This window comes from Abrus precatorius, unplaced genomic scaffold (genome assembly GCF_003935025.1).
Source record: "Abrus precatorius isolate BTA unplaced genomic scaffold, Abrus_2018 Scaffold2, whole genome shotgun sequence".
In the NCBI taxonomy this organism is placed as follows: domain Eukaryota; kingdom Viridiplantae; phylum Streptophyta; class Magnoliopsida; order Fabales; family Fabaceae; genus Abrus; species Abrus precatorius.
The window spans coordinates 4,219,089-4,291,177 of NW_020874362.1; the positions used below are offsets into that span (position 1 = coordinate 4,219,089).

The 72,089-nt window shown below is 31.3% G+C and overlaps 3 protein-coding genes across 5 annotated transcripts in view; 2 read left to right on the forward strand and 1 right to left on the reverse strand.

Moving 5' to 3' along the window:
* The first annotated feature begins 6,703 nt into the window (after window positions 1-6,703).
* On the forward strand, window positions 6,704-28,330 carry LOC113857568 (histone-lysine N-methyltransferase SUVR5-like). Of its 2 annotated transcripts, none has more exons than XR_003503266.1 (12): window positions 6,704-6,843; window positions 10,217-10,753; window positions 11,085-11,387; window positions 11,485-11,595; window positions 12,563-12,673; window positions 22,825-25,623; window positions 25,912-26,073; window positions 26,336-26,452; window positions 26,532-26,597; window positions 26,841-26,855; window positions 27,088-27,175; window positions 27,633-27,645. XR_003503266.1 is itself a non-coding variant. In XM_027489602.1 (12 exons), the coding sequence occupies exons 2-12, from the start codon at window positions 10,289-10,291 to the stop codon at window positions 27,738-27,740; spliced, it is 4,506 nt and encodes a 1,501-aa protein (XP_027345403.1). In that variant the 5' UTR covers window positions 6,704-6,843; window positions 10,217-10,288; the 3' UTR covers window positions 27,741-28,330. The 2 variants fall into 2 exon arrangements, 1 of the variants encoding a protein (XP_027345403.1); XM_027489602.1 differs by having other exon boundaries at window positions 26,532-26,635; window positions 26,718-26,855; window positions 27,633-28,330.
* An 11,513-nt stretch (window positions 28,331-39,843) lies between these two features.
* Window positions 39,844-40,437, reverse strand: LOC113859332. The gene is made up of 2 exons (XM_027492137.1): window positions 40,347-40,437; window positions 39,844-40,223 (listed from the first exon to the last, which is right to left on the reverse strand). The coding sequence occupies exons 1-2, from the start codon at window positions 40,435-40,437 to the stop codon at window positions 39,844-39,846; spliced, it is 471 nt and encodes a 156-aa protein (XP_027347938.1).
* Window positions 40,438-67,783: 27,346 nt separating this feature from the next.
* Window positions 67,784-72,089, forward strand: part of LOC113857966 (BTB/POZ domain-containing protein At3g50780-like) — a 6,095-nt gene continuing 1,789 nt past the window's right edge. The window contains exons 1-3 of one of the 2 annotated variants that reach the window (XM_027490328.1): window positions 67,784-68,236; window positions 68,383-68,444; window positions 68,863-69,781. In XM_027490328.1, coding sequence (XP_027346129.1) covers window positions 69,134-69,781 — 648 coding nt within the window. In that variant the 5' untranslated portion in view covers window positions 67,784-68,236; window positions 68,383-68,444; window positions 68,863-69,133. Of the gene's footprint in view, window positions 68,445-68,862; window positions 69,782-72,089 lie in introns of both variants that reach the window. The other variant, XM_027490326.1, reaches the window with a different exon arrangement.

Genomic DNA, 72,089 nt, shown 5'->3' on the forward strand with positions numbered 1-72,089 from the left:
AGATAAATTCAAAACTCTCAAATTAAAACTAATTAATTATAATAATTAAAATAAATTAAATATTATTACAATAAAAATGAATATAATTTGATATTTAAATCTTTAGGTAACCGTTTGTTTTGTATATTTAATAATTTTATATTGTAATGAATGAATATATAAAGAAAATGTAACATTTTAACTCTAAGTTCAAATTTTAGATTTAATTTTTATATATATCATTTGTTTAAAAAGTTAACAAACATTTTTCTTTACGTACTTTTAAAATTTTATGAGTATAAAGTTTAAATTTTCACAACTACTGAAAGACTTACAATTTAAGAATGATAGAAGTTAATATTTAAAATATCATAAAAATATTCTTTATATGAACATATCAAATTATATTTATTTATTAAAATTCTATATTCTCACTATATGATTATTCAAAATTTTTAGATTGGAATACAAGTTCTAATGTTTTTAAAAAAATTTCTAAAAATATTCAATTACAAACGTAGAGAACCATGCTTTCTAATGGAAAAATTCAGTTATTTTGTGGACTTAAAGTTAGTTCTTAAGATATAAATTAAATTGCAGGTATTATACGTAAAAATATTAATTCAATACAAATCTTTTTTTATTAATATAATTATTTATTATGTTATATTCTTAAATTATATATTTTTTAATTTTAAAAAAATAAATCAAGTTCACTAAATATTAATTTCTTTTTTTTATAAAACTATGTGATATATCAAATATTAGATTATAGAGATAGATACATGAACATCACACAAAAATTATATTTGAAAGTAATTATCAAATCTCAAATACACTAGATCTACGTAAAAATTGTTAAAACACATCTGTACTAGATAAGGAACTGCTCGGTCCTACATATAGAAAAAGAAAACTGAGTACCTATTTGGTCCAGTTTGGCTGAATACCTTTTATCAGGATTAAAAGGTAATTAACTCAATTAAGGGTAATAATTAGGGCATTATGTACTTTAAAGTAAAAGGCTAAAACTCAAGGCTGACTTAACAGGTCCATTAGCCGATAACAATGCCGAAGGTAGGAAGTACAGGTAAAGGGTTGAATTTTCATTATTAAATAGCATTTATTGCTCAAAACCGAATCCTAACTTTAGCATCGGAGTGCCTTTTGCAGGTACCCTCCCCACGTTAGCGACAGTCAGAAAGATGTCACCGTTTCAGAGCAGAGACTTGAAGACTAGTGTTTCCCTAACAGGAACATTTTGGCGCTCACCGTGGGACTCGATTGCCTTGCTTTTTCAATCAATATGGTACTAACAAGAAGCCAACAAGATGGATAGGTTCAGCAGAGGGGAACTTCTCGGCAACAACAAGAAGATATCACACCTACCCAACTGACACCTGAGGTTCTGGTGGAAGGAGGAACCGACAAGGGCCTTTTGGCGGTGTTAATGCAGCTCAAAATAGAAATGATGGAGATGAAAAAGGAAAGGAAAAAAGATGCTCTGGAGCTGTTGGTCTTGAGAAGGGAAAATGCCCACTTAAGAGAAGAAATAAGAACACACATCCCTTTCCAAACTACACCTCTTGCCCAGGATCAGGAGGAGTCCTCGACGTTACAAGAGAAATTGAGGCTAATTCAGCAATCTGAAACCAAGAATGACCGAGATGATGTAGTGAGCCGAAGCCCGTTTACTCACCATATCTTAGATGCTAAACTACTTGACAACTGGAGAGGCCTAACAATAGAAAAATATGATGGCACAACTGATCCCGGGGAACATTTGGATGTTTTCACAACTCAGGTCGGCCTGTATACAAAGAATGACTCCTTATAGTGCAGGATTTTACCTACTTGACTAAAAGAACCAGCTCTCACTTGGTTCACCCGACTCCCCCCTCATCTATTGACTCCTTCACAACCCTCACAAGACAGTTTAATTTGCAGTTCGCCATAAGTCGACCTCATCCCTTGACATCTCTGGCACTTGTCAACATTCGTTAAGAAAAAGGAAAATCCCTTCGAGCGTTCATGGAACGATTCGACAAAGCGACCCTTTCCATCCATAATCTAGAGCCTGCCATGGCCATGCACCACCTTACAACGGCTCTTATGCCCGGACCTTTCGTTAATAGCATTTTCAAAAAACCACCAGCTGACTTGGATGAATTGAGGAGTTGGGCTGCAAAATATATGCAGATGGAGGAGCTTCGAGAATACCACGAACCACTAGTCAGTTTTTTTGGGGAGCGGGTGGAAACCTGTGGATGTATTGATCTTTACACTTCATTCGAGTCAAAACACGAGGGAGAGCGTATCAAAGTCACTTACCTGGTGGTACACATGAATACCTCATACAAAATACTACTTGGTAGACCATCCCTTAACAAGTTGAAGGCCATAGTTTCTACTCCGCACTTGGCCATGAAGTTTCTGTCTGAAAGGGGTCGAATCGTTACAGTACATGCTGACCAGAAGACGGCCAGGAAATGCTACTTTGCAAGCTTACGTCTCAAGCCTTTCCATGGATGTAGCTGAGATGTCAACATTGTATCACCTAGGTTCGGAGAAGAATTGGATGTTGAACCCGATCCTAGAGTGGATGAGGGATGTCGGGTTGAGCCCAATGAAAACAAGCAACTTTTTCAGCTTGGACCAAAGGCTGAACAAGTCACTTATCTGGGAGTCGGTCTATCTGTACAAGAGAGGTAAGATCTTCAAAAAATTCTATAGTATAACGCTGATTTGTTTGCTTGGTCGGCTTTTGACATGCCAAGTATCGACCCGACATTTCTCTGTCATCACCTATCGATTTATAAGGGGGCCAAACCAATAGCACAAAAGGCAGTAGAAGAGGAGACTGGTAAGTTGCTACAAGCCGGTTTTATCTGAGAGGTCAGATATTCAACTTGGTTAGCCAATGTGGTCATGGTTAAAAAAACAAATGGTAAATGGTGAATGTGCACAGACATCACGGACCTTAACAAGGCATGCCTAAAGGACGCATACCTTCTACTAAATATTGATATCTTGGTAGACGGCGCAGCCGGCCACAGGATACTCAGTTTTTTGGATGCTTATTTTGGGTACAATCAAATCTGGATGTGTCCCCCAGATGAAGAGAAGACGACATTCATCACGAACTCAGCAAATTTTTATTATCGAGTAATGCCATTCGGCCTGAAAAATGCAGGGACGACGTATAAGAGATTGATGAATAAAATTTTTGAAAAACAAGTAGGGAAGTATATAGAGGTGTATGTAGACGACATGGTGGTTAAATCTATTACTTTTGAACATCCTCTTGCTCATTTAAAGGAGGTGTTCGGGGAACCCAAGCGACATGGGATGCGGTTTAACCTAGAGAAGTGTACATTCGACGTAGCTGGTGGCAAGTTCTTAGGGTTTATGTTATCCGAGAGAGGGATTCAGGCGAACCCTGACAATTGCCAAGCCATTATCGACATGACTAGTCCTCAAAATGTCAAGGAGGTTCAGAGACTTTCTAGGCGTATTGCTTCCCTTGCCAGATTTTTGCCCATTATGGCAGAGAGGTCTCGGCCTTTTATCGATTTGCTTAAAAAATCCCAAAAGTTTGCTTGGACTGACAAATGTGAAACGGCCTTTAGCCAGTATAAAAATATGTTGGCGGCACCGCCTGTGTTAACAAAACGGAAGCCCAAGAAAGATATAATTATTTACTTGGCTGTGTCAGAAAATGCCATCAGCTCGGTCTTACTACAAGAAACACCTGAACTCGTCCCTATCTACTTCGTCAGCCGGACACTCCAAGGTCCAGAATCCCATTATCAACTAATGGAAAAAGTGGTGTTAGCCCTAATTCATACAGCTCGGTGGTTAAGACATTATTTCTAAAGTCATCGGGTGGTGGTGCGAACCGATTGCCCAATGGCTAAAATTCTAAGGAAACCAGAGCTAGCTGGTCGGTTAGTAGCTTGGACAATCGAGTTGTCCCAATTTGATATTCATTTTGAAAACTGACGCCCCCTTAAAGCTCAAGTGCTAGCAGATTTTGTCAATGAGGGGTCGCATCCCTTCCAAACCGACATATCTCTTCTAAATCAAACGGTTGAGATCGAACACCCTTTCGTTTCGCACACACACATCGAGGAAACCTTAAAAAATCTCGAAACCTTAAAAAATTTGAAGTTCTAGAATGATCTTTTTTTTATTATTTATTTTATTTTTTATGCTTTTTTTAATTTTACCTCCTCGGTCTACACCACTTTTTTGATAAAACCGAATACCCCTTCGGTGCACACACCCCCTCATTTTTTATACTTGAACCGAATACCCTACTCGGCTTACTTATGTTTCTTAAACCGAACACTCCCTTCAGTATTCCTATCCATCCTACCAAACTGACTACCCCCTCGTCTACATGTTCTTGGCACCTGTATATTATTAAGCTTTTGCCTCGTACTTCTTCGGGCTTGGGGATTAGTGTACTGAATAGGGAACTGCTCGACCCTACATATAAAAAAAAAGAAACCGAGTATCTATTTAGTCCAGTTTGGCCGAATACCTTTTGTTAGAATTAGAAGGTAATTAACTCAATTAAGTATAATAATTGGGGCATTATGTACTTTAAAGTAAAGGGCCAAAACTCAAGGTTGACTCAGCAGGCTCGTTAGCCCATAACAATGCCTATAAAAGGAAGGTAAAAAGTACATGTAAATTGTTAACTTTTCATTATTAAATAGCATTTATTGCTCAGAACCAAATCTTGACTTCAGCATTGGAGTGCCTTTTGCAGGTACCTTTCCCACGTCAGCGACAGTCAGAAAGACGTCACTGTTTTAGAGTAGAGACTTGAAGACTAGTGTTTCCCTAACAGGAACAACATCTATTTTTTTAATGACGGTATAATATTTTAATGTGTTTATGTTAAAGTTATACTTATATTTTTTAAAATAATTACAGATCTAATAAATATTTTAATGACAGTATAATATATATATTTAAATTAAAATTTTATTTATTTATTTATTGGTCTTTTTTAAGATGCAACATATTATTAAATCTATTATTATCTTAATAAATATTATCTTAATTTTATTAATTCTATTATTATTACATTAACAAATAATTATTTCATATTTTAAAATTAATTTACTTCTTTAATTTAATTAGAGAATAATTATAAAAATTTATTCATGCATGTATTAGTATTAATATTATAAATTGTGATGATATTTGCTTATTTATTAATTAATATAATTCAACTATACACTTATAGAGTTTATCATAACTACTTTTATAATTAATATTTTATCATACAAATCATAAATTAACATTATGCTTACTTATTTATTAATAAATTTTTAAAAAATTGTAGGTGATAAATCAAATTAAATCATTAAACAAAAGTTTATGTATCCCGTAGAGTTCTTGAATACTTTAAATTTTAATGAATTTCCTTCCCATTGCTTGCAACTTAAAAAAGGAATGTCAATTATGCTACCTAAGAACATCAATCCCACATCAAGAATGTGCAATGGAACAAGACTCCTTATCAAGAACAATCATTAAATAATATTTGATTATATTTGTCAAAACTTATATTTAATCATGGTCAATTATATGTTGCAGTGTCTAAAATAATGTCAACAAAAGAAATAAAAATACTTATTGTTAAAGAAAATAACAAATATATAGAATATACAAAAAATATTATATATGAAAAAGTATTTCATAATTTTTCTCAGTGTAGTTATATTTAATATAATATTTTTTTTACTATATTTATATATTTTTATATTTAAATTATATATTTTATATTTTAAAATAAATTAATTTAATAAAAATAAAATAAACTCGTGCAACGCACGAACATATTTACTAATTATAAAATAATATGTAATGTAATATATTTAAATGCGTGTCATTTATTTATAATTAATGATAGAATTTTTTTTAAAAAATTTATAAAATTATAATTAATATCTTTTCAAAGAATTAGAGTTAAATTTAACTATATTTGTAAGAATTTCTAACTATGCTCATGCTACTTTGATACTTATTTCCATTCTTTCACTTTATACCTTCACTTCAAATTTATCTTTTACTAAAACAAGCTGTTATTATTAAATTGTTTTAAAATGTGTATTAAAAAAACCAATAAAAATTTATATATAATTTTTTTAATTAAAAATTACAAGATCTAATGTATTGATAATATTAAATACCATAATTTTTAATAAAAAAATATTACTTCTTAATTTTTTTTTACCTTTAAATACATATAAATTTTTTTTAAAAAAAAAGCAATATATCATAGTATTCCTAGAATTATAGGTAAAAATTAGTTTAATTTTTAAAATTATAAAAATATTATTTTAGTCTCTAAAATTATTAAATTAATATAATTTTAATTTTAATTATTATATTTTTAAAGGCTACAATGACTACCAATTTATATTTTCAAAGATTAAAATAAATGTTATTAATAATTTATGTATGAAAATGATATTTTTTAAAAATAAAACTAAATTAATTAATACTCGTTATTTTATGAACTAACATAATAATATATGATTAAAAGTAATATTAAATAAAAGAACCTTTATTTTGTACTTGGATTTGGGCACGGGACCCGACTCCCTTTCCTCTTGTTCCTTCAAATGCCCAAAACACACAACGCATTTGTGGTATCATTCATCACAGGCCATTAGCAACAGTAAGAGGTAGCGTTTCAAATTGAAAACTATATTAGAGAAGGGAGACACAACTTTTTTCACATAAAATTAAAAAAAGAACATGAATTCCACCCACCCACTATCACAACTCTATACACTCTGATTGATCTCTCTCTGCATAAACTTCTCCCTTCATTTTTTTAAGGTACTTTATATATTTATCACTGCCTCCTTTTCCTACTTTCGTATATTCTTTGAAATTTAGCCTAGCCAATGTCTATTTTATTGTGTCACATTTATTTTGCAGCCAATTTTGGTTCAAATTCTATGGTGTCTGACCTATCTCACCCTAGGATATATTGTGTGTACTTTATGGATATTATTATAATTTTATTTTTTTACCAGTAACCCAAAAAAAAATAAAATTATGTGCTAATAATGGCAGGAGGAAGACCTTCTATTAGGAATTGTTTTAAGAGTTGAGGATATAATTGATGCCCAATTTTATTCTAGTATGGTTCTGCAGTTTTTATTTTTTTGGTCAATAAATTTTGGGACATGCAAAACATGTTCCTGAATCTTGATCCTTATTCAGTCTTACTTGTATTGTGGATATGGTTAGGGTTTATCATCTTGTTAAGCACAATAATGCGGGGATTTAATTGGATTTTTAATTGGGTCTTTTGTAATTGAGGATTTAGGTTTCAATCTGGTTGGCTCTCTGTCGCTTTGGAAAAGCTTAAAGGTTGAAGCTTTTTCATGCTGCTTTAGACGGATTTATTGCCGTTGCGTATTTACCTCTGCTGGGAACTGAGATCCTTTGATTCTTAAAGGAGTGGTTAGGGTTTTGGGGGGATGAACTTACCCACCGCATAACACTTGTCAGATTGGATTTTAATGCAGTTGTCCATTGTTGATTAACATAAAATCCCCACGTTTACTCATTGGTGGGTTTGTTTTGGACTAACGAATTTCACACTAAAAAAGTGATGTTTCATGATATACATCGAAGGTTAAAATTGGAATCAAATCAATCGCCCCCTTTCTTACCCCCCAAATTAAAAAATAACACCCCAACAACAAAAATAAGAAATTAGCAACAAAAAAGTGAATATTTATATTTAAATGGAAATTACCATTTTTTAATGTGTCATATTTTAATTAGAGGACTAACAAGGGGATAGGTGATTTCCATCTGTTAAAATTTTCCAAAGCCTTGCCCAAGAGTCACAGTTCAAGTGCCACTAAGTCTCTGTGGGAACTATTTGATCCTGAGATCGAGTCTCACCCAGGAGGCTTTGCTTGAATTTTACCCTAACCTTTTCTCCCTAGACCAGGTATTAGACCTCCATTTTAACTATTTTAAAGAAATAAAAATTCTATAGTCGTGTTGTATATTTGGGAATGCATCTATTAATTCAACATTTCATAGTAATAACATTCCATTATGAAGTTAAGTGCGGTTATTGTCTTTTTAGAAACTAAAATAAAATAATAATTTTTTTTCAAATGATGCCTCCATTATTATTGACATTCATCAGTAAATGGTTTACTCTCCTTGGGGCAGTAAACATGACAATTAGATTGTTTTTGCTGGATCACATTCAGTTTTTGGTTTAGATATGCCAATCTGAACTGAACAAGTTGTTGAATCCACTGTACCCTGCGTGTGCAGGTCTCCACTTATTTGAGACCAAAAACTGTTGGGACGGCGGTATTCTTTTTAAACAGATTACTTAATTATACTCTTAGTTGTTATATAAATTTACGTTTTTCTGTATAGAGGTATACCTGATTTTTTTGTGTTGTCTTACTTATGGTTCTGTTTATGTATTTATTTTTCATTACTGGTTTGAACTTGTTCATTCTCATTTTATGAACTAATTGATTTGACTGTTTTTTTTATGCAGTTATAAAACCCCTATGAAGAGCTTTTTTAGTTTATGAAGAAATAATTTCTTTGTACTTACTAGTTATGAAGGTTGAACATGAAATTGAAATGATCTGACATGTCATGGAATTGCATTAATTGTTTGATATAAAAAGACGCAATTGTTAACATTTAAGAAGCAAGAAATGAGCACAGAGATGCACCTAAATTTATAGTGTCCCATTAAAATTTGAAGTGTTCTGACTTGGACACTGTTAAGATTCCTCATAGGAAGATGGTCAAGTATTTGTTACAAGACTTGGACAATCCTCTCATGTTGAGTTAACTTTTGGAGCTGAGTTAGGCTGAGGCCCAGTTTGGGTAAACTTCTAGTCCTAGATACTCATAGGAGAAGAAAATTAATGTAAAAAATGAATAAAACTTCTTTCATATGAGAGGTGTTTGATTTATTTTACTACTTAATTTTTAATTTCTATAAGTATTTATTGAAAAGTTTAACCAAACTGGACCTTAGTCTGTTTCTATTATGGTATTAGAGCTTATCCAATCCTTATGCTGACCTATTCATAGATGCCCAGTCTTGCAAAACATTGTGCTCTAGATATTCAGTTTTGGGTTGAAGGGAGTGTGTTAAGATCTCACGTTGGCTAGAAATATAGCCAAAGTACTCCTTGTAAGACTTCTCTCCCCTTGAGCTAGCTTTGGAGATTAAGCTAAGCTCAATCCATTACTTACTCAATTTATTTTTCTAAAAGTGACTCTGCTTCATAGATTAAATTAAAATCAATGTACTTTTGAAAGTATTTATTGTAAAAATTATAAAATCTTTTGAATTTGATGTTTCTTTTTTTGGGTTTGACTATTGCCATTGACGTGCTTATGCATAGCAGAATAAATATCTTGCCGTGGTTCACTATATCCCCTTTTGCTGCAGTCCTCTGCCTGAGAAGAATTAAGAATCCTATTAGATTCGTAACCCTTTCCTTCTGAAAGATATGTCGAGAGGTTAATTTCTGTTATTGATGATTGTTCAGGAACACTTAAAAACTGAAACCATATGTTTCTATCCAAATCAATTAACCTTGCTACTTCATATTAGAATCAGGTACCATAATGATCTTGATGAAATTACTTAGTCTTGAAGGTGAATTTTGATACTAATAATACAGAATTAGAGAACTGGATATTCAGTTCTATTTTAATTTATGTACTGGCATTTTGGCAGCTCTCAAACCTTTATACGAAATGGATATATTGTCTTTGCTCTAATGGTGCCAATTCATAAAGCCAGTAATTTAAGAAGGCAACTTGGATATGGTAACTCTTATTTCCAGTTTGATCAGGTTCGTGTTCCACTATATATTTGGGAAATCACTGAAATCCTAGAATGGATTTGTGTTAGTTCCAAGTGGTGCCTACCACTTTCTTTCTTGCTTGTAGTTTTGACCAACGCAAATGAGTTTCAGTTTTATTTTCTCCTAGTAAAGGAACATATATTTTGGTTTTCCTAGTTCTACGATATATTGCCTCGGAATATCAAATATTTGTTCTTTTATTTTTTTTTCTAAAATAATGTACTCTTTCCATTTCGTTTCAATATATTTTATTTCTTTTTCTCATTTTCTTTTACTAATCACTGTGTCTAACTCTACAATATTGTACTTTTTCATGGAATGAACTTTGACAGAACAGTGGTTGGATGAGAGTCATCAGTCATATCAAACATATCATACCATACTTCCTATTTTAAAGTTGTATTATGGAAGTACTTCCTTGTTCTGGTGTTCAGTATGCTGGGGAATCTGATTGCCCTCAGCCAAGTTCAGGAACAGCTCTTGTATACCAGGGAGAACCTAATTGCCCTGAAAATTGTGATCAGGTTAAATTGGAAGATGATCAAATGAGTGACTCATTGCTTATGGACGGGCCTCAAATAGAAAGAAAAAGTCAAGGACAACAGACTGCTTGTGAACTCTTGAATACAGATTGCCAATGCCGTGAAGCTTCATATTGTGACTGTCAAGTGGAAGGCCAGAAGGATTCCTATAGTTTCCACAATGTTGAAGATGATGAAATAAAGGAACCTTGCTTAACCTTTGAGAACTCTCTCTCTATTCCAGATACAATTGAAAGTGAATCACCAGACAATAGCGAGGAGCGAGAATTGTCATTTTCTGAGCCCACTTGGTTAACAGGGGACGAGCCTTTGGCATTGTGGGTCAAGGTATATGTGTTGTCAAATTTTGGTTTTTCTAATTTCTGTTGAGAGCTTTGCCGAATGGTTGTTTGCTATTCTCCCTACAATTAGAATATCTATTACTCACGATTCTGTCTGATGTAGCTTGTTTAACATTGTTGTATTTATTAATTTTAAAAACTATTATTGACTTCACTAATATTGCTTTATCACAAGATTATCTGTGCTTTGTTAGAAATTCTTCTCTTTATTGCAGATACCTCCTCTTACATATTTCATCCAACAACTTAAGAGGAAAGAAAATCAAAATTCAATGTTTCCTAATTTTCTGTGCTTCTAATTTCACTGTCATTTTTAGTGGAAAGGGAAGTGGCAGGCTGCTATCAAATGTGCAAGGGCTGACTGGCCATTATCAACTTTGAAAGCAAAACCAACTCACCACCAGAAGAAATATTTTGTCATATTTTTTCCCCACACAATGAATTATTCTTGGGCTGATATGCTACTTGTACGATCAATTAATGAGTTTCCCCAGGCCATTGCATATGAAACTCATCAGGCAGGATTGAAAATGGTAAAAGATTTGACTATTGCACGACGGTTTGTAATGCAAAAGCTAGCTATTGGAGTACTGACCATTGTTGATCAACTTCATCCTAGTGTATGTGATGGTGGTTCTATTTCTTCTTCACTCCTTGTTCCTGTAATCTATACTTTGTATTTTTTATATTTTACTGTTGGTGTTTTGATACATACAGGCCTTGATAGAAACTGCTCGTGATGTGATGGTTTGGAAGGAATTTGCTATGGAGATTTCTCATTGTAACAGTTATTCAGATTTTGGAAGAATGCTTCTAAAGCTACAAAATGTAAATTACAATTCCTGATGATAGTTTATGGAGTAGAGAGCTTATATTTTTTCAGTCTTTTAACATTGTTGGATTTTAAAATGTTTGAAATTAATGAAGCCATGCTTCTCTATTGGGTTCATATAGACTAGAAATCTCCATAAATATATTCACTGTGAAGCTTCTGCTAGCCTAACAAATGAGAGTGATTGATTTACATTGAGTTTCGCATTTATTATATATTTCCAAGTCAAATAAAATTGAAAGGCCACTTGATAACAAAGTAGTATTGGAACATTTGATTGAAAAAATTTCTGCAAACTTAAAAGGATAGGTTTCTGATGCTTTGGATGCTGCTTCACTGGTTAGATTTTGATAAACATTGAAATATGAAAAGTTGCAAACTAGACCTTGATGGTCATTTTTTTGCTCTTCTCTTACATGTGACTTTTTGCTCTTCTCTCATGGGTCCAAGAGCATACTTAGTATCACGTCTTAAAACTATTGGTGAATTATTATTTACTTTCAATGGTACATCATGTATTTCAAGATAGCACTATGAAATAAGCACCATTTTAGTTTTCATCTATAGATATTCTTAATCTTATTTTAATATGGTTTGCCTGATTTCTTATCAAGGGAAGACGGAAGGGACTGGCTTAGTATCTCTTTAATAAAGCATATTACCAATTCTATTGATTTCACATCTTCCACTTGGCTGAGCCCCTATTGCTGGTACATGGCAATTCATCAAGTTAAGCATATCATATTTGATTGAATTGAATTTCCAGCACTTCTAAGAAGTTGAATGCTGACACCTAATGTACACGATTAGGATAATAAGTGCTATTTATGTGGCTATATTGTAGTTTTAAAATTCACAGATCCTAGTATTTTCAGTTTTCATTAGATAAATACAATTAACATTGTTTCAATTAATATTTCTTAGTTTCAAGACTTAAGTAGTATAGCACATTTTTCTTTACAGAGCATAGTGAAGCACTACACAAATGCTGACTGGATACAAAATGCATCTTACTTTTGGGCTGAACAATGCCAGAATGCAAACAGTGCTGAATCAGTAGAGCTACTTAAGGAGGTACTTCATAATTTGATGACTTATTCAAGTATCTAGATAAAAGGACTATGAATTCATGTTTGAATGATCATCGATGCAACTGCCAATTTTCTTTTACTCGTAATGGGTGATAAACTTTGTTGAGATCCCACATTTGAATATGGATATGGTTAAAATAGAGTTTATAGAAGTTAAAGACAATCTTTACCTTACGAGCTAGCTTTGGTGTTTTAGTAGGCCATGCCCTGATTTAATATGGTATTAGAGCTCATCATAGATTTGATATTGGACCACTAATGATTGCAATAGAAAATCCTTGGCCCCATGGATTTTTTTTTTCAGTGTAATTAGCCTGGCCTCACGACTTTCCCAGTAAAAAAATTAGTCCTACAATTTTCATGCCTCAAATGTTCAAAGTGTCAAGGGGTGTATTGAGATCCAACATTGACTACCAATATGACCAAAAAGTATAGCTTGTTAAAGTTATGACAATTCTTATCTTACAAGTTAGCTTTTGGGTTTAAGTTATGGAAAACCCAAATTCCAAGAACTTAAAAGTAGAACAATAAAATTCTTAAGGCTTTATTTAGAAGTTTGGAGGGAGAGGAAAAGAAAGAGTTTGAAGTGTAAGGGAGAAAAGGAGAAGCAAGGAGGAGGGAAGGTTAATAAAAAATCTTCCAAATTGAAGGAATTTAAAAACATGGGCTTAGGAGGGTTTATTAAACCTCCTCTCTTATCTAAAACTCTCAAATAAGGGTTATCATCACATAAATCTTTCCTTTCCTTCCCTGTGCCCCCTAAAAAACTAACTCCCAGACAAAGTCTAAACTTCATGGGCATAGCTAAAGACTTAAGGTTTTAAGTGAAGCCTTGAGATTGATGTTTTTGTCTTTAACACAAGTCCTTAACTTTATATAAGATGTTAAGAAATTTGGGCCTAACTCACTCTCAAAAGTTAGCTCATAGGAGAATGATTACCTTAACCCTTATAAAGAGTATTCTAATTTTATCCCTAACCAATGTGGAACAACTTAACATAAGAGGATGGGAAACAACTAAGATTTAACTTCGGATGACTTATTCACGATGGTTCTAATACTATGTCCAAGACCAATTCTCCCAACTTCCAGCTTAAGCTATCTGGTGAGGACCAATATTGATTTTATATACAAAATAACATAAACAAAGTGGTATGAAAGAAATCTTTGTAGTCTTCAATGGAAATATACCTAGGAAATGGTTCATTTAACAAACAAATAGTGAGTGTTTACTTTCTAACTTAGTTTCAAAATGAATGGAGCAATTGAATAGCTTTTTTTTTTCTTGTGAGTTTTAATTGACTTGCAGTAAATTTACTTAATTATTAAAGCATTGAGTTTTTTTCACTTCCTACGATTAATTATTGGATCTAGTGCTGAATAGGGCCACCTTATACTAGACATTAGTATTCTTCCAAACTGTTAGTGTATCCAATTTCAGTTCACTCTCTCTCTCTCTCTATGCTCTTCCTCTCTCTATCTCTCTCTCTCCACATCGCTCTGCATGGTATCAAGAGCTACTTAGGGTTCTATTATCCCCATGCAGCAATTGTAGCTGCTGGTAGAATAAATAAATAAAATTATATTAAAAATCCCTAGTTGCTTCAGAAAAGGTCGACCAAGGCTATTGTGGGGGTGAAAATTTTGTTTTGTGGCCAAATATGCTGTAATTTGATTTTTCAAGCTGTAACACATTGTTTCTGCGGGGGTTTGCTGTTGTTTTGGAGTGGAATGTTTTTTGAGATTGGTGGAGTGCCCAGGTGGTTCCATGTAATGGCTTTTGAAACAATGCTACTTGAGATTTGGTTTCTCTTCCTAAAGGAAAACAGACTATTGGTTTTAAGTAGGTTTTTGTGGCTCACCTAAAGGCAGGTCTTATAGCAAAAAGGTATGCCCAAACATATGGAGTTAATTAGTTGATACTTCTCCTGTTCTTAGCTATTGTCTATTAGTATCTTTATCTTTTTGGCTGCCAAGCATAATTGGCCATTGAACCAACTTTATGTTAAAAATGCATTCTTACATAGTGATTTATAAGATGAAGTATATATTGAGAAACTTCCTAGGTTTGTTGCTTAGAGAGAGTATGGAAGTTGTGCGAATTAAAGAAGTCTTTGTATAACTTGAAACAATTACCTAGAATGTGGTTAGGGAGATTCAATGGCGTGATTATGGAATTTGAATTAGTGAGTAAGTGATCATTTAGTGTTTTATAAATAGAATAACCTTGGTTGCACTTTACTTGTTGCTAATGTTGGTGACATTGTTATTACATGTACTGATAGTGAAGGAATTAACTTGGGCATCCCAAAATGTATTTTGGGCATTAAAGTTATTATTCAAAGAAAGAGATCTTTCTTTTGTAGAGGAAGTATGTCTTGGACCTGTTAACCGGAACTGGCTTGAAGGTGACTAAAGTGTTTGAAACACCTGTGGAGCTAGGAGTGAAACTGACAGCAAATGGAGTTTCATTTTCTGATCCGTAGAAATACAAAAGATTGGTTGAGAAGTTGAATTATTTAATCCTCACTAGGCTGGCTATTTCTTTTTCAGTAAGTGTTGTAAGTCAATTTACATCCTCTTTGACTAACACACATGGGAAGCAATTATCCGCATTGTTTTGTACTTGAAGAAGGCTCCAAGAAAGTGCATTGTATACAAGGATCATGGGCATTTACATGTGGATGCATTTTTTGATGCTAACTCGACAGGATTTCCTATGGATCACAAGTCTACTATTGGATAGTGTGTTCTTAGGAGGTAATTTAATTTCCTAAAAAAGCAAGAAACAAAATGTGGTAGCCAAAACAAGTGCATAAGCAGAGTACAAGACTATGGTGCTGACAACTTGTGAGCTACTATGGGTTAAGCAAATCTTGGAGGAGATGAGATTTGGTAAGCTTTTGTTTACATCACATTGAATCTAGTTTTTCATGAAAGGACTAGGACAAAGCATATTGAAGTGGATTGTCACTTTGAGAAAGGTTCATAAGAATCTTCTATCTATCTCTTATGTTAGGACAAGTGATCATCTAGCAGATGTGTTTACAAAGGCATTAAATGAGACATGTAGTTATTTTATTTGTAACAAACTAGACATGATTAACATCTATGCTCCAACTTGAGGAAGGGTGTCATGAGTAATAGTATTAGGATTACGATATATATGTCAATGGAATTGATGAGCAAATTTTCTGGTCATTAAAACCAGCAAATTCACAGCTGGACATTTAATATGCAATTGTATTGTACAACTGTAACTGTTATTCTTTTCTTAATTAGGATTGTAACTGTTATTTTCTCCTTAATTAAATTGTAGGATAAATGTAAATATAGCCATTTAGCTAATTATTGGGCTGAAAATCAGCTTGTATTAAATAGTATATATATGAGAATTCTCCAGCAGGAGAAGACAGTTTTTCTGCCTACACTTCTCTAAGTTTGACATGGTATCAGTCTGGCTTACGATCCTAGCCTAGCCCTGTCCCTGTTTTTCCGATCATTGTCCTAGTCCAAGCTTTTACGATCCTTGTTTTTTTTCTCAATTCTATCCTAGTCCAGATTTGGTCCTTAGTTACCATTTCATTTTCTTTAGCATCATGTCTATTGAAAAGTATGACGTATTATTGGTCTGCCTAAATGGCAAGAACTACTCAGCATGGGCATTCCAATTCCAAATATTTGTCAAAGGAAGAGATCTTTGGGGTCATGTTGATGGTAGCACTCCTGCTCTTAACAAAGACCAACAGAAGGATGAACATCGCAAATGGGAAGTCAAGGATGCTCAAGTCATGGCGTGGCTCATAGGTTCTGTGGATCCAAACATTATCCAGAATTTACGACCTTTCAAGACTGCAGCAGAAATGTGGGCCTATTTGAAGAAAATCTATAGTCAGAATAAAACTGCAAGCAGATTTCAGCTTGAACATGACATCGCCATCTCTCAACAGGATAGTCTCTCCATTTCTGAATTTTACTCTCATTTCATGAATCTTTGGACAGATTACACTGACATAGTTTATGAAAATTTGACTTCTGATGGTCTTACTTCAGTGCAATCAATTCATGACACTACTAAACGAAATCAATTTCTTATGAAATTGAGATCCGATTTTGAAGGTGTCTGATCTAATCTCATGAATAGAGACCCTGTACCCTCACTAGATACATGCCTCAATGAATTGCTTCGTGAAGAACAGCGTCTTCTCACACAATCGACCATTGACCAACAAAGCTTCTCTACTGTCCCAGTGGCTTACGCAGCACAAGGAAAACCAAAAGGCCGTGATATGAGTGCTGTTCAATGCTACTGTTGCAAAGGATTTGGACATTATGCTTCACACTGTCCACAAAAATTCTGTAGTTATTGCAAAAAGGATGACTATATTATTAAAGAATGCCCAACAAGACCACCAAAGCGATCTGCAACAGCTTTTACAGCATTGGCTGGTTCCTCTACTTCTAGTAGTTCTACGAATACAGCCTCTGTCCAACATCCTGCTCCTGCTCCGGTTCCAACATTGACTCCTGAAATGGTTCAACAAATGATCATTTCCGCATTCTCTGCCTTGAGACTTTCAGATAAACCTTTTTCTACATCTTCACCTTGGTACTTTGATTCTGGGGCTTTCAACCATATGACCAACAATGCTCAGTTTCTTAGTAATATCACCAAATATTCTGAAAATCTCAAGATTCATACTGCTGATGGAAATCATTTACTTATCACAGCAACTGGTGATATTTCTTCATCTCTAACCGATGTTTTTGTCTCTCCTGGTTTGACTAATAACCTCATTTCTATTGGCAATTAGTTGACAATGGTTGTCTTGTAGAATTCTCAAAATCTGGTTATCTTGTGCAGGATCAACAATCAAGGAAGACAATCGCGACGGGGCCTAAAATTGGACGTCTTTTTCCACTTCATTTCCCTTTGTCTCCAAATCTTTCTTTACCTTTTGTTTCTTGTAATTCTGCTACTGTTGATTTTCAGATATGGCATAAACGTCTTGGATATCCAAACTCCAATGTACTGCATCACATGTTAAAAATTGGTTTTCTTGGAAATAAACAGTCCCCACCTCTTCATGTTGTTCAATTTAATTGTCTTTCTTGTAAACTTGGCAAAAGTAAAATTCTTCCTTTTTCGACACATCAATCAAACATAGACAAACCTTTTGATATGATTCACAGTGATGTATGGGGGGTGGCACCAATTATTTCTTATGCAAGTTATAAATATTTTGTCATTTTCATTGACGATTATAGTCGTTTTACGTGGGTCTATTTCTTGCGCGCTAAAGATGAAGTATTGTCTGCTTTCAAATTTTTTCATGCTTATGTTCAGACCCAATTTTCCTCCAAAATTAAAATTCCTCGCTCCGACAATGGAGGGGAGTACATTTCTCAGTCTTTTCAGAACTTCTTGCAAACTAATGGTGTTATATCTCAAAGGACATGTCCCTCAACCCCCCAGCAAACTGGGATAGCCGAAAGAAAAAACCGCCACTTGCTTGATGTTGTCCGCACCCTGTTGTTGGAGTCTTGTGTGTCACCTCAGTTTTGGTGTGAAGCTCTCTCCACTGTTGTTCACCTTATAAACCACTTGCCATCTACATCATTAAATAATGATTCTCCTTTCATCCGGTTATTTGGTCACCCACCCAATTATTCCTCTTTTCGAACCTTTGGTTGTGTGTGTTATGTCCATCTTCCTTCACAAGAACGCACTAAACTCATTGCACAATCTGTTGCATGTGCTTTTCTTGGATATTCTCCTCACCAAAAAGGTTTTCTCTATTATGATCCTAACCTTTGTCAGATTCGTGTATCTAGAAATGTCATCTTTCAGGAAAATAAATATTTTTTTGTAACTTATCATGATCCTCTCCCTTCCCAAATTTCTATTTTGCCATTGTTTTCTACCTCTTCTGCAGGACAGTCTTTATCTAGAACTCTCTTAACCTACCACAGACGAAGTCATACCACTCAAAATCAGCCACCAGATCCTCCTGGGCCCCCTCAAGATTATTCCTTGGCTGCTGATCCGGTACAAGGGCTGCAACTAGTTCCCCTACGATGAAGTTCCCACACTCGTAAACCCCCAGAAAAGTATGGTTTTACCTCTCCCTTATCCTTGACAGCAACATTATCATCAGTCCCTATTCCTTCTTCTTATAAACAAGCAATGGAGCATGAGTGTTGGCAGCAAGCTATTGAGACAGAACTCCTAGCACTAGAAGAAAATCAAACATGGGATGTTATGCCATGTCCCCCATCTGTTAAACCTCTCGGCAGTAAATTTGTGTTCACAATAAAGCTTCGTTCGGATGGGTCCATAGACCGTTACAAAGCTCGTTTAGTTGTACTAGGAAATAAGCAAGAATATGGACTTGACTATGATGAGACTTTTGCCCCGGTTGCTAAGATGACTACTGTGCGAACCATACTTTCCCTTGCTGCATCACAATCTTGGCCATTACATCAAATGGATGTCAAAAATGCATTTCTCCACGGGCACCTCAAGGAGGAAGTTTACATTAAACTTCCTAATGGTATGTCCACACATTCACCTAATGCTGTTTGCAAACTAAAACGCTCTTTATATGGCTTGAAACAGGCACCTAGAGTATGGTTTAAAAAATTTCGATCCACATTACTTGGCTTTTCCTTCACACAAAGCCAATATGATCCGTCTCTTTTTCTACAGAGGACTTCTAACGGCATTTTGGTGCTTATTGTTTATGTGGATGACATTGTCGTGACCGGTTCTGATCAAGCCGCTATTTCTAAAATTAAACACTTGCTGCATTCAACTTTTCATATGAAGGAGCTTGGCCACCTCACTTACTTTTTGGGGTTAGAAGTACATCATCAACCTAAAGAGATATTTTTAAATCAGCAAAAGTATATTTAGGATCTGGTTCAGTTAGCTGGCCTCACCAATGCAACCTCTGTTGACACCCCGATGGAAGTTAAGGTGAAATATAGCAGAGATGAAGGTGAACTTCTCACAGATCCCACTTTATATCGCAAACTGGTTGGTAGTCTTATCTATGTGACCATCACTCATCCGGATATTTCTTTTGCTGTCCACACAGTGAGTAAATTCATGCAATCTCCTCGACATTTCCATCTTTCAGCAGTACACCGCATCATACGATACCTCCTTGGCACCTCCAAACGTGGTCTATTTTTTCCTGCTGATTCATCTCTCCAACTCCAAGCATATAGTGATGCTGATTGAGCTGGCTGTCAAGACACAAGGAAATCAACTACTGGCTGGTGTATGTTTTTGGGTAATGCTCTAATTTCATGGAAATGCAAGAAACAAGATTCAGTTTCCAAGTCATCCACTGAAGCAGAATATCGTGCAATGTCTACTGCATGCTCTGAAATAATTTGGTTACGTGGTCTCCTTACAGAGCTTGGATTCTCTCAAGCCCAACCAACTCCGCTGCATGCTGACAACACCAGTGCCATACAAATTGCAGCAAATCCAGTTTATCATGAACGCACGAAGCACATTGAGGTTGATTGTCATTCTATTTGAGAAGCCTATGTTCGCAAAATTATCACTCTACCTCATGTCTCAACATCTGTGCAGATTGCTGACATTTTCACTAAAACTTTGACACGTCAGCGGCACAATCTTCTTGTTGGCAAATTGATGCTTGTAGACTTACTAGCATCAATTTGAGGGGGGATGTCAATGGAATTGATGAGCAATTTTTTTTGTCATTAAAACCAGCAAATTCACAGCTGGACATTTAATATGCAATTGTATTGTACAGCTGTAACTGTTATTCTTTTCTTAATTAGGATTGTAACTATTATTCTTTCCTTAATTAAGTTGTAGGATAAATGTAAATATAGCCGTTTAGCTAATTATTGGGCTGAAAATCAGCTTGTATTAAACAGTATATATATGAGAATTCTCCAGCAAGAGAAGACAGTTTTTCTGCCTACACTTCTCTAAGTTTGACAATATATACTATTATGAGTAGTCATAATGAACTTGACTCATTAGGATTTCTTACGTACATCTCTATTCGTATATATATATTAATAAGGTCTCTACACATAGTAGAGTATCCAATTCCAGCTCTCTCTCTCTCTCTCTCTCTCTCTATACAAACTATATTATCATATCATCAATGTTATAATTATGTTCAATGTACCTTCTATGGTTTCACTTGATTTGGCTTTGGGTCTAGAGATTGACTTTGCAAAGGAACACTATCTCCTAGTGTAGACTTTTGGAAAAAAAAAAAAAAATCATTTTCAAGTCTCTTTTTCTAAATCTCCCCCTTGACCAATTCTTAAATGCATTCTGCTTTGGATTGGTTAGAAAATTCAGTGAAATCACTTTATATTGTATTACTATCAGGTAAAGGATGATGGAGGGATCTGAATGATGAGTTTTGGTCATATTCTGCCCCTAGAAAAAAATATTGGAAAAGAAAGAATGATGTTCAACAAAGTTAATATCGTAGGATATGTAGAACCATTTGGAATTGGAGCACTAGCATTTATACCTGTCTTGTATGGAAGAATAACTAAGGAAAATACATTTAAGGGACCTTGGATCAAGTTTTCCTTGTTTAGGACTTGAGTTTTGAACTCAAACAACACAACCAAATATTTTTGGATGGAAGACTGTTTATAAGATAGGTAGCAGTTTGTATAGGTTCCCCCCAAAATGGTTTGGAACATTTGATGTGAACATTGAGACTAATCCTTTGTATTGATGTAGAGAGAAAAAGAAGGAAAAAGTTAACTTTTCCTTCTATTGTTTGGATGAATAGTAAAAGAAGACAGAAAAATGATGAACTCTCTTTTCTTTCCTTAGGAAGAAAGGTGAGAGAAAAGAAAATGTAGTTATATTAAATGACTTTTAATATAATGGTTAGATGTCAGTAAATGGCTAGTTTTGTCATTTCATTTAAATTTTTTCTCTTTTCTATTTTCTCTCTATGTGAGAAGAAAATTTTCTTGTTGGTCTTATCTTTCTTTTATCTCTTTCTTCTATTTTCTCCTTTTTTCTTTCTTTTCAATTTCTACAGAAGCTATTGAGATCTTAGACTACGACTATAGTTAGGTAAAACTTATAAAGATTAAGACAATCCTCTTACGAGCTAGCTTCTAGGGTTCAGTCGGTCAAGTTCTAATATTGTATCAGTCTGTTATGGATTCGATATTGAGTTAACCTTGACTGTAAAAAAAATGGTCTCATGGATTTTCTAGTGCAACCTATTTGGTTCTGTGGCTTTACTAGTGCAGTCCACTTGGTTCCGCTGCTTTTCCAATGTAATAATAATAATAATAATAATAATAATAATAACCTACAATTTTCATGCTCCAAATGTTTAATGGGTAAAGGTCCAGCTTTGATGTGGCTGGATGTGTGGGAAACTGGGCCTTCAGGCTGAAGAACGTTGAACTTTGATGCCAACTTGAAAAGGGAGAAAAGGTTTTTGAATTTTTGTGAAAGTCCTTTGCATGATTAAGTATATATAACATAATTTACCACTCTAATTTTATGAAAAAAATGATAAAATAAATCAGAAATTATACAAATCAAATCCTATTATTCACAGAATAGGTACAGCACCTAAAGAGGAGATACTCTCTAAGACACAATTGGAATGGAGTGTATGTATTTTTGCTTTTATCCATTCATATCTTACCCCTTACTCTACCACCACTGCCGGTGCCCAAAATGTATGCGGAGATGAACTATCGTTATGATCTTACATAATTCCTACATTAACAGAATATGTAGTCTCTAGAAATTTATCTGGTTGGTTCTGTGAAAATTAAAATCAGATTTTTACTCAGTTTCCTCTTTGATGGGCTGAGGCTATTTTTGGCGATTTAAGGGTATCGATTTGTTAAGATTTTGCTGAAATACTATGCTTAACTCATTTAATGTCATTTTTAGGTTATTTGTTAATGCAAAAAACTTTAATGGTAGAGAACGTGGGTAATGTGGTGCTTCATTTCTGATGCTCAGCTTGAAATCATATGTTAAAAATTTCTAAAACCGCAGAAATGAATACATGTGTTTTAAACAATAATCACAAAAACTTTTGCTCAGATGTTTGTTGATTTATTCCTTATCCTCTTGTTCAGGAATTGTTTAATTCTATTTTGTGGAATGATGTCAACACTCTCTGGGAAACACTGGCGAAACCAACATTAGGTTCTGAGTGGAAAACCTGGAAGCATGATGTGATGAAATGGTTTTCCATATTACATTCCATTTCTAGCAGTACAGACATACAACAGGAGACCTCTGATGGTTTGTACCAAGTAAGCCTTCAGGTTGGTAGAAAAAGGCCCAAACTTGAAGTTCGTCGTGCAGATCATACTTCCCTGATGGAAAACAAGGTTTCAGATTGCCCTATTACTCTTGAGACTGACCCAGGTTTCTGTAGGAATCAGGACATATTAAGTACTCCATTAGCATCTGAGACTTCTAAACAGGAAGATGTTAAGGAGGTACCTGTTGCAACTGATTTGTCTTGTGATTTGACCAATAAATGGAATGAAATTGTAGTTGAGGCTGCCGATTCTAAGATCTTTCATATCAATGAAATGGAATCAACACCTATGAATGAAATGGTTGGTCAAAAATTTGTAGAACCTGATCCTAAGAATCGACAATGCATTGCTTATATCGAAGCCAAGGGAAGACAGTGTGTTAGGTGGGCAAATGATGGTGATGTATACTGTTGTGTGCATTTGTCAAGTCGTTTTATGGGAAGCTCAGGGAAATCTGAAAAACCTGTTTCAGTTGATACTCCAATGTGTGGAGGTACAACTGTTCTTGGTACTAAATGTAAACATCATGCCCTTCCTGGCTCGTCATTTTGTAAGAAACACCGTCCCCATGCTGAAACAGAGACCTCAAATTTAACCGAGAGTACTATGAAGAGGAAACATGAAGAAAATCATATTGGTTCAGAGGGCTTGATCAGAAAAGACTTGGCATTGATAAATGCTGCAAGTCCATTGCAAGTAGATCCAGTGTCAGCCAATGATGGTGATTCCTTCCTTGAAAGAAGTAACTCAGATGAGAAGCCCATCCTTTGTGGCAATGATCCAATTGCAATGGAGGCAATTCACTGTATAGGCTCTCCTCCATATGATAACAAGGACTCTTGTTCGGAAGCACCCAAGTGGTATTTCTTGTACTGTGAAAATCACCTTCCAAGCTGGCTTAAACGTGCAAGGAATGGGAAGAGTAGGATAATATCAAAAGAAGTATTCACAGAAATTTTAAGGGACTGCCGCTCATGGGAACAAAAGGTGCATCTGCATAAAGCATGCGAACTTTTTTACAGGCTATTCAAAAGCATTTTGTCACTAAGAAATCCAGTTTCCAAGGAAGTTCAGTTCCAATGGGCTCTGACCGAAGCCTCAAAAGATACTAGTGTTGGAGAATTCCTTACAAAGTTGGTTCATAGTGAAAAGGAGAGAATCAAATTGATTTGGGGATTCAATGATGAAATAGATATATCCTCAGCATTGGAAGGACCACCTCTTGTTCCTTCCCTAATTAAGGACAGCTTTGATAATGAAAATCCCATTAAGTGTAAGCTTTGCTGTGCAAAATTTCCTGACGACCGAACACTTGGTAACCATTGGATGGACAATCATAAAAAGGAAGCACAGTGGCTGTTCAGAGGTTATGCTTGTGCCATTTGTCTAGATTCATTTACTAACAAGAAACTATTGGAAACCCATGTTCAGGAGAGACATCATGTGCAGTTTGTTGAGCAGTGCTTGCTTCTCCAATGTATTCCTTGTGGTAGTCATTTTGGAAATATGGAGCAGTTATGGCTGCACGTTTTATCAGTTCACCCTGCTGAATTTAAGCCATCAAAAGCTCCTGAGAAGCAAACTTCCCCTACTTGCAAGGATTCTCCAGAAAAACTTGAGCAGGGAAATTCAGCTTCTTTGGAAAATAATTCTGAGAATCCAGGTGGTTCACGGAAGTTTGTTTGCAGGTTTTGTGGGCTGAAATTTTATTTACTACCTGACCTAGGTCGCCATCATCAAGCTGCTCATATGGGACGTAATCCAGTTAGCGGCCCCTCTGGGAAGAGGGGAATTCGTCATTATACTCATAGATTAAAAGCTGGCAGACTTAGCCGTCCTAGATTTAAAAAAGGTTTATCAGCAGCTTCTATTAGGATCAGGAATAGGGCTAATGCTAATTTAAAGAGACGCATTCAGGCAACAAAGTCACTTGACATGGTGGAAACAACCATTCAATCAAATCTATCCGAGACAGCAAATATTGGTAAATTGGCAGGGTATCAATGCTCAGCAGTTGCAAAAATTTTGTTTCCTGAGATTCAGAAGACTAAACCTCGGCCTAACAATCTTGATATCTTGTCAATTGTTCGTTCTGCTTGCTGCAAAGTTAGTCTTAAAGCCTCGCTTGAGAAGAACTACGGAATTCTGCCTGAAAGGCTCTATTTGAAGGCAGCAAAACTTTGCAGCGAATATAACATTCTGGTAAATTGGCACCAGGAGGGGTTCATTTGTCCTAGAGGTTGTAAGGTTTTGAAAGACCAAAGGCAGCTCTCTCCATTAGTATCTCTTTCTAATGGTTTCCTAAAGCTAAAATCTGTAAATTTATCAGATCCTGCAAGTAATGAGTCGGAGGTGGATGAGTTTCACTACATCATCGATTCACACCATCTAAAAATAGGATCCTTACAAAAGGCTATAGTCTTGTGTGATGACATAAGCTTTGGGAAGGAATCAATTCCAGTGATTTGTGTAGTAGATCAAGATATTCTAAATTCTCTTCCTAAGCATGGTCCCAATGAGCAAGATATAAATCTTTCTAGACCTTGGGAGAACTTTACCTATGTTACAAAACCAATGCTTGATCAAGCACCTAATCTTGATTCTGAGGTAGTTAAATGTAACTTAGTTTTTTCTTTGGTCAATCCTAGTTAAATAGAAGTGAACTCCTTGTATACTAAATGCATGTTATGTCACCTATTTGTTATACGATAGCTTATGTATTCTCATGTTTATTTTAGGACCTAAAATGGACTAGGTTCTAAGCTCAAGGGATCACAAATGTTACACTTTTATGTGATATATATTTCTTTTTCAAAGTGAAGACTGTATTTTTGTGGAATACACTATCCTTTTAATTGGTTTTCAATAATCTTTAACCTATTATTCTTTTATCAGAGTCTGCAACTGAGATGTGCTTGCACATTTTCTGCGTGCTGTCCTGAAACCTGTGATCATGTCTACCTTTTTGATAATGACTATGATGATGCAAAAGACACGTATGGGAAATCAATGCGTGGCAGGTTCCCTTACGATGAGAATGGTCGAATAATATTGGAGGTATTCGCATTAATTATAAGTTGCCATTATATATAAAATCTGAGCTGTTCTAAATATGTTAGGCATTGTTTGACAACAGCATATCCAGTTTATTAGAATCCCAAGTACATTATATCTTCCTGCTTACTTTTTACTCAACTTTCTATATTTCTACCTATTATGTTGGGACTTGGGAGTACAACTGTTTCCCTTCTCTATTTCTATATTAGTAATCTATAAATATTTTTGGTCTGACACTGGGAATTGCTGTACAAAACTACAGGAAGGTTACCTTGTGTACGAGTGTAACCATATGTGCAGATGTAATAAAATCTGTCCAAACAGAATATTGCAGAATGGTATAAGGGTCAAATTGGAAGTATTTAAAACAGAGACGAAGGTGCTACTATTCTTCTTTCGATAAATTCAAAATGACACTTGTGGCCTGTTACATTGACTTTTTATTATTTCATTCACAGGGATGGGCAGTAAGGGCTGGTGAGGCTATCCTTCGTGGCACATTTGTGTGTGAGTACATTGGAGAGGTTTTAGATGAGAAGGAGGCACACAACAGGCTCAAAAGGTTACATTTCTTCATCATGGTAGTTTCTTTTAGTTAGTAGATGTTTCTTCTTTTTTACTGATTTGGTCTATTTCAATACCAGATACGGCACAGAACACTGCAGTTATTTCTATGATGTTAATGCTCATGTTAATGATATGGGTAGATTGATTGAAGGACAGGCCCGATATTTCATTGATGCTACTAGATTTGGAAATATCTCTAGGTTCATCAATAACAGGTGAGCATTGATTTATGTAGTCGTGTTATTTGATTAGACAAACATAATATGGTGCAATTCATTCCTTTTTGTGCTTTTCAACATGATCAAGATTTTACTATTATTCCCTTTGAGCAATACTATTTTGATTGAAGCATAAGATTTTATCACTGAAAACATTCTGATATTTTCTTCTTCTGATGAAATGCCTGTCGGTTTGCTCTTACAATTGTTATTATCGCTGTTATTGCAGCTGCTCACCCAATCTTATCAGTTACCAAGTTCTCGTAGAAAGCATGGATTGTGAACGTGCAAATATTGGGCTTTATGCAAATCGAGATGTAAGCACCCTTCTATGTATGACGTTTCCTTGAGAGTGATCCATTATTTATATTGCTCGGGGATATGCACATACATACATTTTTATTATTCGGTATCTGATATGAACATGACATAGAGTGTTAGGAAGGGGGTGTTCCATAAAGTTCCATGAAGGCTTTATACTGTTGCCATCGTTAAAAAAATTGACGGAAATAAATAAGCAAAAATAGAAGAAAAGATAGACCACCTGCCCATTGGCAAAGATGTATAAGAAACATGCTTTCCATATCCTGGTTGATGGATGTTTATTTTTGAATTTATGGATTAGAGAATGGACATCGCTTACTTTGCAAGAATGAAAATTCCTCCTATGTTACAAATTCCTACATGATTGCAAATAGTGGACATGGCTGTTTTGGTTAGCATATAGCCATATACACTACATGGATTAGATGTCACTTTGTCTCTTGTTAACAGATTGCTTTGGGTGAAGAATTGACATATAACTATCAATATGAGCTTGTGCCTGGTGAGGGATCACCTTGCCTTTGTGGCTCTGTAAAGTGCCGGGGACGCCTGTACTAGATACAACCTCAACATCCATGTTGTTGCAATAATATTATTTCCAGAATGCCCAATGAAGTAGCAAATGAGTTACTCAACATTTCAGGATTACAGTGTGGTAATAGTGCCTGCCTAACTTTGAAGGGTCACAGTAGTCTTTATGTTATGCCCCCTAATAGATGATATAATACAAGTCAAAGCACCTCATGGAGGCAAGCAACCTGTGTGAAGCCAGGTATTAATTGCCAGCTGTCTCTGCTAAACTTGATTGAGTTCAAGTGATTTGGATTCTTTGCTGTGTACAGTTCTCTCCCTTCCTCAGCTTTTGTATCTTAGGCACCTTTTTTCATGAAATAATTAGGGACAACCTTCTGTCTCCCACACTCTGCAAAAGAAGTCCAAGGAAAAGAGACATTTCGCAAGTTAAAGCTGTCTGGATTGGCAATTGTTATTCTTTTCTCTTCCTCATTTTCTTCTTTTTGCTTTCTATCCATGTCTCAACATCTTTGATAGTGTTGCAGGAATGTAAATATGTCCAACGATTAAACTTATCTGCCCTTTCTTTTGTCTGATAAATTACTCAATAGAGTTTGCTTGCTTGTTAATTTTGTCAATTAAAATGAGTTCTCTTAAATGCCCTTTTCATTTATGGAAGTTTTTATTTTATTTTTTTGCTTTGGTTAAACTAAGTGCGTTACAGAAATTAAAATGAGTTGAAAGATACTATTCCTAGGGTAAATCCTCATGTTAACGTTTCCCATGCAATCAATGAATATGGTGCATATATGAATAAACTTATTTTGAAGAAATAATAATTTAATGACAGTTTTATGAGAAAATTTTTATAAATTAAAACAATTTTCTTAACCTATGTATATCATATATAATAAGAATATATATAAGAATTTTTTTTATTGAAAATTATATAATTAAATATTATTAATTTTTAATAAAAAAATTATTAATTGATTTCTTGTTACTTGCAATAGATGTGATGTTAGAAAAATGGCTGTTAAAATCATGTAACCAGAATGTTGAAACATGTAAAGGTGGAGTAAAAAATTGAAGTTACATGCAAAATGTAGTCATTGTTTCTGACAAAAAGGTATGAAAGATCATAGAATGTAATCATACTTTACACTGCATAATGCATAAGAAGGGTTTTTTTCTTTTATTGGGGTAATTTTAAAAAAAAAAAAATTATCGATATAGGATTTTTTCAAAACAAATTCTCTGTCTAGGGTAGTTACACTAAAGTCGTTTAGAAAAAAGACGACACAGGTGATGATGTGGCATCTTATGAGAGTGTTATCCTATTACTAGCCGAGACTAATGACGTGATTGGTTTACGTGGCATCAAAGTCGTCCAGAAAAGGGACGACATACTTGATGACGTGGCATACTATTGAGAGTGTCGTCCCATTAGTAGACGAGACTAACAGGAAGCTGACACATGTTGCATTAGAAACTGGTGTCGTCCATTTTAGGACGATTTTGGTAGCGTCCATGTCAGGTGCGACACCAATGTCGTCCGCTTCAGCCCGATTTGAATAAAAATTTGATACATATTTTTGTCCAAATTTAGAGGTCTATAAATACCAAATTTCATCACAACAATCGTGCAACTGAAAGAGAATTCATCACAACAATCGTGCAGCTAGAAGAGAAAGCAACTGTGAAGTTTTCAATCAGGTTAGGTTTATTAAGCATTATGAATATATTTTAAATTTATTAGTTATTAAAAAAAATTTATTTTAAAGTTTTTTTATTCATAAATTTAATAATATTTTTGGTGTTAATGTTGTAAATAATTTTGCTTTGTTATGTTTGAAAATAATAATAAATATAAAATATAATGTTAAAAAATAATTATTTAAATATGTGTAATTGTAATTTAATTTTTAAACAAAATTTTTTTATATTAAAAATTAATTATTTTGATGACCAATTATTTTGAATGCAAGATGAATGAAATTGTTGTTATATTATAAGATAGAACGTGGAATTACAGTTGAGATGTTTAAAAGAAAGATCCATACAAAATTGAAATTGTCTAGTAGTCATGTAATTTCTAGATTAATTTTACGAATTTTAGTTGGAACAAACGGTGGATGCCATACAACTTTGGATATATATGATGATGAAGACATAGATTGCATGATAAGTGTATGTCAACAATCACATCATAGAAATGTAGTTGAGATATATGTGAATGTTGCGGTCGGTCAAACATCTTCTTTTGTGACACATCTGTTAGAAGTAAATTTATCACTCTCACATGTTCATGTAAGCGATGACGATGATTATGCAACAAAAGATGGTAATAAGATTTTAATAAATTTAAAGTTTTAAAATTGATGTTACAAATACTATTAATAATATAAGTTTATAATGTAGGATCTACAAATGAATATGATGAATATGAAGATGAAGGAGATATTTCATTAAATAGTTTTTCTGATACTGATTTAGATGATGAATTTGATTTCATGATCAATATCGATGGTGATGCAAGAGTTACCTCAACACAACAACAACATGGAGGTATGATTTTAGATTGTTATTTAAAAAATAGATTTTCATATGTGATATGTAATATATAAATCGTTACTGAGGGTGTAAATTTCATGGATGAATTATTGTAATACAGAAACTACATTGTCTTTTTGGAATATAACCCCACATTACACTCATATTAATTGGGAACACCCTGATCAAGAATTAGATTTTCTTGAATTGAATGACTCACAATCATGGATGGAAAGAGATGCATTATATGTTGGGCAACTATTTGACACTAAAGAAGATGTAAGAATGACTATAAAACATTATGCCATGAGGAAACAACAAACTTTTTTTGTAGTGGAGTCAAAAGCAACAACATATGTTATGAAGTGTGTCAATCACAATAGTGGATGCCCTTGGAGAGTAAGAGCATCGTTGTCAAAAAATGCAGACAAGTGGAAAATTACGAAATGGGGAGGTGCTCATACTTGCGTACATGCTTCAATTTCTCAAGACCACTTAAAGTTGGATTCTAAATTTATTTGCTCATGCATTCTTGATATGTCAAATTTTAAATTGAATATTATTATTTTGAAATAGGCAATAATATATTAAATTTCATCGTATTACATATAATACTTTCCTACTAATTGAAATACTCCTTTAGACAAGTATGGTGAAACAAGAACCATCAGTGCCTATTACATTAATTCAAGAGAGAGTTAGTGGTCAATTTGGATATTCAATTTCGTATAAGAAGGCATGGAAAGCAAAACAAAAGACAATAGTTACTGTATTTGGTGATTGGGATGAATCTTATGCTGCATTGCCAAGATGGTTAGAGTGTATGCAATTATATGCTCCTAGATTTGTATACAAAATTGAAACCAATGATTATGTTTAAGGTCACGTTGTGGATAATAGATATCGAGTTTTTCATCGATTGTATTGGTCGTTCAAGTAATGTCATGAAGCTTTCAACTTTTGTAAGCCTATAATACAGGTAGATGGAACATTTTTATATGGTAAGTACTATCAAACTTTGCTAATTGCTATGACTCAAGATGGAAACAATTGTGTGCTTCCCATTGCGTTTGCCATTATGGAAGGAGAAACCTTATCTGCATGGGAATGGTTCTTAGCTATGATTCGTCTAAATGTGACAAATAAGGCAGGTCTCTGTTTGATTTTTGATCGGCATCAAAGTATAAAAGGTGCAGTCTCTAATCCACATATTGGTTGGCAACCTCCAAACGCTTATCATGTTTATTGCATTCGTCACATTGCAAGCAATTTCAACCAACGATTCAAAAATACCATTTTGAAGAAGAAACTAATTCAATTAGGTACATTTTTACATAATAAAACATGTTGTAGTTTTGTTGAATTTTGAATTTTTAACCTTTTACATATGACCTTTTTATGTTAAATACAGGATATACACCTTCTAGACAAATATTTGAAAATAAGCTTAACACGTTTCTATCACATTCACAAGAAATTCATACTTGGATAGATAATATATCAAAGGAAAAATGGACCTTGACTTATGATGATGAAGGACGTTGTTATGGGCACATGACTACTAATTTGTCCGAGTCTGTAAATAAAGTCTTGAAAGGGACAAGAAACCTCCCTATTACTACCTTGGTGATAGCTACGTATGCAAGATTGGTGGAATATTTTGTGAAGCGTGGTGAAACTGCAATGAATGAGCTTAACAATGGAGGAAGATATTATCAGAAATTAATGGAAACTATGGAAAAAAAATCAACAAGAAGCATCTTCACATCAAGTTCGACGATATGACATATAAAGAACAAGGTTTAAGGTTGAAGAGGCTTTTAATCCAGTGACACAAATGGGTGGTCATAAGTGAACAGTCATATTATCCACACATTATTGTGAATGCGGGAAGTTTAAGGCATTCCGATATCCATGCTCACATGTTATAGCTGTTTGTGCTCATATGAGTATAGACTTTTGACAATTTGTGGACCCTGTTTATACTTTACAAAATATTGTCAACGCATATTCATCTCAGTGGTAGCCTCTCGGAAACGAAAATAATATCTTACAAAATGATGATTGGAAGTTAGTGCCAGATGTAGATAGAGCACGAGGTAAAGGACGACCAAAGGCTACTTGAATTAGGAATGAAATTCATTGGGTCGAGTCACAACCACGACAAAGATGTAGGTTGTGTCAACAAGCTGGTCATAACCGAAGTCAATGTCCTCAACATGCAGAACATGGTAATCATCACGAGTAAGGATATGTGGTGGGACAATATGTTGGTTATTAATGTTTTGAAAGGTGTAATGTAGATTGTTGTTAATGTTATTACGCTCTTATGTAAAACGTTGTTAATGTTTTAAATAACACTATTTTAAGTAATATAGCAACATCGATTAAATATAGAGTTCATCAACATATCATAGCCATAACATAGTAAATATGTAATAGAAAACAACGTTCCATAGATAAATAACAATACGTCAATCTGAATCCAACGAATGGAGCAGATCCCTTGCCTCATGAGGTGTGAGTATGTACTATTGACGACGATCTCGTGCTTCAAGATAAGGGTTGTGACGCACATCATGTACCTCTGAATCTACAGTACCCAAAAATTCTACATTCAGATCGATAAATTCTGAAATTTGTCAAGTTAAACTAAAATTATATACATTAAAATTAATAGATTATAAATTCTATTAAATATTATAATTTTATTATTTATTATTACCTAATTTTTATTACAATTATTTAACTATAACAATTTCAAATATTTAATTTAACTTTTAAAAAATTTAAATAACAATACAAAATAAATTTTTTATTTATTAAGAATTTAACAACTTTTAAACATAATTTTATTATTATAATACATAGCCAAATTTAATTACTCTAATTTTAAAACAAAACATACTTTCATGCACTAAATTAATTATTATATATCATACTATACTATGAAAAATTTAATAAATATTTCAATTAATTAACGGAGAACTTTTTATATATTTTTTTTCCAAATTTTACAATTACATTAAAATTAACAACTATTTTAAATAAATACATAATTTTATCACCCTTAATTTATTTATGTAATTCTTAATAGTAAACAATAAATTCATTACTTTTTTAATTCCATTATTCTTATTCAATAATAATTTTGTATCTTAAATTATAAAGTTTATTTTCAATATGTTATGTTCTAAATAAATTTGAAGACAGAATTATTATATTTTGTAATTAATATTTTTATGAATATAATACTTTAAATTTGTTTATCATTATTATATTTTTTTTCATATTTTATCTATTCTATAATATAACTGTATATATTATTTTTTAACAATAATTTTAATAAAAATATTCTATTTATTTTTTTTCATAAACAAGATATTATTTTTACTATATCTAATATTTTTTTCACAAATTTTACAATTACATTAAAATTAACAACTATTTTAAATAAATATATATTTTTATCACCTTTAATTTGTTTATGTAATTCTTAATAGTAAGCAATAAATTCATTATTTTTTTAATTCCATCATTCTTATTCAATTATAATTTTATATCTTAAATTATAAAGTTTATTTTTAATATGTAATATTCTAAATAAATTTAAAAACAGAATTATTATATTTTATAATTTATATTTTTATGAATATAATACTTTAAATTTGTTTATCATTATTATATTTTTTTCATATTTTATCTATTCTATAATATAACTGTATATATTATTTTTTAACAATCATTTTAATAAAAAAATTGACTATTTATTTTTTTTCATAAAAAAATATTATTTTTACTATATCTAATATTTTGTTCACAAATATTTTTTTTATCTTAATCTACTATCAACATATAAAATTTATTATTTATCCTAAGTTAATTATTTATTATTTTCACTGCATTTCATATATATTTTTCCATTTAATAATTTTCTTTTCTCTTATTTTATCAATTTATTACAATAATAATTTATCTTATTATTGAATAATTAATAAATATCATTTAATTACTATAATCTTAATTTAATATATTTTCAAACAAACTAATTATAAATAATACAAATAATATATATTATATTATTATATTATATAATTTCTAAAAATATTTATTTAAAATTTCAATTGTTACAAATACATAAATTAATATAATTAATATTTAAAAATAAGTTATTTTGTGCACCTGTACAACAGTTTGATTTCTTGAATTTAGATCCTCTTCTTCACGAACAACCGCCTCTCCTACTCAGCCCCAAATCTCTTACCTGCACTCCATTTTAAAGCCACATGCATGTCATCTAAATAAAAATAATATTTAAAAATAAAATTCATTCATATTATTATTATTTTACCTTTTATAAGATATTTTCTCACACAAAACAAATTCTGAATGCCAACAAATTTCAAATGCTATTGTATTGTTTTTTTCGGTGATTCTACAAATGAATGATGCAGTCTAGAAACATGAACGAGCAAAGAAGAAGAAAGGGTCCTGCGTAATGCAAAGAGTCAATTTGGTAAGTCAAGTGGAACGGATCCGGATTCAGTGCAGTAACTGCACCGTCCCGTTACGTGATTTTTTATTTTCGCTTAAGCCCTTGCATTTTCGCTTAAGCGAAAATGTAAAATTTTGCCTAAATGCACGGTGCAGTTTCCGCGCAGACTACACTGAATCCGGATCCACGTGAAACAATGGTGTTATTGTCGTCCCTGGCTTACAGTTGGCACAAATCTCGATGACTCTTAACAAGTTTGCCACATGTCTTGTTTATCCTCTAACCATTGATCAAATTTTATTTACTTAAATTTTTTTTTTCTGTTTTTAGTATCGTCTTACTTTTGAACGACTCGATGCCGGCTGACATTCCCCACTTCAGACCGAAAATTTGTTTCGTTACAACTATATTTTGATAAAAAAAAAATTTAACTACCACAATATGGCAAAAAGCCTGCATAAGAAAGCCAGAGATCCACATATCAAGAAGGACAGCCACTTTCGCTAACATGCTGTGGTTCCCTGAGACTCACCACTCATAAAATGAACTGTAGCTGACCCATCACTTCCCTGGTGCCTGGTGGGGGCTGTGGAGGTGACGTTTAGGTTTTTACTTTCATTGAACGTAGACTTACAGTGATATTCAGGTTTGGACCAGACTTACAGTGCTGTGGTTGGAACCATAATAGTGTAATTCAGTTGAACAATACTTTTCAACACTGAAAATAGAAGAGATTAAGATAGCATATCTTTAGGTCCAGTTAATAGTTGCGTTTTGACTTAATTATATATGCACTTTTGAATTTTGTTTTTTAAGATAGAGTTTCGAACATTTTCAACTATGTTAAGTGATGAGTTTAATATTATTTTTAATATTTTATTATCTAAAGATCAATATTGCAAAAATAAAAAATAAAAATCTAAAACTTATTTATATTATTTTTGAAAATTAATATTTAATTTAAATTTTTTTTTCTAGTATTCCTCTTCTTCTTTTTTTCTACCACTCTCATCATCTCTTTGCGAGTTTTTCAACTAACAATTAGTGGATTTGTATGCTATGTAACTCCAACTGTTGCATCTATGTTAGCATTGTCACATAGGCTCACGAACCACCTACAAATATATTTGGAATTTCTACAGTTACAGTATAAATTTACTTAAAAAGGGAATTTGACAAAAAATAATAATTTTATTTTAAGTTAAAAAAATTCATTTAAGTAAATTTGATAAAAAAATGATTTTTATTTAAGTTAAAAATGTAAAAAAATTTAATTTTTTTTCTTTTTTAAATTATAAAAAATTTAAAAAATATTTATACAAAATCATATGATCATATTACAAAAATTTAATGGTCACAATTTATGTAAAAATTTAACTGTTGCTTTACCAAATTTTTAAAGTTATTATTCTTATAATTTTTATTATTTTTTTAATAATTTAACTCAATTTTAAATAGTTAAACATCATTAATGCTTAGAACAAATAATACATTAGATAATACATTTAGAATATTTAGTAAAATGATATATAAAAATATTTAATAATTAGATAGTTATTGATGAAAAAAAATCTTTAAATTTGTTGTAATTTAAAAAAATAAAATTTTAAATTATTTACAATTTTAATTTAAATAAAATTACTTTTTTTGTTTAAGCGAATTTGGCAATTTGCTTCGCCAAAACAGTGGAGATCCAGATTCACCTCCAAACATCTGTGCATTAGCCATTTAGGAGGAACCAAACATCGAGAAAATCAAGGTACCTTCCACCAAAATCTTCTTTTCTGCCACTTACCTCCACCATTGCAAACATCCAAAATTGAACCTGTCATGACAAAATTAAAATAAATTGAGATTGAATCTAAAAATATAATGAAGTCATTTTTAGATTCATGTTTCATTCGATCTTACATTTATGTTTATTCTAATGTTATTAGTTATAGTTATATTATTATGATGCTTAAAACATGTCCAAATATAGTTACAAACATGCTACATATCTTATATCTCTAAATATATTATATGATACTTTTTAATTTAAACTTTTTACGTCCTTTAAAATGATTAAAATTTTAATTTAATCTCCAAAAAATAAGAAGTATTTCAATTTAGTCATTAAAAGAAGATATTAAAATTAGTTTCTAAATATAAATTATCATTCATTTTAATTTCTAAACAAATTTAGAACTAATCCCTATTTTATAGTATTGCTAATAGAATAATCAGTTTTTTTTAATGGTCACAAATCATTTTATTGATTAATAAATTTTTTTATGACTTATTATATTTAAATAATATTAATTTATATTTTATTAAAGTGATATGTATATAAAATATTTCAATAAAACCAAGAACTATAATACATACTGTATTATATAAAATATATATTTCGACCTTCTATTTTATATTTTTTACACAACTTACTTTTAAAAATTATAATTTTTTTTATTTTACAATTAAATTTTAAAATTACAATATGATAAAAAAATAATTAATTAACATGTCTTGTTCTCATATTTATAAGAATTAATCAATTATTGATGAAGGAGTAAAATAAATTATAGATTACATGTTTAAAGAATAATTTTAATGATTTTTTTTAGAGACTAAATTGAAGGATTATCTATCTTTTAAGAACTAAAATAAATGATAAATTACATATTCAAAGACTAACTTTAATATTTTTTTTAGAGACTAAGTTGAAGAATTACTTATTTTTCATGACCAATTTCAGATTTTATGCCTTTAAAATTGAATATTTCTTTTCAAAAATATTGATATTAATTTTCTCAAATATTAATAATATTTGCATCGATATTCTAACTCCATTTGCTCAATGCTAGAGTGCATTTAGGTAATAAGATATTTTAAGTGAATAATTTATTATTTGAAAGAATTTATAATTTTATTGGTTAAAATTTGTTATTTGGATATTTAATTTTAAAAGACTTAGAAATTTAAGAATTTTAGTAGGAATTTTTAATAGAATATAATCAAACAATTTAAAGTCTTAACAAAAGAGTAAGAGAATGTTTGTTTTCTGTTTTTAAAAATAGTTTTTTTAAAGTAAAAATAAAATATAATTTGTTTGTTAACATAAGTTTTATTTTTATTTTCTTAAAAAAAATTTAAAAATAAAATTTTTAAAAATTAAAACCAAAACAAACAACCCCTAAGAATTTGGAATCACATTTTTTATTTATTCCATATTCCATTCAGATTTTTATTTATTTAAAGTTAATTTAATAATTTAAATTTTATATTTTTAATTAATTTTGTCAACTAGAAAAATACATCGTGAATACAGTTTTTATACTTATTATTACAAAAATCAAGAATTTTAACTGATATAATAATCTATGATTGAGTGATACTTAAAAAAAAATACACAGTTAATGTATATAAATTAAATTCTTGTAAAAATTTAATTTAATATAAGATCAAACTTTTATTATAATATTATTTAAATACAAATTATTTAATGAAATGATTAAAAAAAATCATATATTATCTTCGTGTATTCTCCTAAATTGAGGGGAGGCATTATAATTTTTGGCTCCCACCCACTTTATCTTTTCCTTTCTCTTATTTCCCTTCAAATCTAAACACAAAAATTAATATCTCTTATGTCCTTAGTTCTCTTTTCCTTTTTCATTCCCACCCTAAAAAAAAAACATAAATCATTCACTAAATTTCGTGCACTTAACACTAATTTGTGAGATTGAAATGTCGTTTTTAATGAAAAACACCATTTAAAAGTAAATAAAACCTCCTGTGTCAAACATTTAGCAAAGGAAATACAGCTAAACCTTTAGTGACTTCAGCCCAATTTAACTGAATATAGATTCAGGGTGTAGATGAAAACCTATTTAATTTTACTTTTATTACTTTTAGTTTGGGTTGCATGATATCATGGTCCCTTAAAGTGTTTTGAGCTAAAGTCCTTCTGTTTTTTTTTTCAAACTATGCAAAATTTAGTTTCCATCAAATAAACAATTGATAAAAAATTTAAAAATTTCCAAGATGTGAGAATAGGGTTTGAAGAGGAAAAAAATTAATTTTAATTTTATTTAAGATAAAAAATGATATTTTTATCGGTTAATTTTGAATAGTAGATACTGCAATTAATTCAATTTATAAAGATTCTAAGTGAAAAATTGGAGTTAAGAGTTTTAGGTGAAAAAAATTAGTGAAAATTAAAATAATTTTAGAAAGAGGAATCCTAATAATATACTATCTAATCCACTCTTTTAATATACTTTTAATTATGACTAAAATTTACTAAAAGTTATAAAAGTACAAAAAAAAAAATTAAATTATGAGTGAAAAAAAATGAGACGCACATAATTTTAATAATTTTAGTCAATAGTTAAGAATACATTACTAGATTAATTGGCCCAAAAAATTTAGAAAACTAAAATTACATATAAATGCAATTTGGATAAATTTCTAAAAAAATTCTTAAAAGAAAAAAATTAATATAAAAATAAATAAAATTTTTATAATAATTTTAAAATAATTTTTATTTTTATTTTTTTAAAAATCTCTTATTTAACTTATCTAAAATTTAAGAAGATAAGTTATTTTTATCTTATAAAAAATGTTTAATTCAATTTTTGTACTCATTTACTTTGTATAAGTACTTCTCTAAAAATTTGTCTAAACTGAAGAATTAAAAGTGCAATTAAATCATCAAAAAATAAATTATAACTTATAATTTTTTTCAAAGATAGTATCAAAGTTTAAATTTATCACCTTATAACTGATTAGTTGAACATCAAAATAATTTTAGTGCCTTAATGACCTGTTCATTTGAGTTTTTCAGAAAAAGGAAAACTGTTTTTTAATATATGTTTAAAGTTATAATAATTATGTAAGTGTTATTGAAAATAATAGAAACGTAAAAAATCTATTTTGTTCTTTTATTGGAAGTTAAAAATATTAACTCAAAAAACGTTAACATTCAAGAGTTGAGATCTCACTTTATACATTACAACAAATAATAAATAAGTAATCTTTTGAATTGGAGCTAGAATTTCATTTCTCCTTTTAGGACCACAAAAAAGACGAAAGGTTGCAAGTAGCTGAAAACCACCAAGATCAGCATCCCTGCGTCGAAAGAGAGCACTTAACAAATCGATAACAAGAACAATCAAAAAGAATTTCAACTTCTAAAATCTCACCATATTTTACAATACTTGAGATATCATTTTGAACCTTCGACGCTTCCATTTGCAATATTGAGGATATGACAACTAACAAGCTACCTATTTTCTCCCTAACAACTCTCTCACTTAGATCCAGTGACCAAAACCCTGCTAGTTCATGCACAAAATCTTCGAACACAACTTTCATGTGCAATAGTATCCCAACCCATAACACAATTTTGGCGATTAACCTTTTCAATTTGGTTGATATGATGCAGTTCGTGAGATTAATGAGGCAGGCACATGAATATAGTGGAAACCAAACATACCAATCTATGTCAAAAAGAAAAACCCACGTCAAAAAATTAGAAAAAAATTATTAGATCTTGATGAAAATTGACATCAATCATAAAGCCCATAAGAAAGAAAGAAAAAATGAAGATAAATAGAGCGTACCAGGGTCATTTAACTGAACAGATGCTGAGTATGCAAAAAGAGTAGCCATTAGTAAAGAACTCAAATTGAATAACCTTTTCGATGTTGCCATTTTCTGTTGCTTTGGAACGAGTGTTCAAACGAGGGTCTATCTACGCAAGTAGTTTTCGAAGTGGTAAATCAGAAACCGTGTAGGACAAGAGCATAATAGTCAACGTCTGAAACAATTGCACAGTATATTCTCTCCATCTGATAAAGGTAGTGAAAATATAAATAAAAGCATTGTAAAACCCAAAATAAATGTATAAAATGAACTATAATATACTAATAGGTATTTTAAAGATATTTATTAAAATTAAAAAATATTAAAAACTACTATTAATATATAATTTTTGTGATTTTTAAATTTTTAACTAGTATTCTTAGAATACTGTTTCGTAAAATCTTTTAAAATATAATAATATTAATAATTTGTTTGATTTTACTTTGGGTGAATAGATACTATACAGAAAAATTATTTTTTAAAACATTTCTGCAGTGTCTCTTTGAGACGCTATAAATTATTCCGCTATAATATACAAAAAATATTTTAAATCATTCTCTGAGAAAAAATTTCCACTTTCTACAATATTTTTTTTACCGGAAATATTATTAGATATATAATTTACTACGGCGTTTCAATAAGGAAGGATACATGAATATTTTTCGAGGATCTGTAAGTTCATTTGCTAAATTCTCCTCTCAAAATACATGTTTAAGAAAAATTTATAAATTCTTAGATAGGTATTTATAATTTAAAAATTATATTAAATTAATTTTTATTAAAAAATTAAAATAATATCCTTGCTACTTAATGACAATTACCCTTTGCTAAATTTTAGAAGCCTAATAATGAATTTTCTGTGAATTACACATATATTTTAAAAATTGAGTAACATTTTAAAATATAAAGTGAAAATAAGAGAAAAACATTTAAAAAGGTTTGTTGTTAATAACAAGAATCATATTAGATAAAATTAATATTTTACTTCTTTAACTTTATTTTTATATTTTAATCATTTTTGTTTTATTTTATCCTTTATTTCATATTTAGTTTCAATTTAATCCCTTTCATCATTTGTATGTTTGACAAAATGGGTCTAACTTCACAAGTTAACTTGCTTAACCTGCTAATTTTACAAAACATGTTAGGATTTTAAACTAGTCAATTCGTTTAACCTGTATGCTTAAAAACACTGGATAAAAAGTGGATGCAAGGTAGGTTGACCTATCAGGTCAATTTTAATAATAATAATAATAAGATTTTTAAATATATCTTACTCTTTTTTTTAGAGTTTAATGTATGTTTTGAAGATAAAAGATCAAGTGATTGAGAAGCTTAAATATATTTGTGCTAACAATAGTGACGGGTATTGTAGACTCTCTGATATTTTATTACTAGCAACAAAGTATCATACATGAAAGATTCTTCTTAAAACTCTTCTTCTAACTCTCTAACTAAATGGTTTAATAGGGAGAATGAACATGATTTTAATTGAAAGTTAAGTGTATGTTTTCTCAAAACAAGAATGTCTAAGCATTTATGGAGTGAGGCACTTTACATGTCAATGCATGTTATTAATCTTAATTTTGCAGTTGCATTTAATATTGAGGCGCAAGAAAAAAATTGGTTTTGTGAGTCTTTAGTGTATGTTCCAAAGGATAAAAGATTCAAGTTGGATTTGAAGATTAAGCAATGCATCTTCATTGGCCTAGATGAATATGGTTACAAATTGTATGAAACACTTTGGTGAGAATCTTGATGATGCTCCCACACCACCTCAAGCCTAACTTAGGAGATCCAACAGGCAAAGGAAACCATCTACTAGGTATTCTTCTAATGAGTATGTGACCTTAAAAAATAATAAAGAACTTGAATATCTTGAAAAGGCATTGGAGAGTGAAGTAAAGTAACAATTGTTGGATACAATGCAAGATGAGATGACATATTTGTATGATAATCGCACTTAGGACTTGGTAAAATTACTTATAGGAAAGAAGGCCTTAAAATATAGGTGAATATCCAGGGTGAAACAAGAGCATAATTCTGCATCTCAGAGGTACAAAGTTAAATGTGTAGTGAAAGGATTCAAACAAGAGAAATTATATTAATTCTAATGAGATTTTCTCATATATGCTGAAGATGTTGTCCATAGAGTCATTTTGAGTTTGGTTGTCAATCTTGATTTGGAGGTAAAACAGATGACATGAAAATTATTTTCCTTCATAGTAATTTGGAGGAAGAGATTTATATAAAGGAAGACTATGTGTGTATGCTAAGAAAGAGCCTACATGATTTAAAGCAGGCTTCAAGTAATGGTATAAGAATTTTGGAATTTGTAAAGAAATTGAAATCTTTAGGACTTACGAAAAAAAAAAGCATTTTTGGGGTTTGGAAAATTTAGATTTTTATAATTTGTGAAATTGCTAGAATTAAAAAAAATTACTTTTTAGGGTTTGTAAAAAAAGAATAGTTGGGATTTTAAAAATTATTTTAAGGTTTGCAAAAAAAGACACTTTTGGATAGAAAATGTTTTAGGGTTTACAAAAGAAGAAGAAGATATTTTAAGGTTAGAAAGAAAATGTTTTAGGATTTGCAAAATGGACATTTTAGGATAGAAAATGTTTTAGGGTTTACAAAAAAAGATATTTTAAGGTTAGAAAATATTTTAGGGTTTGCAAAAAAGATATTTTAAGAGAAAAAATTGTTTTATGGTTTGCAAAATGGACATTTTAGGGTTTACAAAAAAAAGATATTTTAAGGTTAAAAAATGTTTTAGAGTTTGCAAAAAAGATATTATAGGATGGAAAATGTTTTAGAGTTTACAAAAAAAGATATTTTTAAGAGAAAAATAAATGTTTTAGGGTTTGCAAAAGGATATTTTAGTGTTAGAGTTAAGTTTTCCTTTAGGTTTGTAAAGAAAGAGGATGTTAGGGGTTAGAAAGGTTTGATTTGTAAGACAGGACAATATTTGGGTTAAAAAAACATTAAATCTTGTATGAATAAATGGGGATAAGAGAGAAGCACACAACAACGACAAAAAAAAAAAAAGAAAGAAAAAGAAGAAAAAAGGAACTTACTTGTGACGATTTAGGATTCACGGTAAGATCTCCTCTTTCAACCCTCTAGCCTTATTCTCTTTTGTTGATCTCAAGCTTTTGAATGCTCTCAGAATGTTGACTCTTTTGGAATGTTGATTATTTGCAATTATCTCCCCTCCTCTTTGTCTCATTGTCTCATTGTGCTCCCTTGAATTTCCATTTCCTTTTATTTGTCTCCCAAATTCTTTCAATTCTCACTCTCTCTTCTTCTCTCTTTGTTTCCCGTGCTCTTCAAGAAAGTTTGATTCTCTTTATTGGTTTCCCATAAAAAAAATAGTGTCAAAATCCTCTCTAAAGACTCAAGCTTCCCATTTATAGTCACACCTTCTAAACCTAGATCCTATTTAATTAATTAATTTATTATTTTTATTATTTTTTTAAAAAAAGTTCCACCTTCCAATTTTTTCAATGGCCACATTTTACACTCTTCTTAAACATCTCATCCACTTCCCTTAAAATCTACCCACTAATCATTTTTTTTCTCCATTAACCTAAATATCTACATATTTAAAATTTAAAATTCTAACCTCTTATAGACCTAAAATTTAAATTCTTATCTAATTTTTATTTTTATTTTATTATTTATGTATTTATTTATTTATATATTTTTTAGATGAAACCTGGATAAAATTGGATATTCACAATGTTAAACAATTTGATGCTCACTTTTATTTTTTTTTCTTTATTTGCTATAATATTTATTATTAATTCTCATAGATTCTTATAAGTTAATGATTTTGATTTCACTACATTATTTGTTATTGTGTTAATGTCCTGAGTCACATATCAAGTTTTATACTCTTTGAATAAAATACAATGACTTCCAATTAATCTTCTAAGACAAAAACGAAGTAATAAAGACTTATTTGAAATTGTTACAAATTTTTTATTTGTGTAATTTTTCAATGTAAATTTAAAAAATTAAACATTCTTGGCTAAAATGGAAAGTTTTTAATTAAGTTTTGAAACACCTTTAATTTAATTTTTAAACTCAAAAATATTATTTTATTTTTTATAATGAGACCAATTTTATGGGCATAATCTCTTTCTCTGCACCTTTGCCAATACTATTTTTGGTTCTCATTACTTTGTTCTTTCTCATGCTAATGTTACATATGACATACCAACAACCAAAGTGTTCTTTTAATGTATGTTATATTAAATTATTCTTTAATTATTTTTTCTTTCTGTGTTTTACTTGCATTTTCTCTCTAGATAAATACTTATAAAAATTATTCTTCAATTATTGGCTACTAGACATGTAACTTTGTATCACACATATTTTATTGTCACATGCACATTAAAGGAAGCATGCCTACTAGGCATGTAACTTTATATCACACATATTTTATTATTGTCATAGGGGCGTAGAGGAAGTATATGAGTAAAAGGAAAAGTAAAGCTAGGAATTTGAAGAAGATCCTAATAAATGAAAACTCCATATAATGAAAGTAGCATGTGTTTATTTGATATGTATAAATTATATTTGATAAAGGTTGATAGGTGCTTGGAACTCATAAGATAATATTTTACTAAGTTAAATGCATGATTCCTATTAGTATTAATTAATATAATAATATTATTGTAAAATTAGTGTGTTTAAATCATCCCTAAATATATATATATATATATATATATATATATATATATATGTGTGTGTGTGTGTGTGTGTGTGCATATATATACTTTTTAATTTTTAAAAATTGAAAATATAAAAATTTAAATCATCCCTAAATAAGATAGTTTTAAAGTATGTTTGATTTCTCTTTTAAAAATATTTTTTTTAAAATAAAAAAATATTTTTAGAAGGAAAATCAAATTGTAAGAGCATGTTTAATTTACTTTTTAAAATTAGTTTTTAGTTTTTAAAAATAAATTGTAGTACAAAGAAAGTTTTAAAACCTAAAACATGTTTTTAAAAAGTAAATCAAACATACTTTAAGCTTTAGCATAATTGTGATTTTAGATAAATTTATTAAAATTTGATAGTGAATAGATAAACATAAACAAATAAGGTTGAGATCAAAATAAAATTTAAAGATGAATTTAGATGTTAAGCTGAAAAATGAAACTAACATCAACAATGCCATTATTTATTATTAGCCATATAAGAAAGATTTTTTAGTATGAACTTTTAATTTTTCACTTTGTACCACTCGTAGGTAAAGTAAAAAAATGCCACTATGGTCCTCGAGGCTCCAATAAAAGTCAGTCTTTCTTCAAGAAAAGGAGAGTGAGAAGTGTCGTTAAGGTTTAACATAATTTTAATTTAAGATAAATTTATTAAAATTTGATAGTGAATAGATAAATATAAACAAACAAGGTTGAGATCAAAATAAAATTTAAAGATGAATTTAGATGTTAAGCTGAAAAATGAAACTAACATCAGCAATGCGATTCTTTATTATTAGCCATATAAGAAAGATTTTTTAGTATGAATTTTTAATTTTTCACTCTGTACCACCCGTAGGTAAAGTGAAAAAACGCCACTAATGGTCCTCGAGGCTCCAAGAAAGGTCAGTCTTTCTTCAAGAAAAGGAGAGTGAGAAGTGTCGTTAAGGTTCTCACCCTAGCAAGCCAGAGAGCACTTGGTCCAGCAAGATCGGGGAGGTAAAATCGGAAAGGCAAGAAGAGGAACTGTAGCTGTGGGTTTTGAAGCACAGTTCCTGGGTCAGAGAAAGTGTGAAAAGATAAAGGAGCAAGAGGTGGAGAAATGTTCGATAGAAGAGTTAGATTTGGTTGATCGAAGCACAAAGAAAGTAAAGATAGGGCCAGAGGAGTCTTTGGAGGAGCAAAAGGAGGACATGTAAGAAGATCAACGACCTGAAGATCAAAACCCTCATCAGATGTTTTTGAACCTTGCTTCTTCTGCATCTATATCATATAAATATAAAGTCTTAGGATCAAATGATCTAGATCTTGTGCTGACTGATGATGAAATTTTAAAATCAGTTTTAGAAGACTTTAATATTAATCCTGAAGTGGAAAATTTTGATGAAATAAATAATGATGACCAAAATCTATGCCCTGAGCTTAAAATACCCTTAAAAGACTATGAGGTTTGGTGCTCTCCATGGAGGTGCACCCTCACAGTCAAGCTTTTAGGGAAGATTGTGAGCTTCAGCTACCTAAATTAGAAAATTATTAATATTTGGGAGAAAAAATGGGGCTCTAAAAGTCCTTAATCTAACTAACAATTTTTTTCTTGTTAAATTTGAGAGCATGAAGGACTATAAACATACTCTCTTTGAAGGACCCTGGTTAATATTAGATTATTACTTTCTAGTCCAGAGGTGGAGTCCACAGGTCTCCACCTCTGTTTAAAACTAGGGAGTACAACCTAAAGAAAATTGCAGTATGGGTTCGTATCCCTGACCTACCTCTGGAATTGTATAATAGCAAATTTCTATAGCAAGTAGGAGCTTGCCTAGGGTCAACACTTAAGTTAGAGCTCTATACTTCCTTATTATCTAAAGGTAAGCTTGCAAGGATTTGTGTTGAGATAGATCTTAGAAGGAAATTAGTGCTTACTTTTAAGGTTTTAGGGCAGAAATTCAAAGTTGAGTATGACGGGTTACATATGATTTGTTTTAAATGCGAGAAATATGGGCATAAGCAAGAACAATATGGGATCATTGTGCATCAAAATCAACTATACATGGAACAGGATGTTAATCTTAATAGAAATTCTAAGAAGAATAAAGAAGAAGGAACTAATATGGTAAGCATGAGTAAGGATTTGAATTTGAGAATTCTTGAAAGTAAGGATGGCAAGCAGGGTAATCATTTTGGCCCTTGGATGTTTGCTCAAAAATAATTTAGGAAGAAATTTAGTTACCCTAATCCTTATGAAACTCTTCAAAATCTGGAAAGTTAAGAGAAATTCCCTTTGAATCTAGATTCAATATCTTAGGAGAAACAAACCAAGAAGTATCTCAGGATTCAAGGTCAGTCAATGATAAAACATTAGAGAATAATCAAAAGAATGTTATGTCTCATAAAGTACCTAATCATACTAGGACATATAGTAACTTTTCCAATAGTAAGAAAATGAGTGAGAATGTTAAGAAGAATCCTAAGTCTAGGATAGTGCCTAAACCTAGTAGATTAGGTAAGGAAAAAACTTACATCTCATAGCCTGTAATTCCTAACAGTATTTGTAATGAAAAAGAAAATTATAAAAATAGTTTAAAGCAAGAAAGTAAGGAAATTATGCATCTAATGAACAATTTCAAAGAAGTCTCCAAGAAAACCGTAAGGGAAGTCATAGCATGTTGAACCTTATAGGTCTAAATCTTGAATCTTTATGGAAATTCCAAGATCTTGCACTGAAAATGTCTCTAACTTTAAAAACAATATCAGTTATTGGAATAAGAATGTTTTTAGTAATATTTTTAATAGGAAAAGGAGGTTGTTGAACAGGATTAGAGAAATTTCAGGAAGGTTAGGAAGTAAAATAATCTCTTTTCTCTGTAATCTTATGAAGTCTTTGTGGATGGAGTACCAGAAAATTCTTAATCATGAGGAATCTTATTGGTTTCACCAATACAAATCTAACTTGGTCAAATTAAGTGATAGAAACAATAGTTTCTTCCACAAGGCTGTGATCATTCGGAGACAACATAATAGAATAAAGGCCCTTAGAGATGAAAATAATGTTTAGGGATATGATCCTAGGAACCTTCAAAACCTTGCTGTTGATTACTTCAAAAACCTCTATTCTAATCAAAGTCTTGTGTGTGGCCCCTTTTCTACAATCTTTACTTTTCCCCTCTTAGTGATTCTGATAGAGCCATAATAGAATTTGAGCTGACCTTAGAAGAGGTTAAGACTGTTCTTTTTAGCACAGAGAATCTCAAACCTCAGGCCCTGATGGCCTTTATGCAGTATTCTTTAAGAATCAATGAAACTTTTTATCCCCTTTTATCTTTACGTTCACTTCTAATATTTCCTTAATTTTAAGAACATTGTTGTTGTTAATGAGACTGTCATCACCTTGATTCCCAAAATAGAAAACCCTGAACATCTTAAGCAGTTTAGACTTATTTCTTTATGTAACGTTAGCTATAAAATCATAACAAAAATATTAGCTAATAGAATTAGGGGTTTTCTATCTAATATTATCTCTACTAATCAAACTAGTTTTGTTCTTAGAAGGCAGGATATTGATAATGTTATCATATTGTAGGAGCTCATTCATTCTTTTGATAAGCTTAGACATAGGTCTGGATTTATGATCATTAAGCTGGACTTAGAGAAAGCTTATGATAAAATTAGGTGGAGTTTTATTTCTGAAACTGGTAGGCCAATTGGGTTCAACCACAAATGACTTCTGATATCATAAATCAATGTATCTCTACTCCTTCAATGTCTATTAATTGGAATAGTTTCAGGACTGTAGTTTTACCCCTAGTAAGGGCATTCGCCAAGGAGATCTTATCTCTCCTTATATTTTTGTAATATACATTGAGAGACTAAGCCATTTTATCCAAGATCAGATCAATAATAGTGACTGGACTCCCTTTTCTTTTAATACTCTAGGAACTAAAATATCTCACCTCTTTTTTGCAAATGATATTATTTTAGTTGTAAAAGCATATTTCCATAATGCTAAAATAATAAATGTCGTCTTAATTGAGTTTTGTGAGGCCTCTAGTCTTTTTATTAATAAGAATAAATCCTCTATTTATTTTTCTAGAAACTGTGATTCTATTGCTAGGTAGAATATAAGTCTTTCCTTAAGATTTAAAGAGTCTAATCAATTTGGGAATTATTTAGGTATTGCTATAAGTCATATTAGTCCCTTTAGGCATATGTTTGCTTGTTCAATTGATAAGATTAAGAAGAAACTTTCAGGCTGGAAAATGAAGTCTTTGTCTTTCGCAGGTATAATTACCCTTGCTTAGTCCAATGTCATGAATATCCCTAATTACTTTATGCAAACTATGATCATCCCTAAAGCTGTTGGTAAAGAGATTAGTAATATATGTAAGAGATTTATTTGGGGGTCTTTAGAGGGAAGAAAATGTCATTTAATTGGTTGAAATAAGATTTGTAAGCCTAAAAGTGAAGGAAGTTTGGGATTCAAAAATATTAATCTTCTTAATCAAGCTTATATAATGAAGCTTTGTTGGAGGTTAATTATCTCCCTAAATTGGCTTTGGTCTAAGGTCCTTTACAGCAAATATAAATTTTCCCTAGGTAAACATCCTGATAGTGGGAGTAATCATAATTCTTCTCCTTAATGGAAGAGTTTGATCTCCATCTGGAATTGCTTTTACAAAGGCCTAGGTTGGACTTTAGGGGATGGGATTTTAGTTAGGTTCTGGCCAAACAGATGGCTCCATGACAAGCATGTTTTATCTAGCTATGCCAATTCATGAAAATGAGATTAATGACTCTATGGCTCTCTTTGCTAATCAAGGCAGTTTGAATTGAGGTAAAATTAGTAATTTTCTCCCCTCAAATATGTGTGATTTAATTGCCCAAATTGACCCCTCCTCTTTTGCTATCTAGTGGTTAGGATCATGTTTTCTGGAATTTAACCCATAATAGTTTTTTTTTCTATTAAATCTGCTTATAGTTTACTTATGAATCAGAATCAACATTCTCCCAATATTAGTAATGTTTTTAAGATGGTCTAAGGTTGGGAAGGTCCTCCTATAATTTCTGCTTTCCTATGGAAAGTTACCCACGGTAGACTTTTAAACAATAAGAAAATATTTAGCCGTAATATGATAGGATCAACTCTCTGTTCTAGATACTTGGAAGCTTAAGAGTCTGTTATTCATGTCCTAAGGGATTGCTGGGTTGTCCAATTTATCTGGAAACAATTTCTCCCCCCTGACAATTGAGCTCATTTTTTCAGCTTTGGTCATATTTTATTTGGTGTTGTTATTTGGAATCTATGGAAAAATAGAAACAATTTTATTTTTCAAAATAATGCTCTGAGTACAGAAGCCTTATTATCTAAAATTGACTATGATGTTGATTACCTTCTATTCTGTTTCAGATTCTAGGGAAATCCAAAGGCAAGTGAAATGACAACCTCCTTTAGACAGACAGTTAAAGCTTAATACTGATGAAGCTGTTTCTCAATCTCTAGGGCTTGCTAGTTATGGTGGCTTGATTTGGGACAACTTTGGAACTTTCATAGCTAGTTTTTATCAATCCTTGGACTTTTGCTCCCTAACAACCAGTGAGCTATGGGAATCTACTGGGTCTCAATCTGGCTATTTCTAGAAATATCCATTTTATTTGGATAAAGTGTGACTCAAGGGAAGCCATTTCCTTAGTTACTAATGTTCAACATTGTAGTCACCCTTTATTCTCTATCATCAACAAAATTAGGGACTTACTCAAATATATTAAGTTTGTTAGATTTAATCATATTCTTAAAGAGGCAAATCATTATGCTGATTGTTTGGCTAAAATAGGCCCTGATCTTAGGGTCTAGGCTTCCTTTTTTGATAAGGTCTACTGCTCTTTGGTTCCTTTTCTTAGATTAGATGTTGTTGGAACTGTGTGACCTAGTATGTGTGCTTAGGTTTTATTTTATTGGGCTTTAAGCCCTGTTTATCAACAAAAAAAAAAAAGATTTGTTAATCATTTAAAAAAAATTAATTAATGATAACTTTAATAATTAAACTTGGAGAATTATGACACTAATATGGGAAATATTGATAGATTAGTATTAAAAAAGAAAAAATATATAAATTTCAATAGGTATAAAGACAAAAAAGAAAAACTATTTATTTTTTTATTATAAACATTATTTTTATTCATAATTTTGTATTATTTCACAGACTAAAAATCATACTTTTTTATTCTCTAATAAACAATATTTTAAATTATTTCATTCTCATTTCGATAGTTTATCATATTAAAGTGATTTTTCATATTTTCTTTTTGCTAGGGTTTTCTTTAACCCTTTTTCTTATCCTTTTCTTCATAACGCTGCCGTGATTCTAAATTTATCTAAGACGCGTATCCTAGCAATTTTAATTTTAAGGGCTTTTGCTCTTATTCTCCTTTGTTTCATATAAGGAAGCTTCCATGGCAAGGGTAGAAGCTGAAAAACATTCTACAAAAGAGGTGGATCTAATGGCTCGTAGCAAGAAAAAGGTCAAGAAAATCTAGACAAACACGTGCAAGAAGATTCTCTTTGTTCTTCATTGTTAAATTAGGTTTTGTCTATTCTTAGTTCTTCTATCTGCATGTCATATAGGGATAAAGTTCTTGCATCAAACAACATAAATATGGTATTAAGTGACGAGGAAATAGTTAGATATGTGCTAGAAGAGCTTAATATTCCTCTAGAAAGTGAGGATCCTTCTTTAGACAATAACGACATCCAAAACCTATTCCTTGACATTAAAGTTCCTCATCAAGATTACAAACTATGGTGTTCACCATGGAAATTTCCCTAATAGTTAAACTCCTAAGAAAATCAGTGAGCTTTAATTTTCTTAATCAAAAGTTGGGGGTTTTATGGGATAAGAATGGTAACTTTTAAGTTTTGGACTTAAAATTAAAAATTTCGATGACTATAAACTAGCTCTATTTGAAGGGCCTTGGCTAATTTGGCAGTGGCACCCACGAGCAGGGAATACTCCCTACTCCCCGTCCCCGATCCCTGCCATGGGAAGATTTTTCCCCATCCTTGTTTCCCGATTCCCCGCGGATCCCAATGAATTTTCCCAAAAATACATAAAAAATAAAAAAACATTAAAAACTATAATTTCATACTATTATCATTTTCTAAAAGGTTACATTTTCTATTCTCTAAAGGTAATTTTTTCCCACTTATGTTACACAATATATAAAAATTAATAAAACAAAGTAAATTGTTTATACCATCAAATACAATATAACAATACAATAAGTAAGTTGTAACATTAAGGAAAAATACAACACTATCATGAAAATAAGATAACAACATGATATTTCAAATCCTTGACTTCTATGATTTGCATCACTAATCAGTATGTGAAATCTTCAAACAATCAAGTTGTACTCTATTACAAAACAAAAACCAAGTAAATTTTAACGTTAAGAAAAAATAAATTTACAAATTAACATTATAAAATTTTCTTACCATTGTATCGGAAACATCTTTGTCTTCTATTACTGTGCAACACTCCATCTTCAATTTCAAGGAACTTAGTGATATATTCCTATTAGATCAAATTTAATGCATATAAAAAATAGAAAGTAAAAGTATCATTTATTACCTTCAACCATACTATGTATCCAATTTTGAGAACACATAATTGCTTCAACCGTGTCTTCATTCAATGAACTATGATGTGGAGTCAAAAATTATCCACCAATGCTAAAAGCAGATTTTGAATCAACAATTGAGATAGGAATAGCAAAAGAAATCCTTAGCAATTCTTTGTAAAGTTAGATATTTCATTCCAATATTTTTCCAATAATCCAATATGTCAAACTTATCCATATTTGATTGGTTAAGTAATACCGGCTCCTCTAAGTAGTAATCTAACTTAGACTTCACAAATTCATTAGAAGAAGTCTCTTGAACATATTGTAAAAAGTCAATCAAACTATCACTTTTTCTTAAACTACTCTCTGAATTCATCAATGTGGAAGTTGAAGTGCAAACAGTAACACTAACTGCATGATTAAGCCTCATTTCCTTATTTTGGTACTCAAAAACCAAATCTTTCAATAATATTCTCACTTTTTTTAATTATTTGGTGCTTGCAGTTTCATACATAAGAGGAAAAAAATAATTCAACAACTTCATTTTAAATTTAGGGTCCAAAATAGCCTCTAATGCCATTACACTATTAATAGAGCCCCAATACTTCTCAAACTTGGGAATCATAGTTTCAGCGATAGCTTGAAGTGTAGTATTAGAAGAGAATAAACATTAGAGGTTGGAAACTGTGTTCCTGAAAATAAGTCAGTGACACGATAGAATATTTCCAAGGCATTACAAATTTTAGTTGTCATTTTTCACTCATCAAGACTTGGCAAAGACTTATATTGTGGTTCTCTTGGCTTCAAACACTGAAAAACATCATAGTATGGCAATGTAGAAACAAGCATCAAATACGTGGAATTCCATCTTGTTCTACAATCATTTACCAATTTCTTTGAATAAGGAATACCACTATGTCAACAAGCATCAATAAATTTCTCTTCCCTCTTTGGTGTTGCAGTCCAAAAAGAAGCATTATCCCTAATCTTCTCAATAGAACCATGTATTGTTGACATTCCATCTTTCATAATCAAATTTAATATGTGAGCACAACAACACATATAAAAGAGACTTCCACCCAAAATAAAGGAACAATGATCTAAATTGTCAATAATATAGGCAATCATGGCATCATTAGTGCTGCAATTATCAATCGTTAATGTAGATAAATTTGTTTCCAAATTTCACTAAAAAATACAGTTAGACAAAACATCAGCAAGCTCTTCAACAGTGTGTGGAGCAAGAACATAAGTATACCTAACAAATATTCATTTATCATTTACATTACAACCAAGTTCTCTACAGTTAAATCATAAAGCATTCAATAGATAGATAGATAAGAAGAACAAGTTAATAAATATGTACTGCAAAAGCTAATTCTGCAAAGTCCAGTCATTGTCTATGAAGTAAGCTGTGATAGACATATATTCCTGGTTTTGATTAGTGGTTGTTCACATGTCAGTAGTTATTGCAACGCGACTTATTTTTCAAGTGATTTCACAACTTTGGACCTTTTAGCATCATATACCTTCATTATATTAGCCTTCAATGTATTGCGAGTGATAACTTTAAACAAAGGTTGGAGAACATGACAAAACCTTCTAAAACTAATATGATCAACAATGAAAAGAGGATATTCACGCAACACCACTGTTTTTGCAAGTTTCATGCGAGCAACATCTTGATTAAATGTGTAATTTTTAATTAGAATAGATTGACCCCTATTTCTAATTGAACTTGATGATTATTCAAGAGTTTTCAGTATGGACTGCATTGGGCCCCTCACAGTACGAAGCTTGCAAATTCAAATGTGATCATGTAAGAGTGCTTTGTGCCTTGCTTAGTCTCATTGCCAAGTTATCTATCACAATGTTTGCATATTGTCTTCCATTTGTCATTTATTTTCTCTCTTTTGAAGTGTGCCAAGCTCCAGAAGTAAGTCCTCTTTTATTAGGACTTGTTCTCTCAATAACATCTTTGTTTTCTAAATTTGTTCCACTTTCTTTTGGCTTATTTTCAGCTTGTTATGCATCTTTCACTTAAGTGCCTTGCATTTCATTAACAATTGGTTGAACATCCATTGGAGCATTCCTAATACTATTAGAGGATAGGTTACCACTATTCATTCCCATGTCAAAGTACCTGTTAAAAACATATATAGTTGTGTCAATTGTAACTTGCATATATTAATATATAATTGAATGGGAAAATATAAGATAAGAATTTATACTAAAGTTTACTTCAAAGAATCTATATAACACTAGTTTTTTTTTTTCCAAATAAGTAACTATATAAATAAAGATCACATAAGAATTTTTTTTTCCAAACAACCAATGTAACTACATACATAAAGACCACTTATAATTGATAAGTCTGTAATTAGGCCATCTTTTATAGCACATATATTCATATTTGACTTTTATTTTATTTAGATTTTACACTAATTTATATATTAATTATGCAGTTTGATATAAAGAGGCCGCAAGTGGATTTTGTGTGCATTCTGGGCCCAAATTGATGGAAGATTAGAGCTTCGCAACAGTCAGTACACCCAGACCCATTCAATAAGCACGGGGTGCTTCAAGCCCATGCACGATCGTGCTTAAGGCCTTGCACGGCCGTGCTCATCTGCGGGAAGCCCAATTATGAATAGTTTTTAGGGTTTTCAAATCCTATAAAAGGGAAGATCTCATGCATCGTAAAGGAACCGTTTTTACATCTTGGCTTTAGCTCTAGAAATCATCTGATATCTTCTCTCTTGCATGGGATCTTTGGCACATGCTTGGCAACACTTAGAGCTTCAAGCGATCCTACTTGAAGACTGAGAACACATCTCACACTCTAGTTTGCTATTTCTTTTTATTATAGCTTTGTTTATGATTGTTTTAGTTCTTTTTTTTAGCATGAGTAACTAAGTCTATAGCTAAGGCTATGGGAACTATTGTTCATGAATTTATGGAATTTTAATATTTGAATTTAAATTTGATTTCCGTTTTGTTATTAGATTTTATCCTATTGCGCTTCTTTCTTAATCCTAATTAATTATATCGTCAGGCGACCGTATCTCGGTTAATTAATAGATCTATAGGGTAAAACGAGACAAATGATTAGGTGGACTAAACCAATCTTTCTCTTCTAATTGTTATTAAATTAACAAGTTCATAGGTTCCTTAAGCTTTCTTAAATTGATGTCTTGCATAACCATTGGGAATGTTAATTTAGAGAAAAAAATATTAATATTGCATGACCATTGGATATTAATAGTATTCGTATGAATGATTGGTAATCACAAGGAAATCGGATTTAGAGTTAAACAGAAGAATAACATAAAGGATTGAATGAGAAAACTCATATGCCCTAGGTTCCTCTCTAATAAGTTTAACTAAGACGTGCATTGTATTCCTTGCTCTTAGTTTATAATTAATTTTATAAATTCTTGTTTTTAATTAATCTTGTATCTTTAAAGCTTAAACAATTGAATTAGAAAATTCTTAGTAATTGGAAATCAATCCTTGTGGGACGATATTTCGGGAACTTAATTTAAGAACCCTTTATTACTTCTCGATGGGTACACTTGCCTTCCGAACAATAATAATAATAACATGTACCAATTTGGGAAGTGAAACAAGTAGAGGATTATTTATAGGAAGTGAAACAAGCATAAAGATCACACTATAACACAATAATAATAACATTATAATATTTTATTAATTTAGAGCACAATAACATAATAACACACTTCCTAATACAAACAATTGACAAGTATATCACAACTGCCATTGAAATTTGAATACATGCAGCAGCTCACGATTGCCATTGCTAAGCTATACATCAATTTTTATTTATTTAAAACATGTTATAATTAGAAAATGCACAAAAAGCACATGAAGTGAGAAGCGCACAAAATAAAATGCCAAGTTATACATCACAAAAAATGCACAAAACACAAAAATTTAAAGGAAGGAGCAAAAGAAAATGCAAAAGAAGAAGAAGAAGAAATCCACCTAAAGCAAAGGGCGGGGGGGGGGCAACGGCGCTGATGTGACGTATTTTAGGTTTATATTTATAGTTTTATTTTGGTTTATAAACACTTTTAATATGTTTTATTTTTATATTTTTTACCATTTTCTACTTATTGGAATAAATTTAGCCTATTACAAATAAATACTTTAATTTTGTATTATTTGGCAATTCTAACCACTGACTACTCTTTTAACCATAAATTTTTCTACAGATATCATTTTTGGCTGATTCTAATTTCAATGGATTCTACACATCCAGGGATTCAAAATACATATATGGATCGCTAGATTTGGAGTTAATTTCATTTTTTTATGATTTTTTGAAGTTGAGGTAAATTTGTTAAATATTATTACGAGATTGTATTTGGACCCTTTGTTATTAGATAATTATATTTGGGCTTGTAGTTATAATTAAGGCCCAAATTTTAGCCATTTAGTTTACCCTAATCAAAGCTTATAAATAGATTAATAAGGTTCTGATTTAAGGGAGGTGATTAAACACTTTGAGATTTTGAGACTTGGCCGAATAAGAATCCTTATTTTTACTTTCTCTCGAACTCTATCATTCTTTTCTCATACTTGTGTAGGTTAAGTGATTTGAGGGAAGGCTAAACCTCTCGTTCAATTTGCAGAATCCAAACGCTGCAATTCTGACTTCACTTCTGCACTAAATTGCTTCAAGATTGTTCTTTTTTTTCTCTAATCTCAGAATTGTGTATTGCGATAGTGATTAACTTTTCTGTTATTAGAATTCAAATTAGCACTTGATTGATGCTTCATTTGATAATTAATGCGAATTAGATTAAATGATTATTTGATTTAATTCGTAACTCTGTTCAATTAGGTTATTCAATTGATTTAATAATTGAATATTTGATTGTTCAAACTCGGATTTAAATCGTTAGATACTGTGATAATCGGAGTTACACACATTTGATATTCGGTGGATTGATATTTTTTAATTCATTTTAACTCAAATTTATTCTATTCGTAATTCAATTAGATTAAATTGCAATTTTTAAAATCCAAAAACCTTTATTTGCATTTTTTAAAAGAAAATATAAAATTGAATTTCACTAAAAATGTATTTCTGTGAATCGACTTAGGTTTAGCTCTATACTACAAAATCTTTAAAAAAAAAACTTAGTTATTTTGATAACGACTCGACATCGTCTATCAGGTGGCAAGAATGCGAACAATAACAGCGTGAATGCAAAGATTTGAGATTGAGTTTGAGAGGCTACTGCCAAGCTATCAGATTCAGTCAAGTATGTAAGTAACTGAGAAAACATAGAAGAAAAAGAACAATAACAAGAAGAAACAAACCTGAAGCGACGAAATGAGAAGAGAGTAAAGGGGCAAACCGCAAACATGAAGAATGATGGTGAGAATGCGAACAACGACAGTTTGAATGCCAAGATCTGAGCTTGACTTTGAGAGGCAAAGGCTGCTTCGAGCAACACATTAACTCATATATGAGTATGAGACTTAGGGTTTTTTATATGTTTTTTTATTTTAAATAAGTAAGTTACTATATTACTTCTATATGTATGATATTTAATAAGGTTATTTAAATATTTTCATATATGCTCGGGGATTCAGAGAACCCACGAGGCGGGGGAATTTTCATCCCAATCCCTGCCTTTGTAGCAGGAAATTCCCCACATTCAGAGCCTCATTCCAGGCAGTCCCCATGGGGATCCCTACAACTGGGGATTAATTGCCACCCCTAGGCTAAATCTAAATCACTATCTTCTGGTTCAGATGTGGAGACCTCTATTCAAACCTATGGATTATAATCTCAAAAAAATTGCAGCTTCGAGAAATATTTGTGGCAAGTAAGGGCATGTTTAGGGAATATGCTTAAAATAGATTCGTACACTTCTTTAGTTTCTAGAGGAAAATTTGCTAAAATATGTGTTGAGTTGGACTTGAATAAAAAACTTGTTCCCTCCTTTAAAGTGTTAGGGCAAGAATTTATGGTGAAATATAAGGGTCTACATCTCATTTGTTTTACCTATGGTAGGTATGAACATAGAATGGAAACTTGTATTGAAAGTCCTAAGATTAATCAAGATCAAAAACCAAATGCCCTCAACTATTCTAAGTGTGAAACTAATAAGAATGAGGTAAATGATTCCTTAAAGGTTATTACAGAAATTAGTATCCTTCTAAGCATAGAGGAAGATAGTGGGGAGAATAAAGGCAAGTTTGGACCTGGATGTTAGCCAAAAAGCCTATTAAGAAAAAACCTGTATCCATGAAAAATTTTAACTCTCTATGCAGTTCTGGGAAAGGAAAGGATCATAAATCTGGCTCTAAGTTTGATGTGCTGGGGAAATATGAGGAAAGTCAGGAGTAGAAGTCTTTGTCTGAATTAAATCTTGCAATAAGAAACCAAAAAATGGATAATGGTGAGAAGATGTACTCGAGAAATTTGGGTAAGCCTAAATTTTTAGGAAAGAATGCTACAAAACTTGTTAATACAAATAACTCTAAGAAGAATACCCAAATCAAAAGTAACTTTAAATCTAAAGTCAATAATGAGGGTAATAGGAATATTGTAAATTTGAGCCTCAGAAGATATCTGATAACAGAGAAATAGGTGATAATAATGTTAGGACTAATGATAGGGAAATCTTTTCTTTGATAAAAATTTTACAGAATAAAGTCATTCAAAACTTCTCTAAAAATGGTTTTATTCAGGATCTGTTAGGAATATCTCACCATAACTCTTGGGATCTTGGTAACTTGTCTGAGTGTGGTCCTAGTGAAAAACCTCTAGATATTCTATCATCTATAGATATAGATACAACAAAAAATTTAATTTTAAAAAACACTAAGTGTAACATCCTTCTCTCATTAATCTATTTCTTTTATAAAAATATGGAAATGTCATAAATTATTTTATTAAAACAGTTAAAAGATAGATGAATGTAGAAAATGTTTATAAATACTTAGATTCTAATTTGAAAAAAAGGTGAAAAATTTAAACCTCATATATACATTTCAAGATTCTCAAAACAACAATTTTAAATAATTTAAACTATCATATTAATAATTCTTCTTAACAAATTTATCAAAATGCTTTAGCTCCAAATTAAAACTTTCATCAATATAATTTCATAAGATAAATGACTTTGAATAGAAAATATTTACTAATATCTTTTCAAATCTCCATTAAATAAATTAAACTTTTCAGAGCAATCTCTTTCCTACCATTCCTTGCAGCTATGGCCCTAGAACGGATAGACCTTCTTTACTTGAAAAATAGTTGTAAGGGTGAGTATCCCTTGCCCACTAGATCTTAAATTATAACATAAGGAAACAATGTATATAATAAGTCAAATACATTCTATTTCTAACAAATTTAGTCATCATTTGACTAATTAACACCTATTTCTCATTGTATAATACTATAACTCAATTATTCAATTCATTCCACTTTATCATATTGATTTCAATATATTTCTAAATTTCTATTCAAGGTTTATATATTCTCTACTTCTTCTAGCATACACATGCAGTATAACTTCTATTATTCTTGAGAAATAATTAATTCATTCATATCAATTTCCTTCAGACTTAACTTTTCAATTAAACATAAAATCACAAGACCTAAAAATATATCATTTTACACTTAACCAAATATCATCCAATCTATAATTTCGTGAACATTACTTTGCACTTAATCAGATATCATCATCCATAACTTTGTGCTACTTTATTCATTTCTAATATGAACATTTCATCAATTTAACGGTACTCTCAGGCCCCCTAATTGCTGCCAACGTACTCTCTCTAGTTACGAAGGACTTACGCCGCATTAATAGTTGTTGGTGAGCCAAACCACACATGGATACAACGTATGTGTTCATAGCCTTCCAAACAAAGGTATAGTTAGGATTCGGTCAAAAAATAAGCGTGAGGCCTGTAAATGCTTCCTATTTTTATAACGTGTACACATCAATGAACTGCATTTATCACTTTCATTTCTCCCGAATTTCCACAATCAACTCCAGACTCTATACTCCCAGTGTATCCCTGAACTATCCATACCATATCTCAACTGTGGCACATCACATTATACTGTTCTAATACATATGTAGCAACTACACTAATCAATATATTACAACCTATCAATATACTACAACTCAATATCATAATAGCATCAATCGGTGTATTTGTAATACATGTACTAGTATTCCATTTTCTGTCCATTATACATATCATTACTTTTTATATCACATCGTTTCCAGAGGTCAAACTTATATACTTCTATTTACCGTTATAATTTCCATCCCTTTTTCTCATTAGAATATCCATCAAAACATGTTCAGTAATTCATATCTATACCAACCAAATTTTGATTCATACATTAATTCATTTCTTGTTCTTCCTAGTATTCCCTAAGTTTCATTACATTCAAATAATCCTCAAATTCCTTTATTTCAGTACATCAACTCAAACCATACCACATAATCATACAATTTAGTATATTTACCATGTTATATTACTTCATTACTCATATATCATACAAAAACACATTAGCACTAATTTCACACAATCAGCATATTCATAATATTTCAGCAAAACATTGATAATATAGTAACACCTTATCACAAAATACACCGATGGTCGAACACTCTTGGACTCAACTCAAATCGTACAATCTCATACTACTTAACTACTTGTCATATTTTCTCAGTTCCAATAAGGTCTCCTAACCTAAAGTTCAATATTCTCTATCTTTCATCACTTAACTCATATATTTCCAAACAAACCTAATACTTTTCTTTATACCAAAATATACTTTTATCATATGTTTTCATAAAAATCTCATAGATTATTACCGAAATAGGTTACTTAGACTCTTATGGGGTTATTACATATAAAATAAGACTAAAACTCGAGAATACTCTCCTTACCTGGAAATGAGTCCGAACACTAAGTTCTTCGTGAGCTCTAGGAAGAAACTCCAGGTTTCACCTAATCAAACTTTCCAATAACTATAGTTCTTTCTAACATCACAGAAGAGATTACTATTAAAAGGAGGAAGAACAAACAAATAAGAACTAGAGTTGAGAGTTAAGCTTTAGAAACTTGCTCAGATCCGAAAAGAACAGATGTTTGAGCTCTAATCCAACAAAGATTCAGAGATATTGAAGGCTTTCTTTATAATGGGAGAGGGAGAGAATAGAGAAATATTAGAGGAAGAGAAGTAGTTTCGGTGAGAAATGAAATTTCTCAACGTAGAAGTCCTTAAATATCCTTCAAACTCGTGGGCTCTCGCTTGAGCGAGCGAGCTCTCGCTTAAACGAGCTCATCCTTAATTGAGCGAACTAATCAGACAATGGTTTTTTTTATATCCTTGCTTGAGCGAGGACGAGTCCAAAGAGTTCCAGATATCTTTGCGACACCTCGCCTGAGCGAGCTCCATTTCACTTGGACGAGTTGCTCCCCGCTTGGGCCAGCTTTCCTTCTCGCCTGAGCGAGAAAACAGTTGAGGCGACCCTATCCCTTCTCTCTTGAGCGAGGCCTACCTTGCTTAAGTGAGATTGCTCCACAATGCCCAATCTTAAAATATCTAGCTTGCTTGAGCGAGAAATCCTACACCAAAATTCTTTTAGAAATCCTTTATACTCTCTTCTAAGTGCACTCTAATACTACATAATATTGAACAAAATATAATTTACCGAAAAATGAAAAGAGGATGTTACACTACTTTCGCCCTTTTAGGAATTTCGCCCCGGAATTCACTCATTACTAAGCATGCTAAAAAATTCCCTTATATCTTAAAGTTCTAGAATGTACAATCTTGAAATTAAAACACCTAACCTTTTCTACATCAATCACATTGGTCTTCTCATAAATTTGTGATACTTCCTTCTTTTTGCCCTTACTTATATCATTTTATGTTAACTTTTTCACTTGATAAGATTACATATTCCATGCTCAAATTTAATAAATCCGCTAATATTGCAAAACAACTCTATATCTTAGTTTCCTTCTTTCATTATATTGCCCCTTTCAAATAATTACTTCAATGTTTTGTTTCAATTCAGTGCTCAGCAAATTGTCAATAACTCTTTGAAGATTTCAAAACAAACTTCTATGCTAAATTTTCAGTAAAAATTTTAAGTTTTCTAACTTCATAATTGTTCAAATTCCTTTCACTGTCCCTTGCTGAATTATACAATTATCTTTGGTTTAACATAACATATACAATGTTCACTTTATCAAAAGGTAGAACTATTTAGCCATCATTTTTAAAAAAAAATTATCCACTTATTGCATTAGCCATATAACTTTTGCCCTTTTATACAGTAACTCCAAGATTTCAAAGTAAACACTACTTTTTATCAATTTTAAATTACAGCCAAATACTTTTCTTCACATGGTATCATATGATCATTACGGATGGACTCTGGTATGATCATTACCAAGCATCCTGAGGATGTTATTTAATCTCTCAAATTTATTTTCATGAATTATTTTTTTTTAATTATAGGAGAGCTGGTAATAAGTCGTTTGCTAGATTGGTTAATGACCTTATTAATCTATATAACTTATACTTTAGCCTTATTTGAGCTTAAGATTAGCAACGATAAAGCTGACAAAATCATTAAGAAAATTAATCTAGATAAAAATGAAAAAAGTAGATGCTATTGATTTCTTTGGTGCCATATGGTGCCTCTGGAACTCTAATAAAATAAAGACTTTCATGGTTGCTAAATATAGATTTATTGTACATCTGAAAATTACTAATCTAGGAAGGAAGGATTGGTTATTATAAAAAAAATGATTTTTAATACAATCTAAATTAAATATATTATTCTAAAATACTTCTCAATTAATAAATCCAAATATAATTAATCTATAATAACTAATTTTTAAATAAATCACATAATATTTTTTTACAGCTAATCTATGCGCGCTAGTTTAGACAGAGTTGGTGATTTAACGTTTTTTGTGGTTTACGTTAACTCTTAATTAGCAGGTGAGCCCTTCTTGAACTACACAGAATGAGTCAAGTTTTGGGATTAATAATTAAAGTTAGGTGCGTGTTCTTTACTACAATATCTAGAAAAATTGGTTATTAGTTGTGTTAAACACTAAAATTTAGAGTAGCACATGGGACAGTGTTTAACCGATGATATCTAATCTCACTGAGGAGCCCACAAAATACAACAGGGCAGTGATTTGAAGACCAACAATTCCTGTCCATTAGAGACCACTTAACAATTTAGCATGTGGATGTGATTTTTCCTTCTAATGCATCATCAACACAACACTTATCTATTCTTCATCTTTTCCCCTCTTCTTAGCCCCTTTCTTGTTTATAAATTAGATTGAATCATTACAAAGCTGCATTATTGCACTAAATCCACCACCACAGATCTGTTTAATTGCTTGAAGGTAATCAAAGTAAACAAGTCAAAAGTTGAATAAATTATTGAATATATAGGCTATCTGTGACATGGATTTAATTCTCTAAAGTGAGAAAGTATTTAAAATGAGAAAGTGAGTTTTCATTTTTTTATTTAAAATTTTATTATATATAATAAATATTTAAATTTAAATTAATAATAGATATATATTAACTTTTTTGTTATACACATATTCTCACTTCAAAATGAGCTAAATTTTTATGAAATAAACTAAATGCTTCATTTTTCTTTTCTTTTAGAAGAGAAATTGTGAAAAGCAAACAGCTTCACAGAGAAATGTTTCAATGAGGAGCAGCAAGGGGAATTTTGAATTAATCCCTTTTCTTGAGCATCTTACATCAAAGGGACCACAACAAAAGTCAATTTTGTATTATGGCAAATCAATGATTGGTTAGAAGGTGGCACAGTAATTCACAGGGTACTTTGGCAAAATCAATCTTTGCCATTGATGCAATGGCATTTAATGTCCTTGTCTAAACTTTGTGTTTCCCAAATACCACCTTATATTAGATGAGCGATTCCAAATTAACCAGAAATGAATTTTTCTAAGCAGCTCTGCTAAGTAAAGAATTCAAGGAAATATATGAATAGGACTCTTTTATTTCTCTTCGAACCTAATTCTAACTAATTATGTGCTATTTTAATATCCATTGTTTGCTATTTATGCTATTACGCATTTGTTAGTTTAAGTAATAAATAGATGAAAACTATGATTTATTTAAAACGTGCATGCAAATACGCATTTATGGTATATATCAGATGTTTGACTCTCAAGTTTAAAAATTTGTAAATAAATTATTATTTATTTTTAAAATGTGTTTGACTCAAACAAGAGAAATGAAAATAGCTTGACACTAAGTGAGTAGTAATGCTAAATACTTGGAGTAAGTTCTTTAGATAATAATAATAATAATAATAATAATGTATCAAAACTATCCTAAAATAATATTATGTAAACAAAATAGAATGAGATAGCATATAAAATGTGTTTTATATTAAGTGTATTCTAAATTTATGAAAAGCTATACGTAAAATTAAATAAAAAAGTTATACGTTATATCGTTTATACTTTTTAATTATATATATATATATATATATATATATATATATATATATATATATCTGTGTGTGTGTTTAACTTTAAATATTTACATAATTAATTTTTTTATAAATAAATGAGATTGATTACTGACCGTTAATTTAAATGTACTTTTAAGTAAATTAATTTGATATTTATATAAAAATAAAATTAATTTGGCTCATAAAAGAATTTCACGGTTTTAGAGTGTTGTTCAGAGTCCTTCCTAATTTGATTCCTAAAGACGTTTGTAATACTAACTTTCTTAGGATTATCTCTTGTTCTTTGCTTAGTTTAGGCCTCTGTCCAATTGGAAATAGATGTTTACCTCGTTTAATTTCGCAAAGATTAATATTCACTGTTAAGTTATTTTATATTATTTTTATGATAATTTATATTAAATTTCATATAATTTTAATATTTATGGATATTTTATATAAAATTAAATATTTATATTATTAAAATATATTACCCGCTTAAAATAAATTAATGCAATAAAGTAATTATTAATTTTATTTTTATATGAAATTTTATAAAAATTATTAAATAATATAAATGTTATCGTAGTTAAGTTTAAAAGTCCATTGCTATTAGTTTTTATTGGTTAAAGGGTCTATACTTTCTCTCTGGTCTTTGGCAGGAATCAGAGAATGGTATTCCAATACATATTTTGTCAAAATTTTCGTACCATTCAGTATTATATAAATAATATATACTGGGCCTTGGGCTAACTAACGGTAAGTTGACTTGAGTTGACACTTGTACAAGAAGATATTTTGATACGTACGAATACGCACAACATGCAGTAAGTGCTAGAAAAGGAAACGAAATAAATGAGAGATTTTTGTTTTAATTTTAAAAAAATGCTAATAATATATTAAGAAAAATAAATAAAATAATTATTTTTTAATGATAAAATATTCAGTAAATTGTATTAATTTTCTATGAATATTTGAAATAAGCAATATCCAAAAATTTTAGATCTATACATTCGCCAACAACACATTTTCCAGATAAGTAACCTGACAACTTGTTTAATTTATAATTATTTGTTTTTAAAGCTTTCATTAAATTAATTAGCTAAGTTAGGCTGATCATTAAAGCACACTTGATTAGGAAGATATTGCAGGTAAGATAAAGTTAGGTGTGGCTACGAAGAGGCCAATCAAATAGCAAATATTGCTCAGCCAAAAGGCAATTGATGAATGAATTATTATCTAAATCATTCAATCAAGTGTCCCATTGTCATTCGCATCATGCTTTAAATATGTACATTTCATGTTTAAATTCGTTTATAGTTTTTAGTCTTAATCCTCATTTATTTTGATCAGGCAATTTTGGGTTGACCCAAATGATGCCAATTTATGCCAAACTTTAGGTTGGGAAGATTCGTTTTCCATGCAAGAAATTAATGAAGGAAAAAGGGTTAGGTATTATGACAGGAAAAGCATTTTGAGTTGATAATGCTAGTTGGCTGTGTAATACACAAACATGCAATTAAGATGTTGGTAATAAAATGTTTACACATAAGTCTTATTACCGACGTTTAAAATTGATAAAAAAGTTTTTTTTTTTTTATTAAAAATATACATTAAAATTGTAATAAATGTATAAGAATGAATGTATTATTACATTTTTTAACAAAAAATATTTTAAGTTTTGTGATAAGAATGGGTATAAATTTGAGAATGGGAATGGTACCAACACATACTTCAATAGAGTATCATACACCCATTCTTATACTAGTATTTTGAAAAAAGTATTCATATATGAACCAATACTTGCTTGAATAGTAATTTTCATTTTCATTTTCATACTTTATGGGTACCTACATATTCATAGTACTCATACATATTGATACTCGAGTTAAATTAAAATAAATATCTCAAATAAATTTTTTAATTAAGTTTAAATTGCATTTTAAATACAATAAAATAATTAATTACACAATATAATATATATCAAGCATTTACAATAACTAAAATAATTCAAATAAGTTTTAATTTAGGTTAAGAAATCTAAAAAATAATTTCATGAACTTGTATTTTCAATCCTACAACAGGTAACAAATAATTTTTTAAATTACATTTTGATATATATATATATATATATACCATTTGTTATGCAATCAACATTTTAACTAGCGATTGAATATTAAGGTTCCAAATTTAGATACCGCACACAGTGTGAACCTGATGGACTGACTCATGGAAATTGAAAAAATAAAAAGGTCAAGAAGCAAACAAACACAGCGATCCAATTCTCTGAAGATCGAAGCAGGAAATCATTCAACTTTTGGTTTGGACTTTACTCTTTACACTATCCATCATTTTCGGTCCCATATACTGCTAATGGTCAACAAACCTTTCAAGATTTAAAAAAAATGAAAAAGAGAAAAAGAAGAGAGTGCATTTTTAATTTAGGAAAATACTAAATTGAACATACTTAGTTCACATGCTGGCACATTACTATTATCAAGTCTTCAATCTCAAAACATGACATGAACCTTAAATAAAAGGGTGTACTAAGCATTGCACCGTGTAGCAAACTTGACCTTTACTCTACATGACGGTCACTCCCAGCCTAGAGAATCCAACAACGGTCCCTTAAAGCAACTGGGACACAGAGAATATCAGAAAATTATGCAAAAAATGAAACTGTGGTCTCAGTTCTGTGTAGTGTAGAGAACAACAAAAGGAAAAACAGAGAAAAAAATAAAATTAAAAGTCAATTACTTTTCTTTTTTCTTTTCTTTTCTTTTTTTTTTTTGGACAAATGCTGTAAATTCAAGGGGCCAACTCAGGCAAATTTCTGAGACCCACAAAGGTACAAAGACAATCATCAAAAGCGAAGAACTGGAAAAGTGGAAACACAGGCCGCGAGCCATCATCCATTCATTCCTACATCCTCTTCCTTCTCTTTTGCTTTTTATTTTTCGGGTTTTGTGGTGTTTCCCTCTACTTTACAAATTAAAGAGTGGATCACAGTCACAGGTAACAAGTTTACAACTCTATACTATACTATACTGCACTGCACTGATTGTCCTCTCTTGCTACAACTCTCTGTTTACTGGTTCCCTTCATGCTTTGCACTGTGGCTCCTGTTTAATCACTTTTCACACTCTGTGGATTCATTTTAGTTGGATTGGATAAAGACATGAATTTTCAGAGGTTTCTCATATGACACCATGTCTATGTCCTGGTAAGTTTAGTGCTTTTGGGGGTGTAGTGACTAGTGTCAAGAGAAAGGAACCATTTTTATTTCTTTCTTTTTTATTTTTGGCTTTTTGCTCTCTCTCTCTCTCTCTCTCTCTATTTATTGTTACTTGGATGCTGATCTCAGCTAGAGGGTATTCAGGGAGCTTGAGATGAGAACTCTTCGGTTTTACTTTTGAAAATGCATTAATACCTTCTTCTTTTTTTATCTCTCTTTGAAGGGAAATTAAAGTAAGGGTGTAACTAGTTCTGCTATTCTGGTTGAGATTCAAATCCTTTTGAAAAAAAAATGAAATAGCATTGCTCATGTTCCATGCAATTTGTGTGAAACTGCAGTGATTTTTTAAGGGTAGAGATAGATCAAGTTCAAAGATTGTAGCTGTTGATTTTGTTTGTTTCTGTAGTTATGAGGGAAAAGCACAGTATTCAAAGGGAGAACTGAACTTGCGGAAAGAGTGGAACAAAATTTGCCGAGAGATTTTCATTTTCTTCCCCTTGACTTGACTTGACGTGCAAGTACAACCAAATCGTTGTTTGTTACATAGGAGAAAGCGAGGGTTTTGTTTCGTTTTTTTATTTTTCTGCTTCCACTGCATCTTTTTCACTTCTTGTGATGCTATCATATCTTGTTCTACCTTTATTAGCTGTGTTACTGTTATTGAATCCTTGTTAGACATGGCGGAAATTAGGCTTACAAGGGCAGAGCGAGGCCAAACAAAGGTTAAGAATGTTCCGATAGCTGTCACCCCAGAAGGATTTTGGTGTTGCCCTTCTCCTGTTGTGTTTCAGAAAAGCCTTAAGGCTCAAAATCCTCTAAATAAGCCCAAACCCTCTTCACCCCCACCAAAAACTAGTGTCCAGAAAAAGCCAGTGCCTGTGGCAGTGAGTGAGAGAAGAGGTGCTGCACCTGCACCTGCACCTTCAAGATTGATGCTTTCTGATGATCAACAATGTGCTACTGCTCCAGAAAGACCGCCACCTACTACATCTGTGGCTGCAGAGAGACCCCCGAGACCCAAAATTGAAACTTTGCCGAAAAAGGTAGCTATTGAGTTTGGTGAACCTGGAACTTGTGATATGAAGGTGGTTTTATTAGGAAAGCAGGGTTTCTCTGTCAAGTTGAGTGTGCACAAGGATGTTCTGACTGAGAAGAGTAGTTTCTTTTCTGAAAAACTCTCTGAACAGTCGAGTTTAACATGTCTCCAAATTGGTGATTGTGAGGATGTTGAGATATATATTGAAACTGTTGGTTTGATGTACTGTAAGGAGATGAAGCAGCGGCTTATGAAGCAAAGTGTATCTCGCATTCTTCGAATACTCAAGGTAATGTCCCATCTTTGTCTTCCTTTGTTGTTTTTCTTTAATCTACCTTGACTGCTGTTACGCACTCCAATGCAATTCTGTTGTACAACGCATTTCTGAGGATGAAATATGTGGTGTGGTGTTGCTAATACTCATTTGTTCTTGTAGATATTGTGATTTTGAGATTGTCTATGGTGTCTCTGTCTGCTTATTTGTTATTCTGTAATACCGTCATTGCTTGGAAGCATAATTTTAATATTTCTGCTTAAGAGTAATTATACTTCGGGTGTTGAATTTATTATACTCCTCTCATTAAAATTTATTGGATTTCAAAATGAAATTAATTAGAAGTTGCTGTAGTGAAATGAAACAGAAACTGGTGCGTTACAGTTGTTTCAAGAATAGTAATTTCTTAAAGGGCGATTGGTAGGTGCATTTTTCTTGGGAGGCCTTTATTGTTTTGACTACATGATCGCTTTTCCACTTGGTTCTTAAAAGAGAAAGTGCTTCCATTATACATGAAATTTATTAGGTTGTGTTTGTGTTTTCTATGGTAAACAATTGGATACCATATACTGACAGTTGACATGTGTGTCAATTATTCTAATCCTCATGTAACTATGTAACCCCCAGACAAACACTCGTTTTATATTCTAATGGGGAGTTTCTATAATTATTCTTATCAAGTATGTACTTATGTACTCTTCAAAGGTATATGCATAACTATCTTGTAATGCATACTTGTATGTAAATACAATTGACATGGAAAGATCAACAGTTGCATTGCAGAGTGGAGTGTTCCATGAATGAGAACTGTAGTGATCATCATGATATAATCATGGTGTCACATGGGGTGTTTTATTTTTCCAAAAACAAATAGTAGATTTCTGAGGTAGTTTTTATTGCCACAACATCATATTATTGTTGTTGGTCAAAATATTCGGAACCTGTCCCTACAAGGTTTGATTATGAAAGGCTGTGGCTAAAATCACTGGAGTCACTTTTACTCTATAATAATAATTCATTCATCTCAAATCTGACTCATTATTATCCTTTTGCATGTGGAATGAACTGTTTGCTGTTCTTCATTGTGTGAATTTTAATGCCCTACTGTTTAGATAGCATACACCATTAAATTAAACCCATTCATACTTCAAAGATCCTTCTTTTTATATCTTATTTTCTTTGTTGTTCATATTGATTTTGATCCCATTTGTGGTATGTTTTCCCTAAAAGTGGAGGGGGCTCAATTAGATCCAGAGGCAAGCCCCAGAATTTGTTGGTGATCATTGTTAACACCATCTTTCTCAGCAAAAACAAAGAGGTTACTTCATAAAGAAAAGCTTGCTGTTACAGGTTGACATAATTAATACTCTATTATGCACTTAAACACAGTTCTTAATGGAAAGCTAGTTTTTGAAGATGAGCTAGCATTGAGGTCAGAATAAAAGAATAAAGTATCTAAGTTAATGTGATCCTTGCTGTATCTGCCGGGCATTTTACCCCATTTCTTCATATGTTTTTCTATCTATGCGTATATTCTACCACAATAATTCAAATATGAACTATTATGAAATGCTTTCATGGCTTTTCGGCTTTGCAAAGATGTAACTGTAAGGGATAACTTCTTAGTGTCCAAGTTAACTACTGCATCTCGGGTTGTTCCCCAGTTTTGTTGACTTGACGAACCCAACTAAAATTTGTGGGTTGATTTGGGTAGACAAGTCAATTCGGGTAAAACTTTGGAACCCAATGAAATATGGGTGAGGTCGCGGGTTTGGAATGTTAAAACTCAACTTAACCCAATAGACCCGATGACCCATCACACATGAATTTTTTCCTTATTAACTCTGCTCCATTTTGATTTCTTGCGTTTGTTTGAAGTGAAGAATTAAAGATTGATAAGTGATTTGATATTTTAATTTTTAAATAGTGTATTGCTTTAAGTTGTGAAGATGAATATTGAATTTTGTACTTCTTATAATATTGAATTTTGTACTTTATAAGAAGTTGTCAAAGTTAGTTGTTTACTTTGTATTACTTAAACTTTTTATTTTAGATGAATATTAAACTATTGTTACAATATTATGTTTTGTAATGAATAATTTCTCATTTGGTTTTAATAGATATGTTATTTGAGATGTTGGATTAGATCATCAATCATACACAAAATTTTAATTTTTCTATAAAATGTTGTAGGTACTAACATAACTACTCAACACATTTGTGGTTGGTCACCCGACCAACCACAAATGTGTTGAGTAGATATATATATATATATATATATTTTTTTTTTATTTATTTATTTTTTTTTTTTTTGCCAAAACAA

What these genes read in the sequence shown, in the direction of transcription:
- LOC113857568 (XM_027489602.1), top strand. Translation starts at nt 10,289, where the DNA reads ATGGAAGTACTTCCTTGTTCTGGTGTTCAGTATGCTGGGGAATCTGAT. An exon ending in ATGGTCGAATAATATTGGAG is followed by an intron (nt 26,074 to 26,335) that starts GTATTCGCATTA and finishes ACAAAACTACAG; the next exon opens with GAAGGTTACCTTGTGTACGA. An exon ending in GCACACAACAGGCTCAAAAG is followed by an intron (nt 26,636 to 26,717) that starts GTTACATTTCTT and finishes TTTCAATACCAG; the next exon opens with ATACGGCACAGAACACTGCA.
- LOC113859332 (XM_027492137.1), bottom strand. Translation starts at nt 40,437, where the DNA reads ATGGCAACATCGAAAAGGTTATTCAATTTGAGTTCTTTACTAATGGCT. An exon ending in TGTTCAGTTAAATGACCCTG is followed by an intron (nt 40,224 to 40,346) that starts GTACGCTCTATT and finishes TTTTTGACATAG; the next exon opens with ATTGGTATGTTTGGTTTCCA.